Source organism: Lynx rufus, unplaced genomic scaffold (assembly GCF_022079265.1).
Source record: "Lynx rufus isolate CCGP_SWC_20201006 ecotype Redwood Valley unplaced genomic scaffold, mLynRuf1.p SCAF_16, whole genome shotgun sequence".
Lineage (NCBI taxonomy): Eukaryota > Metazoa > Chordata > Mammalia > Carnivora > Felidae > Lynx > Lynx rufus.
The window spans coordinates 7,084,318-7,135,174 of record NW_025814830.1 but is presented as its reverse complement, the minus strand read 5'-3'; the positions used below and the strand labels follow the sequence as shown (position 1 = coordinate 7,135,174).

The 50,857-nt window shown below is 53.2% G+C and overlaps 2 protein-coding genes across 5 annotated transcripts; both read right to left on the bottom strand.

The window, feature by feature from the left end:
* Positions 1-1,741: 1,741 nt before the first annotated feature.
* On the bottom strand, positions 1,742-19,140 carry GPR4 (G protein-coupled receptor 4). Of its 4 annotated transcripts, none has more exons than XM_047077823.1 (2): positions 16,295-16,756; positions 1,742-4,409 (listed from the first exon to the last, which is right to left on the bottom strand). In XM_047077823.1, exon 2 carries the CDS (start codon positions 4,217-4,219, stop codon positions 3,131-3,133), a length of 1,089 nt encoding a protein of 362 aa, XP_046933779.1. In that variant the 5' UTR covers positions 4,220-4,409; positions 16,295-16,756; the 3' UTR covers positions 1,742-3,130. The 4 variants fall into 4 exon arrangements, 2 of the variants coding, with proteins under 2 accessions (XP_046933779.1, XP_046933780.1); XM_047077824.1 differs by lacking the exon at positions 16,295-16,756 and adding an exon at positions 11,974-12,009; XR_006961796.1 differs by lacking the exons at positions 1,742-4,409; positions 16,295-16,756 and adding exons at positions 13,508-14,802; positions 18,755-19,140.
* Positions 19,141-27,793: 8,653 nt separating this feature from the next.
* On the bottom strand, positions 27,794-47,858 carry EML2 (EMAP like 2). The gene is made up of 19 exons (XM_047077822.1): positions 47,782-47,858; positions 47,244-47,272; positions 46,703-46,832; positions 43,291-43,440; positions 42,677-42,746; positions 42,467-42,577; positions 41,215-41,310; positions 40,196-40,330; positions 39,127-39,226; positions 36,114-36,268; positions 35,835-35,960; positions 34,255-34,386; positions 31,246-31,313; positions 30,865-30,953; positions 30,529-30,626; positions 30,009-30,096; positions 29,310-29,405; positions 28,538-28,668; positions 27,794-28,209 (listed from the first exon to the last, which is right to left on the bottom strand). The coding sequence occupies exons 1-19, from the start codon at positions 47,799-47,801 to the stop codon at positions 28,084-28,086; spliced, it is 1,950 nt and encodes a 649-aa protein (XP_046933778.1). The 5' UTR covers positions 47,802-47,858; the 3' UTR covers positions 27,794-28,083.
* Positions 47,859-50,857: the final 2,999 nt, after the last annotated feature.

Sequence of the window (50,857 nt, the reverse complement as noted above, 5' to 3'; positions counted from 1 at the left end):
CACACCCTTCTCAAGCAGCCCCACTTCCTCCATTGGTGGGCGAGGGTCCCCAGGGAGCTGGCTCAAGAAGGAGTTTAAGGACATGTCCCAGACTGTCCTCCTTTACCCAGCAGGGAGCAAAATCATATAAACAAGGTCAGGGAGGGGTTGAGAGAAATTTCTGGATGACGGAGTCTTGATGGGTAATTAAGAGATTCTAGGAGAGAGAGGGGAGGGCAGAGGAGTGGTGTGTAGGAGGAAGCGGCCCTTCAGAAGGCAGAATCCGAGCAATCGGGGCTTTCCAGGGGGGGACTTGGGGCTTTCCTCGGCATCCACTCAGACTCCTTTCGTGTCCTTTGTCAAATCCCTGAGACAGATGGACCTCCTTATCTCCGTTTGTAATAATGATGGCACGGACACGTGTGAACCCGGTTATTCTAAAAAAGTAAAAATGCCAAGACTCCATAAAAACTACCCTTCTGGACTGAAGGTGTGACAGAACTTGGGGCCTATTCAAGGTCAATTATCTACTTGGAACTAAACCCCTCCCCAGTTTACAGACTGGCCAACTGAAGCCAGAGGAAGAAAAGGATTTATCCAAAGTTCCAGGGGTAATCAGATTGGAGCTAAGTCCCAGAGTGGATTTCTGGGTCCCAGCCAGGTCTTCTCCTTATTCCTGGGATGTTAGTCTGAGGCCCAGAGACCTATTCAGGGGCTGAGGTCCCCCATGATGGGTTTAGGAAACTTCCAAACAGTACATGACTTTTTTCTGTTTATTTCACGGCTGTTTCCTCAGCTCCTAGAACAGTGCCTGGCACACAGTAGGTGCTCAATAAATATTTACTGAATAAACGGGAATGAGCATTTGGTGGAGGGGCAGAGGGCAGGCTGTCATCTGATTCTCCCAGGAGACTGTGTTCCAGAAAGTTCTGGCCCCTTATATGTCCATCCCAGTAGCTTTATGGCTTTGGTGTGGGAAAGTTATGAGGCCCCGTAAATCCCAGGCTTCCCTCATTTTCTCTCCGCACCCAACAAAGCCCCAACTTCCTGCATATCAGTTAACCCCCCTCCTGCAAAACCATTTTCCTCATGGAATCTGTTTTGTTTTTTTTTTTTTTTCTCATTCCCCCCCTCCCTCCTCTTCCCTTCTCTGGGAAGGGTTTCCAGGAACCTCTTCTGGGGCAAGGGTGTGTGTGTGTGTGTGTGTGTGTGTGTGTGGGATGGAGATCTTCACATTGCATCAGGAGCTTGGAGCCTGTTACACATCCATTGGGAGGAAGAGACAGAAGTGACCCATCAGAAAGGGCAAGGCCCGTCCAGAGCTGGGTGCTCCCTCCTACTCTCCAGCGTGGTCATGGAAGGATGGCCATTCCTCGTGGCCCCCGAGGGCCGGGAGAGGGAGGGCGACACCATCCACCAAGGCAGGCCGCCTTGACCACCCTGGGGCCTGGGAACAGAAGCAGAGATGGAGAGGGGAGAGAGAGCCCAGGATAACCCCAACATTGACTCACCAGCTGTGTGACCCTGGCCTAGTCATTTGGCCTCTCCAGTGACCGCCCTGGAATAGGGCCTGGGATCATTCCCGGAGGTCCTTCTAGTTCAGGCCCCGTGGTCACCCTTTTCTCAGGATGGGCAAGGGGCTGGTGTTACACGATCCCACAAGGCCCTGCGCTCCTGCTTCCATCATTTGGAAGCCTTCCTTCAAAATAAATCCCAAAGCTGACCGCTGTTCCTTGCTCACCACGCCCCCCCCCCCCCCCCCCCGTTAAGATGCCAGCCCAGCCTCTCCTGCCTGAAACTATGGCTGTCACCTATCACTGGCCTCCCATACCGGTTCCCACTCAGTAGCCAGCAGGAGCCTGTTCACACTCAAGTCAAATCCCATCCCTCCTCTGCTAAGAACCCTCCTGTGGCTCTCCTTTATTTCAGAGTAGAAGGCAAAATTCTCAGCAGGACCTACAAAGCCCCCCAAAGGTCGGCCCGTCCTCTGCCAGTCTCATCCATCGGCGACCATTCCCCTCACCCTGCAGGCCTCCTGCTCATCTACGCCACTGTTACTTGGCTTTGCATTCTCTGTTCCCTCCGCGTGCCGTCCGCTTCCCCACCGACAGCCACGCGGCTGACCCCCCACACCTGCACGTCTTAGCTCGAATGTCGCTTTCCGGTGAGCCCTCCCCTGACCTCCTGCTCTAGATCAGAGTTCTCCGTCCCCTCAGTCGGCTGTGTTTTTCCCCAGTACACTTACCAGTTCCAAACATTGTATTTATTTTTATTTACTTGTTTACCGTGAGCCCCATGAGGGTGGGGCCTGGGCTGATTTGGTCACCCTTGTGTTCCCAGCCCCAGCCAGCACAGGGCTGGGCAGAGAGTAGATATAAATAAATCTCTGTTGAACAAATGAATAAATACCCTTCTCTTGTCCTGAGCCCCTTCCCAAGCTTGCCCTGCTCGCCACTCCTCCAGCCAGTCTGCCCCGATTGCCCTTCCCTTAGGTTCTGAAAGTATCCCTGGCCCTCAGTCCTGACTTGGAGAACCCGGTTTATCTAGAAACTCACACGTGTTCTTTGTGCCCTCACTCCCTTACGTGACCAGGGGCTTCCCAAGGGCAAAGATGTTCACTCTGCACTCAGTGAATTTCTTCTTCCGTCTCCTTCAGTCACAAAAATTCTACCTCCTTGTTGGAAATCTCCTTTTTTCTCTTTTGGTCTTTACCTTCTGGAGACCAAACATTTGACTTCATTTACCTTGTCCCCTCCTCCAGGAAGCCCTCCCTGACTCACAGACTGGGTCCGATGTCCTTTGGGCTCCCTGTCTGAGCCCCACCCAGTCAGGATCATCACTGTCTGGGGGCAGGTCTGTCTCCCCCATGGAAGTGTGGGCGAGTGAAGGAGGGCCAGCGGTGTTCTTGGTCACCACTATGTCACGAGTACCACCCAGCGCAGCGCTAGGCACAGATAAACTGAAGGAGGTCACGGTGGACGATGATGGACCAGTGACCCACCAACCTCACCGTTTTCCTATTTTCTTACACTCTTCCGAATGTTAACACAGCCTTATTTACATACAGTTTGCATACATCAGACCAGGAGGGAAGGGGATGTGGGCTAAGATTTGAGGAGCGGGGAGAGGGAGTTCTGCGCAAGTTGGAGGCTCACTGTGCTGGCGGCAGCATCTTTAGCTGAAGCTGGTCCGCCTGGGAGGGTGGAGCTGCCGCCCAGCCAGCTGCCATGGCCTTGGCCATGCTGTTCCTCTTGGAGGTGAGCGGGGTCTCCAGGGTGAGCGACGCGTTGGCCATCTCCTGCGGCTTGTCACTGGCCAGGAAGCGGAGGAGATTGTGCAGGGCCTTGGCCACGTCGCTGCGGGCCCCCTCGTTGACGAGGCAGTAGAGGATGGGGTCGGCCACGCAGTTGAGGCTGGTGAAGGCCAGTGAGCTGTGATACGCTGAGAAGACGCGCTCCTCGAAGCCACAGTCCCACGGGCGGCCCAGGTAGACGGCGCTGCGTGAGAGCAGGAGCACGTGGTAGGGCGCGAAGCAGACCAGCACGATGGCGATGAGGCTGAGGGCCAGCCGCTTGATCTTGGCCTTCTCCTGGCGCTCGGTGGACACGCTGCCCCGCACGGCCCGCAGGATGCCGCGGTAGGACAGCAGCATGAGCGCCCACGGGAAGAGGAAGCCCACAAAGACCCGGTAGAGGTTCATCCAGGCCACCCAGCCCTCCATGGGGAACTTCTCAAAGCAGAAGGTGTGGTTGTAGCGGTCACGGAAGAGCTCGTCGTGGAACAGGGGTGCCGAGTTGGCCCCCAGCTCCGTGGCCCAGACCACGGAGCTCACGGCCACGGCCGTCTTGACGCGGCGCAGGCGGGCAAACCGCAGCGGGTGGGCCACAGCCAGGTACCGGTCCACGGAGATGCAGCACAGGAAGGCGATGCTGATGTAGATGTTGGTGTAGAAGATGAACCCGAAGAGCTTGCAGGAGCCGGGGCCGTGGATCCAGTTGTCGTGGTGCAGGAAGTAGTCAACCCACAGCGGCAGCGTGCAGATGTACAGCAGGTCGGCGATGCTCAGGTTCATCAGGTACACGCCCAGCTCGTTGCGCTGCCGCACCTGGCGGTAGGCCGCCCACAGGGCCAGGCAGTTGGTGGGCAGGCCCACCCCGATGACGAAGATGTAGAGGGACGGCGGGAAGAGGTGGTCCACGCGCGAGTCCACGTGGCAGCCCTCCCACGTGCGGTTGCCCATCCTCGGCACTGGGGCTTTCGAGGCACTTCCCCTGGCCCACGGGGGCTGTGGGGCCACGGGGGGCGGGAGGCCATCGGGCCCCCTGAGCCCCCTCCTTGGGGGCTCAGGGGAACATGGCGGGAGGTAGTCCACGGGGAAGAGACGAGGGTGACCGTGACTTGTGGGCCAGCCTGGGCGGGGAAGGGTAGAGCTGGAGAGGGAAAAGTTGGAGGAAGGACAGAATCAGGACAGGACGGAGGCTTGGGGGGGGGCGGGATTATAAACGCTTTGTCTTGTCAAGGGGGTGTCTACAGACCCAGGCAGAGTGTAAATGAGAGAATACTGGGGTACGGGTGGTGGTAAGAGGAAGATATTTGTATGGGGCGCCTGGGGGGCTCAGTCAGTTAAGCGTCCGACTTGGGCTCAGGTCATGATCTCAGTTTGTGAGTTCAAGCCCTGCGTGGGGCTCCGTGCTGACAGCTCGGAGCCTGGAGCCTGCTTTGGATTCTGTGTATGTCTGTCTGTCTGTCTGTCTCTCTCTCTCTCTCTCAAAAATAAATAAACAATAAAAAAAATGTATAAAAAGGGAGATATTTGGAGAGATCGGAGAAAGTAAGTGTGGCTGTGTGGAAATGGCGAAATATGCAAGATACTTTGAGACAGGACAGACCGCAGTCAGGGAGTGTTGAGAACGCCAGGCAAGGCCATTCAGGGTGCCGACGCTTCCCGGGACCCCAGTGTGAAATAAGGAAGTAAGCAAGGTAGCCAGCAAAGAGAAGAGCGTGGAAAAGCAGGAGCCCTCGGTCCGGGGAATGTGGGAAGGGTTAAGAAACAGGAAGGAGGTGAGTAAGGGCTATACAAAGGAAGGTTACAGATGGAGTGAGGAACTTGAGAGGGGCAGGGGAGGGACTCCTGGCTTGATCTTCGTGCGAGCCGAGCGGCAAGCTGGGGGGAGGTGGCCCACCTCACACAGCAAAGCTGACTTAACAGCGCCTGTAGGGAGAGAGGTCTGCAGTGAGGGGAGTCAGGGACACCCCCTTCTCCCCACACCCCTTGCCATAACCTCTGGGCTGTAAGAGGGTGGACGTCCTCCTGCAAGAGGGTGGCGATGCCCAATGGAGCCTCTTTCTAAGCAATGGATCTCTAAAAGTGCAGGTCTGGGTATCCAGATATATTTTCCCGGACAGATATTAAAATAAAGACCCAACTCAGATTTTCGAACTTCCTTCCAGGGAACTGTGTAAAATGCACCACTGTGGTATCATGCTTTGGGAAATGCTAACTCTGTCATTTCACAGACAGGGACGTGGGGCCCAGAAAGACTGGTCGCTCCCCCCAAGGATACACAGCAAGGCCATGCTGGCGGCTGGGACCCGTCTTCTGCTACGAACCCAGGGCACCCCAATGTTGACAGTGATAATAACGGATAATAACAGATAGTTTATTGAGGCCCACCCCACAGCAGACCCTGTCCTAAGCGCTTTTACGGGTATTAATTCATGACATTTTCAAGAACCCTACGAGGAAAATACGGCTATCCTTTCTATTTGACAAACTGAGGCACAGAGCCGTTCAGAGACCTGTCCAAGGTGCTGATGATGAATGAGGAACAATCTCGGCTCTCACCCTTTTTCTCCAGCCTGTGATCCTGTTTCCACCCAAGAGTAACCGGACCTGGACAGAAAGGGGCCCTCGGCTGGATAGTGGGGGCTGGGAACCATGGCTGCTCTGGACCGGGGAAGGGGAAGGGACAGGGACAAGAGCTGCTGGATGTGATCACATTCGGACAGCAAGGGGAAGCCCTGGAAGCAGGGCCGGCAAACCTCCCTCAGGGACTGCTTCCCTCATTGCCTCTCCCCTGCCCTAACTTTCCTGAGTGCGAATCCTGGGCCTGTCTACCCCTTGGGGAGACCTGCAGACACAGGGCAAAGGACAGTCATGGACCACCCCCTGACCATTGTCAGCCCCAGAGGGAAGGAGAGTGAAGTCCTGAATCAGCGGCATCTTCGGAAGCCACTCTATCCAGAGCTTTGCACAGAGTTGGATTTTTTAAAAATTTTTTGACGTTTTATTTTACTTTTTGAGAGACAGAGTGTACGCAGGGGAAGGGCCGACAGAGAGGGAGACACAGAATCCAAGGCAGGCTTCAGGCTCTGAGCCGTCAGCACAGAGGCTGATGGGGGGCTCCAACTCCCGAACCGTGAGATTATGACCTGAGCTGAAGTCGAACGCTCCACCGACTGAGCCACCCAGGTGCCCCCAGAGTTAGTTTTTTAAGCTGTGAAAGCATCGTCATCATTTTATTATTATTATTATTATTATTATTATTATTATTAATCTTTTTAAACAAGATCTTAACGGAAACCCATCTAAGACAGTGAAAAGCTGCTCGGCGTGCCCAGTGAAATGAGGTGAGATGAAGGGAGCCACCTTTGAAGGGTCCCCAGGACGCACTTAGAAAACCACTGGTTGGGTCAATTGGACATATGGGGAAACTGAGGCCCAGACAGGGGAAGGGATGAGCCCAAAGTCATACATCGGGTTCTTGGGAACCTCCCAGATGCCTCAGCATCTTTCCATGGGAAAGTCCTCTTGGCCCTACCTCCACCATAAATCCTGAATCCATGTATCCTCTCGGAAACCCCTGCCGCTGTCTGCCGTGTACTACCATCACTGCTTGCTCGGACCGTTGCAGTAGCTCCTCACTGCTTTCCAGGCTGCCATTGTGGCTTCCTTCAACTCGTTTCCCACAGGGCAGCCACAAAGGTCTTTTTAACATGGAAATCACTCCTCAGGTGACTTCTATGCTTGAAACCGCACCCCCCACCCCCAGTGCCTTCCCAGTGGCTTTAGGGTAAAATGCAAACGGCTTGCCCCAGGTGACAAGGCACTGCCCGACTTTCTCCCCCGCCTCTCCTCCCCCATCTCAGCAAGCTCAAGGCCCATGGCCTTCTTTTCAGCCTCAAAACCTTTGCTCTTTCTCAGATCTTCTTAGGAAGAAGCTCCCTCACCTCCTTCACTTCCACGGAGAGGCCCTCCCCACCCAGAATCCCACCCCCCCCCAACACCACCCCCACCCCGGGGCGCTCTCTTCACATCACCTAGTATCTTGTTCACATCTCCCTGCGGGTCTGAGGTGGACATTCCAGGAGGGCGGAGACCAGGTGTTGACTCCTGTATCCCAGCACCCAGGACAGGCCCAGCATATAGTAGACACTCAATAAACGACTGTGGCTTGAAGGAACAGGCATAGGTCAGCCCATCCCGTGATGCAAGAGAGGCAACACAACCCTCCTCCTCCCCCCTCCCCCACCCGCCCCCAACAAGTTCAAAGAAGTCCCTGCGGGGGGTCCCAGGGAAAGAGGTTGGAAGGGAAAAAGTGAAAAGGGCAGGATCTATCCGCTACATAATTGACTTTGAAAGGTCAGGGCTGAGTCCTGTTTAGTAAGCCCTACCCCCTGTGGGGTCCTCGGCAGCCAAGCGGCTGCCCCCACCCCAGACTCACAGGCAAAGGTTCCTAGATCCTGTGGACAAAGGAGAGGGCTTGCTCCTGGCTGGAACAGCAATCCGGTCCCTTTGAATCTTCCCCACCCAGACCCAGTCCCTCAAAACACCCCCCCTCTCTCTGCTCTCAGCCTCCCCTTCTCTCTGACCCTTGGTCTCCTCCTCTCTCCCCTTCTTTCTCTCCCTCTTCTTGTAACATTGAGAAAATGCCTTCTTTTTTCAGAGTTTCAGTTCTTCTGTATAAAGTTGGGGGGGGGAGGGCAGAACTTTTATATTCGTCACATGGCAGACACGAAAATCCTTGGTAGAACATCATAACATCTACAAAATGTGCAGCATTTGAACAATTATTATTCCATGGGTGAGACAGAGGAACCACAGCTGGGAGTTCCCTCTGTCCCACCCACTCAAGACCCCCCTGGATTCAGCTGGGGTGGGTACACAGGCATGAGACTTCTTTCCGGAAGCCAGAGGAAATACACTTCTCATTGCTAATTTCCTCAAGGGGGAACCAGTTGAGCGCTCATCCCATCCTCCTCCCTTCCCTCCTCAACCCACCTGCTTCCTGGGGATTCTGAGCATGGGGGAGGGGCATTCAGCCCTCTCTTCTCCCCACCTGAGATCTGCCCACCATCAAACCCTCAAAAGCACAGGACCAGAAACTCTTAGAATTCCGCAATGCAACTGGTCTATATGCCCCAACTGGGGGTGCAAGGCTATTTCTGGCCCCTTCCTGGTACACATGGGGAAACTGAGGCCCCGCGCAGCAAGTCTGCGTCCTCTGATGTGTCAGAACTGGGCAGATCTCCTATCTTCTTAACCAAAGAGCTTCCCCTCCCCTGAATGTTTTCTCTCCTCACTCCCTGTGTTCCTGTAATTTTTCTCAAGTCGTTCTGGGGTTCTCAGCCCCCCTGGAGAATCCGCTAAAAGACACAAGGATTTTCTCAGCGCAAAAAAGCAAGTGACCACAGTGTCTTTTGTGCCCCTTCATCAACTGCCTCCCTTGCCCAGCCTCCTGGGGTCAAGACCCTGCTAGCCCCTCCCCCAGAAGGGCAAGGAGGAGAGATAAACCCAAGTGTGGAGAGATAGTGAGGGGGCAGGAAGGACTGGTCAGACCCCGGCCTCCACTTTATGCCTCAGCTGCTCAAACCAGATAAGTCCCTGGGCCCCACCAGCCACCCCTAAATCCAGCAACACTAAAGGACTGAGAGGGTTGAGGACACAAGGCTAAGATGGGATGCAGCCCTCACCCACCCACCCCCGCCACCCTCGGGGTTCACTCACCAGCCTTGTCCTAGAAGCCACCAGACTGCCCCCCTTCCCTCCTTTGCAGGCTCCGGCTTACCACCCCCTTGGCAGTCCCGGGGGACCGGCCAGCTCCGGTCTGCTCATTAGGGGACGAAATGTGATCACCGCGCCTCGCTCCCCACCTGGTGCCCTGGCGGCCAGGCGGAAACTGGGGGGCAGTCAGGCCACCGTGACCACCTCGCTGGGCCTCAGTTTCCCCACGCCTACCAAAGGGGTCCCCATCACCCCCACCTCCCACACCGCCCCCAAGGGACGCCAGGGTCCTCCTACCCTACCCCTCTGACAGTCTCCATTCCAGCGTTCTCAAATCCTCGGTATCTATTGTTAGTCTGGTTCATGGTTTACCATTCTATTATTATAACATTCTAGAGCTTTACCTTTCTTCCATTCTATTATTATTATCCTAGCGGCTTTCCATGCCCTTACCCTTTAAGTTTCCAATATTCTAGGAGTCTCACATTCCAAGATTCTAAAGTTCTATTGTTAGAACACTATGATTTTTTTTAAACATTCTACGACTTTCATAATCTATTATTAAACTCTCAGTGATTATTATCTTTGCCCAGCAAACACACATACGTACTTCCCTTTTCTTTTTTACAGAAATGGGGGGACATACTCTATCTACAGTGAACCCCTTTTCTCTTCCCTTAGCTATTCTGCTTTTTAACATCCCAACTGCCTGAAATTCTAAGATTGTGCAGAATTCTAAAATACTAGGGATTGATGGGAGGTTGGGGGGGGGAGTAAGTAGTCATCTCCCCGTAGCCCCTAATATCTCACTACCTGGGGGGTGGGGGGGCTACTGGGAACCCAGGCTGCTCCCATACCCCTGCCCTGCCGGCCTTCCCCTCATCCCTCCCAGCTCGCTCACACCAGCTGAGTTATTATTTGTCTAGACACAAACCAAATTATAGGCCCTGCCCCGAGGGAGCAGTGGGCTTCATGGGGAGGGTCAGGAGAAGGCGGCGGGAATTAATCCCTGCACCGCCCCCCCCCCCATTTTCCTCCTCCTCTTCCCTCCTTCTCTCAAACTCCACCCCTTCCACCCAGACCATCTCTTGTCCCTTCTCCCCCCCCCACCACCACGGTTTTAGAAATATTTTCTCTTCTCTCCTTCTCAAACGCTCCCCTCAGGATTCCAGCTATTCATACTCACCCTGGCATTCTTCCCTCCTCACTGTGAACACCTCTTTTCCCAAATTAATCCGACTTACTGGCAGCAAAAGAAGCCGGCTCTCCAGATTCAGGCTTCAGCTGAACCGGAGTCCCAGCCCCCAGCCTGGCACTGACTCACTGTGGGGACTGCTGCTCTTGGGCCCTCAGTTTTCCCATCTGTAAAATGGGTGCTTGGCCTAGCCGCCTCGGTTAGCCCTTCGAGCTCTCTGCTTTGAACTCTGAAAGCTGCCAAGATTCCAACATCATTTTTTTTGAAAAAAAAAATTTTTTTTAATGTCTATTTTTGAGAGAGACAGAGTGCAGGCGGGGGAGGGGCAGAGAGCGAGGGAGACCCAGAATCCGAAGCAGCCTCCGAGCTGTCGGCACAGAGCCCGACGACGCGGGGCTCGAACTCACGAGCCTTGAGATCATGACCTGAGCCGAAGTCGGGCGCTTAGCCGACTGAGCCACCCAGGCGCCCCAACACTAATTTTTTTTTTTGGATTGAAGGATTCATATATCCTGAGGACCTTTGATTTGAAGGTTGTGCAGCCCCAGTCCTCCTGATCCTTCTCACGTCCTGGGCCGTTCCATTGAAAGACTTCACACCCAAGGGTTCTTAATTATGATTCCCAGAGTTCAGGAGCTGCCCATTGTCTCTCTCATTTCCTCCCACTGGGATCCCCCAGAAAGGGAAACCTCCCCATCCTCACCCCAAACCTGAACTTGAGTTCATCTGCAGAGCCAGAGCTTGTGAGGAGCCCTCTTGGAGGGTTCAAGAGGAAGGGGGCTGGTGGTGGGCCCTGGGGTGGGGACCCTGGGGGTGGGGGGTGGCCCCTATCCTCTCTGTGCCTGCACACAAATCCCCCAGCGCACATCCTGCCTGAGTCCACAACACACATCTCACGGCCAACAATGGCTCACAGAAATTCCAGAGCTCTCCCTCAGCCTCGTCGGGGGTGGTGGGATGTCCAGGGCAAGCAGGGGGGAGGAGGGAGGGAGGTGGAGGCAGGAAGGAGTTAACGGTGACCTAGCCAAATCCTGGAAGGGAGGAAGTGGGGGAGGAAGTCCACCCCCCAGCCAGGAATTCCTGAAATTGGAGGGTGGGGTGGGTGCGACCTCAGGAGCAGTGGGGTGACTCTCTAAAGGGGGCTCTGGGGTCACGGTGCCATTCAGAGTCCACCAGCCCCAAGTGGCAAGCCTGCTTCCCCCCACTCCACTCCCAAGCAGCTCCTAGGCCCAGGGGAAACCTCTGGGATGCACCAGAATTCGGAATGAGGTGACGATGGGGTGACGGTGCCAGCAGAGGGTCTTTAAGATACACAGAGGAAGAGACAGAAATACGAGAGAGAGAGGGAGGGACAGGAAGGGAAAGGGCAAAGAGGTGCACAGAGGCCGGGAGAACCACGGAGTTGGAGGCAGAGAGCGCCGCTGAGCCTCAGAGGGACAGGGGCAAAGGGAGACAGGGAGAAGGGATACAGAGACGGAGAGACAGAGCCAGAGACCGACGGAGATCCGGCAGAGACACAGAGACATCCAGAGAGGCACAAGGAGAGGCACGCCGAGAGGGGGAGAGGACCGCAGGTGGGGACCCATCAGAGACGGGCGCCGAGAGGGGAGGCCGACCCAGAGACGCGGTCCGCGCGCAGACGGCGGGAACGCCAGCTCCAGAGAGGGGCGGGGACGGGCCGGCGCGGGAGACTGAGGCAGCCGACGCCGGGGCGCAGGGCCCCCGAGGGGCTCGCCGAGGAGCGGCCCCCGGCGGCCGGACGCCCGGCGGGAGCCGGGGAGGGACCGGCGCCTACCTGCGCGGAGCGGCTGGACGGGGCGGGCGGCGCCTCTCTCGGCTGCAGCTGCGTCTGGGCTCGCCCGCGGCGCAGGGACCCGGCGGCGACTCCTCCCGGCCCCGGGCCGCAGCCGCCGGCCGAAGCCCCGCCCCGCCCCGGCCGGCCCCGCCCCCATTAACCCCTCCCCGTCGCCGCCCCTTAACCCCTTTAAGCTTTCACCCCGCTAAAGGCAGGAAACCTCACCTGCTGCCCTAGCGCCCCCAACCCCCCCCCCCCCAGTCCCCAGCCTGGAGGCCGGGCGCCCATCTCATTAACCCCGTGTGCTGACCCTCCCTCCAGCCCCACACCTCCGACTCGACCGACCCTTCAGACTTTGACCCTCGTTGAGCTGAGCTATTTCCTCCCCTCCCAGGCCCAGTCCTTAACTTTCTGGTCATTGCGTGCCTCCCTTCCCAAGGGACCTCACAAACGAGTGGGGCCAGGGCCACCCCTGGAAGGAGTGCTGCCTCTTGGCTAGCCAGACCTTAGGCTAATGACTCTGTGCCTCAGTTTCCGCTTCTGTCCAAGTGGTCCCTCGCATGGCCAGTGTCATGGGGAATGTCATTTCGTAGTGTTAACGCTACCAAGTCTATAAAGCATGCCCCCCCTCCGCCCCGTCCTTCCGTTCCTCCCTGTTCCATTTACTTTTCCCCGTAGAAATTGTCCCATCACGCATTCAATGTACTTCATCCCCCCCCCCCGCTTTTTTTCATTATCTGTTTGCATCTGGTTTCTTTGCTGTTGCCCAGCAGATAGCCGGACACACGATAGGTGTGCAAGAGACCCGTTTTCAGCGAGTGCATACGGGAACGATCAATGCTTCAAAAGCATTTGCTGAGTTTTATTACGACCATCACGACCTTCAGAAATTGGTCGTGAGAATTCCGTCTTGGTCAAAGCACTTGGGACAGACCTGGCATGTAGCACGCAGAAACGACAGCTATTAGGTTCACAAATTCCTTTGTCTTTCATTCTTTTTTTCATGTGTTTGTTTTTAAAGTTTATTTATTTATTTAGAGACAGAGAGCACGGGGGCGGGGCAGAGAGAAAGAGGGAGAGAGAAAATCCCAAGCAGCCTCCTCCTCCTCGTTGCCAGCCCAGAGCCTGACACGGCTCAATCCCATGAACCCTGACATCATGACCTGAGCCAAAATCAAGAGTCGGATTCTTCACCGACCGAGCCACCCAGGCGCCCCATCTTTCTTTATTTTCAATAAAAATTAAAGTGCCCGGATCTTGGGGCCCCTGGGTGGCTCAGTCAGTTAAGCGTCTGACTTTGGCTCAGGTCATGATCTCACGGTCCGTGAGTTCAAGCCCCACGTCGGGCTCTGTGCTGACAGCTCGGAGCCTGGAGCCTGTTTCAGATTCTGTGTCTCCCTCTCTCTCTCTCTCTGCCCCTCCCCTGCTCATGCTCTGTCCCTCTCTGTCTCAAAAATAAATAAATGTTTAAAATAAATAAATAAATAAATAAATAAATAAATAAATAAATAAATAAATAAAATAAAATGCCCGGATCTTAAGGGAACAATACCATGAATTGTGACAAACAGATACACTCATGTGACTAAGCACCCAAATCAAGACACAGAACATTTCCCGCACTCAAGAACATTGTTCTTTGCTCCTTTCCGTTTTTTTTTTTTTAAAGGTAGCTATTCTTATAGTCATTTGCTGTGTGCCCTTGGACAAGTGACTTCCCCTCTCGGAGCCATATTACCTACTTCTTCTCAGGGCTCTTGAGGGACACAGAAAGCGAGAGAGTCGACCAAGCGCCCAAGCGACCTGCAACGCACAGAGGAATAGAGACATTTGCCTTTCTTCCTCCTTCAAGGACACAGTCGGGGAAAGCATCAAGGGAGGTATCACGAAGGCTGTAGCCCCTCCCGACAAAGAACCCGGGACGCGTCCTATCAGTTTCAAGACAAGCCCCGCAGACCCCTCTCGTCAGAACGAGCTTGGTCATTCCAAGCTCCTCCTAAGAAGAAATTCTAAGGGGCCACTGGCAGGTGAGGATCCCCTTGTCTCCTGGGCTCACCTGGTGGGAAACAACTAGCCATTCAGGTCTTAGGCGGGAGCATTTATGAAGGGACGTTTCAGGGGGGTGGGAACGGTGAAGGAAGCCACATAGGATGAGGCGGCAGCAGGGGACCAGCCACAGTGAGAATCAAGCCATTGCCACCCTTAGGGCAGGGACCTGGGGTTTGGAGAGGAGGCCACAGAACTCGAGGCTCTAGGCAGAGGAACACAGAAGGGCAGGGATGCAGGGAGGGGCCCCCCAAATAAATACTCCCACCTCTCCCCTCCTGCATTCCTATTGCCTCCAATAGGCAGAACCCAACCAGAAGGCGGAGGGCGGAGGACCCCCGTGGATGGAGTGGACACAGGGCGGTCTCCCAAGGTCCAGGGCAGGAGGAGAAGGGCTCAGCGTCACTCTGGGGGGCAGGTGGAGAGAATCGCCCGGCACTTTTTCCATGCAGGTCTAAGACCCGGCACAAGGGGGCGACAGAGCACCGGGAGCACCAATGAAAAAGGCTGTTTCCAGAGCGTGGGCCACACAGAAAAGGAGGCTTTGATTTGAGAGCGGTAGGAAGCTGGCTTCTGAGACCTGGGGGTCTGGAGGGGTGATAGGATGGCTGAGCGGTACCGGCTGCGTAGGAGTTCTCCAAGTGGATGCATTCAGACTGGGTGTCAGGATGCAGAGGGAACCGCATGTACGGAGGCTCAGAGGCATGAAATGTCGCAGGGACGGGCAAACACTGGTGGTACAAATGGCTGGAGATAACAGATGGGGGCAGGAGAGGCTTCTGGCTGGAAGAGCAAAGAATAAGAAAGGGTTGGAGGGAAAAAAGGGGGGAGGGCGGCTGACATTCAATGACCGCTGACTAAATTCCAGGCACTGTGCTAAGCACTTGGCGTGAATACCTCATTTAATCCTAAACAACGGCAAACAAACACACCTACACGGAGATGCCATTTCACAGATGAAAACACTGAGGCATAGATGAGGAAGTTGAAACGCAGGAATTTTGGCAATTGGGTTCCAGTGCTTTAACCACTGGTTGGCTATTTATTTCTCAGGGTGGGAAATCGAGGGTTGAGGTGTTTGAGCTTTGACCCCCTTTGTAGAAGAGACTTTCAACTCGCTCACACAGAGGACTCTCATATTCATCCAGCAAACGTTCCCTGAGCCCCTGCTGTTGTGCTGGGCAGCGCTGGGGACACAGCAGTGACCGCAACGGCCCTGGCCCTTCCCTTCCAGGACTGGCAGCCAGTGTGGGGGTGACAAATATCCCTTACAGTGACACTTCGGCAGGTGGGAGGGGGGTGCTGGAAGCCAGAGGGGCTTTGTCACAGTTTTGGGGGGAAATAGGAGGGAGGAGAAAACTATTAGAATTTCTACCTGAAACACTCCCCTCACTTGGTTCATTTCTTCCTCATCCTTCAGTGTTCCACACTGCTATCCCCTCCAGGAAGCCCTCCTGGTGCTCCCTTGGTCTTCCTCTGCCCCCTCAGGGTCATCATTGTCTGAGGATGGGTCTGCCCTCCCCAATAGACTATGAGTACCTTGAGGGCAGGGCTGGGGCTCTGTCCCTCACCACTGTGCCCAAGCATTGCCCAGCTTAGGGACTGACCTAGAATAAATATTCTCCTTGCATACATTAAAGAATTCACTAGGGGCGCCTGGGTGGCTCAGTGGGTTAACTTCAGCTCAGGTCGTGATCTCATCGTTCGTGAGTTCGAGCCCCGCGTCGGGTTCTGTGCTGATGGCTCAGAGCCCGGAACCTGCTTCAGATTCTGTGTCTCCCTCGCTCTCTGCCCCTCCCCTGCTTGCATTCTCTCTGTCTCCCCCAAATAAATAAATACTTAAATTTTTTTTTAATTTAAAAAGAAACTTGTGATTCCTGCCTACATGATAATCTATAATCTTTTGACCTTTTACAAGATCTACAAAAGTATACATAACCCTGTAAAAACTATTCATTCTCTGGACCATGTTTCCCAAGCAGCTGTCCTAACTTGGGCTCGAATAAAACTCTCTTTCTTAGTTTTAGGGATTCTTTTTATTTTTAAAGAAGTTTTTAAGTTTATTTATTTGTTTATTATTGAGAGAGAGAGAGAGACAGAGAGCACAGGACTGGGGAAAGGCAGAGGGAGAGAGAGACACAGAATCTGAAGCAGGCTCCAGGCTCCGAGCTGTCAGCACAGAGCCCGACGCGGGGCTCGAACTCACGGACCGCGAGATCATGACCCGAGCCGAAGTCGGACGCCTCACCGACTGAGCCACCCAGGCGTCCCTTACCTGTTCTTTTAATACTTGTATTCCTTGGGCAATGGGATGGCCATACATGTCATTAGGGTGGCTGGAGATCTTAAGACTCCCGTGTAAGGTTTCCTTCCAAATAACCAGGTATGATCCCTCGATGAACATAAATCCAAGATTTGTCTGACCGCGTGCTTTCCGAAAGGGACCGATTAGATCTAATTGGGGCACTCCCCTAACGGGGGACCACTGTCCTGAGGCTGGATCATGGATGAAGCTCATGAGAACGTTGCGTGAATTAGAAAGGAGTTCCATATTTTCATCTTTTCTCCGTGTCTCTCATATGTCCTTACCCATTGGCTGGTTGGTGTTCTCGAGCCTTGTCTCAGATGGAAACTACTTCTGGCTTAGATATATAATGTTTCATGTGATATGAAATAGCTGCCCCTTCTTGGGGCGCCTGGGTGGCTCAGACACTTGAGCGTCCAACTTCAGCGCAGGCCATGATCTCACGGTTCGTGGGTTCAAGCCCCGCGTCGGGCTCTGTGCTGACAGCTCGGAGCCTGGAGCCGGCTTGGGATTCTGTGTCTCCTTCTCTCTCTGCCCCTCCCCTGCTTGCGCTGTCTCAAAAATGAATAAACACGAAAAATCAACAAACAAATAAATAAAATAGCTGCCCTTTCTTAACAAAGGTCAGGACCTCCTCCCTACCCATTAATACTGGATCTAGAGGCTTACCAGGGGTATTATTATTGGTCACCCCGTATATCAGCTCCAATCTCTGTGGCATTTCAGTCCGTTCACGGACACCCATTCCAGTCTAGAATGCCATGGAGAGGTGAAGGGAGGTCGACATCCCTTCTCAAGTGGCACAAAGGTGTGTCAAGAGCGGTCAAGGATGAGGGATGTGTCCCCCCCACTCTGAACCCCAAGAACCTTCGCCAACATTTCCTGATGGGACGCCATTCAGAAGCTGAGGGCGATTTGGGTACCTATGGACTCCTAGGTAGTTAATGGACTCTCCTCGTTTTGTAGGAATTAACCATGGCATCCGCTTCCTCGATCCCAAAGGATCCCTTCTTGGACCGTCTCCTAACATACTGGCGTCGATTTGGATGTAAAAAAAAAAAAAAAAGCACCAGGGCCACCTGACTGCCTCAGTGGGTAGAGCCTGCGACTCTCGCCCCCCGGGGTTGCGAGTTTGAGCCCCATGTTGGGTTTAGAGCCAACTGGAGAAGGAAGGAAGGAAGGAAGGAAGGAAGGAAGGAAGGAAGGAAGGAAGGAGGGAAGGAAGGAGGGAGGCGCCTGGGTGGCTCAGTCGGTTAAGCGTCCGACTTCAACTCAGGCCATGATCTCACAGTTCGTGAGTTCGAGCCCCACATCAGGCTCTGTGCTGACAGCTTGTGATTCTCTCTCTGCCCCTCTCCACATTCTCTCTCTCTCTCTCTCTCTCTCTCTCTCTCAAAATAGATACAAAATGTATTAACAAATAATAAAAAAGGAAAGAGAAAAAGCAGGAAACCCAACCCCCAAAGGGCACATCTCTCTCTCTCTCTCTCTCTCTCTCTCTCTCTCTCTCGCCTGCTCTCACATCTCAAGAGTGTCCTTTTTGCCTTTGATATACTTTCCCGCTGTGCCGCATGTCTGTCCTTGAATTCCTTCTCCTGGGGAGACCAAGAACCCTCGGCCACTCCTTTGGGTCTGGCTAGGGGACTCCGGGGTCTCCCCAGTTCCCCCGGCAACATCTTTCTGGCAACCACAAAGGGACAAGGTGACAGCAACCCTCCTCGTGGCTGAGTCCCCAGCTCTTGCTTCCTTGCCCTTCGTTGCTTAGTCACTGTTCTCCTTTGTTCCGCTCTCTCTTTTGATCTACAGGAAGAGGCCTAAAAAGGACACCTCGTGTGCTTCCTTCCCTTCTCTTCTTTTGTAACACTGTTGGCCTCCATATAAACTAGAGGATGGGAAAGTCTGCCCAGGAAAATGTCCCCACATCCCACATGGTCAGGCCTTTATGGCACTGTACCAAAACCCTGATCTGTCCACTTGCCTTTAGGGGGCCCGAGGACACCCCTCCTCACTCTCTACTCTTTTTTTAACGTTTCTTTTCTTTTATTTTGTTTAATGTTTTTATTTTATTTTTGAGAGAGAGACAGACAGACACAGTGAGAGCAAGGGAGGGGCAGAGAGAGAGGGAGACACGGAATCCAAAGCATCTCTGGGCTCTGAGCTGTCAGCACAGAGCCCGACGTGGGGCTCGAGCTCACGAACAGCGAGATCATGACCTGAGCCAAAGTCGGATGCTTAACCGAGTCACCCAGGCTAATCTGTTTTTTTTGTTTGTTTGTTTGTCTTAGAACAATTTTATTTATGTTTTTTTAGAGACAGAGAGCATGAGTGGATGGGGGGGTGGGGGAGACAGAGAGGCACAGAGGATCCAAAGCTGGCTCCAGGCTCTGTGCTGACAGCAGAAAGCCTGATGCGGGGCTCCAACTCACAAACCTGGTGTAGATCTTGAGAGCACTGGATGCATCTTGGTGGGCTCTGTGTTGTCTGTGCGGTTTTCTCCCTTGTTAGTTTCCGGGTTGCCGGCTAGGATCCCTGGAGCCAATTGTCTGATTAGTCTCCTGCTGGCCAGGGACTTTAAGGAATATTCCCAAGCAGCTGCCCGAACACCTTTAGTTTCAGGGAAGTTCCACCTTCTCCGGCCCGACATGGATTGCCTAGTTTCACTTTCTGTTGGTGGAAGGAAAAAGTGTGTCTGTTCATCAGCGGGAGCTGACGAGCTTCGGGGCCGGGAGCCCTCTTTCTCTGTCCTCGGTGCTTTTATCCACCTGCAGCCTTCCTGGAGGCGCCTCACCTCTGCTGCCCCCCACCTCCCTCTCCTCCTGTTTCTGCACCACCAAGGCTCAGCTTGCGTCACAGGCTCACGCACCACCCTCCGTGCCACCGGCCATTGGCTCCTGCTTCTCCCCCTCCCCCCCCCCGCCCCCAGGAGCAAAGAGCGCCCCTCCCTGGACTGCAACGGCCCACTTCAGATTTCCCCACAGGTGTCCCGGATAAAATCGAAAATTGGAGAACAAGTTGATTGCCCCAGTGGTCCCAGCTGCAACCGATTCCGTATCTAAACTAGTTTAAGTGTGTTAAATTTAATTAAGGCAAACCTGTCTTTAGAGTTGTCAGCATTAAATACAAAGACTCTCGGGGCCCCTGGGTGGCTCAGTCGGTTAGGCGTCTGACTTGGGCTCAGGGCATGATCTCACAGTTCGTGGGTTCAAGCCCCACGTCGGGCTCTGCGCTGACAGCCTGGAGCCTGCTTCGGATTCTGTGTCTCCCTCTCTCCCTGCTCATGCTCTGTCTCTCTCTACTTCAAAAATAAGTTTAAAAATAATAAAATAAATACAGGCTTTCACTCTAGGGGCACCTGGTGGGCCCTGTCGGCAGAGCACGTGACTCTTTTTTTTTTAATTTTTTTCAACGTTTATTTATTTTTGGGACAGAGAGAGACAGAGCATGAACGGGGGAGGGGCAGAGAGAGAGAGGGAGACACAGAATCGGAAACAGGCTCCAGGCTCTGAGCCATCAGCCCAGAGCCTGACGCGGGGCTCGAACTCACGGACCGCGAGATTGTGACCTGGCTGAAGTCGGACGCTTAACCGACTGCGCCACCCAGGCGCCCCGAGCACGTGACTCTTGATCTCAAGGGTGTGAGTTCAAGCCCCATGTCGGATGTAGAGGTTACGTAAAATCTCTTGTTTTATTTATTTAAATTTATTTTTCTAAAGAAGAACTTCTTTGCACGAGCAAGTGGGGGAGGGCCAAAGAGAGGGAGAGAGAGAATCCCAAGGAGACTCTTCGTTGACAGAGTCCCACTCCAGGCTCCATCTCAAGAGTGTGAGATCATGACCTGAGCCAAAATCATGAGTCAGACACCCAACCGAGCCACCCAGGTGCCCTGAGATTACATAAAATCTTAAAAAAAAACAAAAACAAAAACACAAATTATTATTCCACCAAGGTTTACTAGAAGTCATAAGCTCGTGTTCTCTCTGTTGCAATTAGTCAACAACAACAAAAAATAAACGATGGTCAATTTTGTCTGTCTCATAAGATTTTCCATGGGTAATTGTTAAAAACAAATAGGTTGAATAAATAAAAAGGTTTATAGGCAAAACTTTAAATTGCTTTCAAAATCTTTGGTAACCTGACCCTTTGAAGTTTTGCTAAGTCAAAGGATTAATTGGACTGAATTCACGGGACATCTAAACTTTTTCCAAATAAGATAAAACACTAAAGTATTGATTACTGAACAGAAGTTCGTGCTTTTGGCTTCTTATTTCAGAGAAACTGAGGATACTGGAGTCCATTGGTAAACACGCATTATGCTTTATTGAACGGTTGTACTGGGATAAACGTATGTTTTTTTTTAACTTATCTAAATTAATTTTTATTTATTTTTAAAGACTGATATTTAAATTTGTTTTAGTGTTTATTTTTTTTTTTTTTTGAAAGAGAGACAGAGCGAGAGCAGGGGAGGGGCAGAGAGAGAGAGACACAGAATCCGAAGCAGGCACCAGGCTCTGAGCCATCAGCACAGACCCCGATGCGGGGCTTGAACTCATGAATCGTGAGATCGTGACCTGAGCCGAAGTCAGATGCTTCACCAATGGAGCCACCCAGGCACCCCCATATGTTTTTTTTTTAATTTTTTTAATGTTTATTTATTTTTGAGACAGAGAGAGACAGAACATGAATGGGGGAGGGGCAGAGGATCTGAAGTGGGCTCTGTGCTGACAGTAGGGTGCCCAATGTGGGGCTCTAACTCGAGAACTGTGAGATCACGACCTGAGCAGAAATCAAGAGTCTGTTGTGGGGTGCCTGGTGGCTCAATTAGTTAAGCCTCTGACCCTTGGTTTCAGCTCAGGTCATGATCTCACAGTTTCGTGGGTTTGAGCCCCGCATTAGGCTCTGCACTGGCAGTGTGGAACCTGCTTGGAATTCTCTCTCTCTCCCTCTCTCTTTGCCTCTCCCCTACTTGTGCTGTCTCTCTCAAAATAAATAAATTAAAAAAAAAAAAAGAGTCAGTCGCTTAACCAACTGAGCCATCCAGGTGGCCCTAAATTTATTATTTTTAAAAATAATCTCTACAACCAATGTGGGGCTCAGACTCACAACCCCGAGATCAAGAGTTACATGTTCTAACGACTGAGCCAGCCAGGTGCTCAGTCACCCCTGGGAAACTTTCTCTTAAGGTATCCATGACTTCCAGAAATATAACAAAGCATTCCTTTGTGAACAAACTGAAACATTTAACTTTTCTCCCTGCCTGAACCCTCCAGAATTCAGAAACTCTTCGCGGGACTATTCTTTCTTTCAAGACAATTACAGTTATTTGCATTAGTTCGATAAGAATCTGTTCTCCTCGTAACAGGACACCATTGGAAACACTGGTTATATTACCCAGACTTTGACTGGAATGTCATATATGAGACATAGACTCAGCTACGACTGGACAGCTTTAAGGTACTAAGGTTGACTTTATGGAACCAAGAGAATCCCATGGAAACGTTGGCCTGATACCTTGCTTACAGAGCTCCTGGCGGCCTTACCAGGTAAGTAAAGAATATCACTCCCTGGAAGGTGTCCGAATCTCAGGATATTTTGGAGACCTCGAGAAGAGGAATTCACCCAAATCTGCAGGAATTGCAAGCGAGTCTGATAACCAGCATTTGGCTTGGCTCTGGCCTCGAGAACCTACTAAAAGTTCAATCTAGGGGCACCTCGGTGGCTCAGTAGGTTGAGCATCCGACTTCAGCTCAGGTCATGATCTTGCGGTTGGTGAGTTCAAGCCCCACATCGGGCTCGCTGCTGTCAGCCGTATAGCCCTCTTGGGATCCTCTGTCTCCCTCACTCTCTGCCCCTCCCCCGCTTGCGCTCTCTTTTCAAAAAGAAATAAACATGAAGAAAAAGACATTGCATTTAAAAGCTCAGTCTAGAGATTCCTTAGGAAAAGTTCCAGCAAAGTAGGTTTTAAAGGATCCCTATGAGGGGCGCCTGGGTGGCGCAGTCGGTTAAGCGTCCGACTTCAGCCAGGTCACGATCTCGCGGTCCGTGAGTTCGAGCCCCGCGTTGGGCTCTGGGCTGATGGCTCAGAGCCTGGAGCCTGTTTCCGATTCTGTGTCTCCCTCTCTCTCTGCCCCTCCCCCGTTCATGCTCTGTCTCTCTCTGTCCCAAAAATAAATAAACGTTGAAAAAAAAAATTTAAAAAAAAAAAAGGATCCCTATGAGGGGCGCCTGGGTGGCTCAGTCGGTTCATCGTGAGACTCTGGCTCAGGTCGTGAGTGGGTTTGAGCCCAGAGTGGGTGCTGATGCAACTCTCTTTCCCCCCCGCCTCTGCCCCTCCCATACTCTCTCTCTCTCTCAAAATAAATAAAAGCTTTAAAAAAATAAAGAATCCCTATGATTAATCACTGTTCTTTCTGAGCTTATGTAAATAACTAGGCCAAGTTTTACAGATGAGTTAGTCTTGATGCGGCCATCTCTGGAAATAATGGTGAATTTAGAGAGAAAAACTGTTTCAGAAATGCATCCTTATGGATGTTAGATTCAAGTTTTCGTCGTCTTTAAGTTAAAGTTCGTTGTTTGGGGGCACCTGGGTGGCTCAGTCGGTTTAGCGGCGGGCTCTTGATCTCCGCTCAGGTCTTGATCTCAGGGTTGTGAGTTCGAGCCCTGCGTTGGGCTCCATGCCGTGTGAAGCCTACTTAAAATATAAATAAAGTAAGTCGGTAAATTTGTTGCTTGCCTAAGCTAGACAACGTGAGGGGAAACTTCAGAGGTATTGTCACTGTAGCTCAAATACAGACAATCTTTATGCCTATTCCTCTGTGGGGATAATAATTGAGAGCCCCGTGGGTATATGATTATTTCAACAGTTGGAAGATAAGATAGACTTCCCGACAGTTGTGAAACTCAGCTGTCAGCTTGATAAATTCTATGTGGCCAGGATAACAAAATCACTCCTTAAAATGTCAGAGCTTACCCTATGGACTTGTGGAGACAATAGATGGCCCCAACTTCTTTCTTTCTTTCTTTCTTTCTTTCTTTCTTTCTTTCTTTCTTTCTTTCTTTCTAATCTTTTTTCAACGTTTTACTTAATTTTGAGAGACACAGCATGAGCGGGGGAGGGGCAGAGGGAGAGGGAGACACAGAATCCAAAGCAGGCTCCAGGCTCTGAGCTGTCAGCACAGAGCCCAGGGCAGGGCTCCAACCCATGAACTGTGAGATCATGACCTGAGCCAAAGTCAGACACTTAACCAACTGAGCCACCCAGGTGCCCCGGCTCCACTTTCTTCTTCTTCTTTTTTTTTTTCTTCCATTTTTTAATTTTTTCCCACCTTCTTTATAACTGGATTGGAGAAGGGGCTTGGGGATGCCCTCATCTTCCGGGACTAGTCACCTCCCGCTTACCAGCAATTCCTCACAATGAGGATATTGTCAAGGTTAGACATCAGGCAAAGAGGACTTCTTCATGGTTTTATCCCTTAGCCATATTTGTCCCGAGGGCCACCCCTACCGATGTAAAATTACAAATAAAGGCTTTAGCCAAGCATACGGCAGCCATCATTAACCCAACCCAACATGGAGTCACCCACAAATTCAAAAAGAAGCCCTCCAAAACCATACCCTTGATTCATGGCCCAATAATGCTCGCCCAATGGGATGGCTCCCCGCAGAATCCTGTGACCACATCATTACTCTACAGGCAACTGTTTGGTTTGCTACCTACTAGACAAGGCAACCAGGCATCAGACTGCGTCCTCCGGTTGCCCCTGCATTGATTCTCTTAAAGACCCTACACTATCACTTCATGGTGGGTTAAATTCCTGGCCAGGAGGTGGACTATGGTCCACTCCAAAGGGTCTTCTTACCACATTGATAATTTTTATTACAATATTAATCCTAAGATGTCTTTTTGGGCTTTGCTCTCTCCTATTGTCAAGATACATGCGAGCAGTTCCTGACTCCTTCGCCCAGCCAACAGATGATACCTGCCCCTCAAAACAAGTTCACCCCAATGTCTTCTCTGCACTCTACAGCGATGGTCTTCCATTGTTACTTGCCGGGACAGATAGCGACCAACTTAGGTCCATAGGTAGGGACATCTCTATGACCGCTGTCAGCTTGAGGAAGTCACAGAAGATGTGCCCTTTGCCCTTCTACAACCTTGAAGATTCAAGGGCCAAAGATTGGTCATTGGGGGCAGTGTGTGTGTGTGTGTGTGTGGTGATGAGGGATAGAAGCAGGAAAATGTTCACCTTTACCTGAGGCTCACCTGCGTAGTTCCGATAAGGATCAAATACGTTCTGGTCGCTACATTCTTAAAGGGTCTCATGACTGCCTGTATGTCTCATCGATAGTTAATATCAAACTGAATGATAAGCACCAGAGAAATCTTGCGAAAGTAGTTTCACGAGTAGAAGTTCGAAGAAGACATTTATGATCTGATACTCCCTGCAGGTTCTCTCCCTCCTTGAGCCCTAAGCACATTACCACCAGCTTCAGACGGCGAAGGTGTGGCTCTTTCTGCCCACGGGTCTTGTCCACATGCTACTTGTATACCCATACTAGCTTGCGCCATAAACCATCTCAAGAATTCTTTCTTGACCATCGCGCTCAAGGATTGCGCAACAAGTGGCTGAAATAGCTTCGCTCCAGGGAGTCAGTGGTCACTAATGAAGAGCAAAGACTTACCCTCCTCGTCCTAGGGCAGCTGCTGGGGTGGGCAAAACTCGATGCCTCTGCTGAACTAGTTAGTCCTGGGCGCCCAGCTTAACCTCGTGGTTCCTCACTGCGGGATGGACACCACTGAAAACACACAATGCTTTCGGCCAGTCAGCCTCTTGTGAGATTCTGGTATGCTCTCCCCCTCACACTTCTATTCACCGCTGCAACACCCTGAATCCCGCCACTCCTCCGGCCCCCCCGGAAGAGACCTCACGATTGTCTTTTTTTTTTTTTTTAATTTTTTTTTCAACATTTATTTATTTTTGGGACAGAGAGAGACAGAGCATGAACGGGGGAGGGGCAGAGAGAGAGGGAGACACAGAATCCGAAACAGGCTCCAGGCTCTGAGCCATCAGCCCAGAGCCCGACGCGGGGCTCGAACTCACGGACCGCGAGATCGTGACCTGAGCTGAAGTCGGACGCTTAACCGACTGCGCCACCCAGGCGCCCCTCACGATTGTCTTTACGTCAGTTAGGTTAGCTTCTGTAGCTCAGATTTATTACAGGCTCCCACTGAGACCTCGGACCTATTGTGTTTTATCGACGGATCTTGATCACACCTATGGTGGTTCATTTCATGTGTCAACCTGACTGAGCCCCGAGGCGCCCAGGTATTTGGTGGAACATCACCCAGGGTGTTCTTGGATGAAATTAACATTTGAACACGTAGGTTGGGTAAAACAGATTGCTCTCCCCAAGGTGGGTGGGCCTCATCCAATCAGTTGAAGGCCTCACTAGAACAAAAAGGTTGACCTTCCCCTGAGTAAGAGAGAAATCCTCCTTCCTGACTGCCTTTGAACTGGGACATTTGGTTTTTTCCTGCTTTTGGATTTGAACTGAAACATCAGCTCTTTCTGGGTCTCTCACTTGCCAACTCACCCTACAGCTCTTGGGACTTGTCAGCTTCCATAATCATGAGCCAATTCCTTATAATAAATCTCTCCATCCCTCCTCCTCTCTCTCTACCACCTGTCTTTGTAAGGCTTGTGTACAAAGATGGCCTATATATACATATAAATATACCCATATATATATATATATTTTTTTTTTAATTTATTTTTGAGAGAGACAATCCCAAGCAGGTCCCGCCCTGTCAGCATAGAGCCCAATGAGGGGCTCGATCCCATAGACTGAGATCATGACCTGAGCTGAAATCAAGAGTTAGAGGCTTCACCGACTGAGCCACCCAGGTGCCCCAGCTTTTACGTTTTTTTTATGTTCAGAAGAAATCAAAGCAATAGTATTTTGTGGCAGGCGAAGATGAGAAACTCAAATTTCAGTATCCATTCATTGGTTTGTTTGAACACAGCCGAACTCGTTCATGTCCGTGTTGTCTCCGGCCACTTTCACATGACAGTGTCGGTTAGTTGGGACAGAGACTGGGTGGCTCACAAAGTGTAAAATATTTGCTATCTGGTCCGTTAGGGAGATGGTTGGCCAACCTCCAATTTAACTATTCTGTGGTGTGAGAAGTCAGGGTAGTGGTTGCTGTGGGGGGTGATGTTGGTGAGGGGGCCCAGGGGGACTTCCGGGGTGCTGGAGAGGTTCTGTTTATTCATCCGGGACCTGCCTGCATGGACAGGAACAGCCTGTGAATTCAGCAGACTATACATTGTTGATGAGTGTACTTCTCAGTATGTATGTTCAGTATCGATGAAAAGTCACAAATTTGCTCAAGGTTACAGACACTAAGATGAGAAGTCCCCAGGGGCGCCTGGGTGGCTCCGTCGGTTGAGCGTCTGACTTCGGCTCAGGTAATGATCGGACGCTCCGTGAGTTCGAGCCCCGCGTCGGCTCTGCGCTGACAGCTCAGAGCCTGGACCCTGCTTCACCTCTCTCCGCCCCACCCCTGCTTGTGCTGTCTCTGTCTTTCAAAAACGAATAAACAGTAAAAAAAAAAAAAATTAAAAAAAAAAAAGGTGAGAAGTCCCCAAAGAGAACCCTGACGCCGATATCTGAGTCCAGTGAATCTAGCTGGGCCCCTCCTGGCCCACCTAGTTTTCATGACCTGGCAGCTTCTTTTTATCATTTATGCTGGATAGAGCTGGGTTGCTGGCTCTGGCAACCCGGAGTCCTCACACCCCACCTCCCAGACATTTACACTGTCATCTGCCCACTTGCCTAAAAGGTTTCCTTGCCCTGCTTCAACCTGTGGTTCGGGTGGAGGTTTCCACTTCTCACACTATCCCACCTCCCTGGCCACAGGGATTGGTTTGGTCCCAGGCTGATCTTCACCCAAGTGGAGCCAATCAGAGCAGACCAACCAGCAGGCCAAGTTGATTGATCTGCAGATGAGCCAATCACAACTTTTCCCTGGGATTTTTTTTTTTTTTTTTTTTTTTTTTTTTTTTTGGATTGGAGGCCCAAGGCTGGTAGACGATGAGCTTTGAAGCTGCTGGGTGCCTTGTGTTCGTGGGGTGGAGGATGCAGGTTCCAGAGAAAAATGCTGACTTGCAAAAGGTCAGGGAAGGTATGGAAGGAGTATCCTGATTGCCCTCAAATCTTTGCTTCAATGGCCCTAGAGCCCGGAGGCACATCTGCCCTTCCCTATTTGGCAATGTGGGCCAACTGAGCTCTCTTTTGGTCCACGTTAGAGCCAGCTTGGTTTCTGTCAACCTCAAAGACCCATAAAGACCTAGGTAATGGTCCCCCATCACACTGTGATAGACACACACACGCCCTGCCCCATACACATGCTTAAAGACACTGAATCTGGGGACACACACACACACACACACACAGACCCTCGCACTCCACTTCAGTGCATGTGTCTTTATTTCTGGATGATATAAAAGAATAAACTTAAAAAAACACTCCAAACCAAACACCTTAATGGCTCCCCCAAAGCAATGTGACCCCTCTCCCCCCTCCCCGATAAATAGAGACTTCTGTCAGTCTACCCTCCCACCCCCATAACCCCCTCTGCTATAGACATACTCTGGTTATATATTACTCTACTCGGCAATAGACATCTCCCGAAAATAGAATTCCTGCCCCGTCACCTGACCCTATCCTGGCCCCATGTGCCCAGGACTCTCGTCCCCAGTTCAGACCACCCGCCACTGCAGCACACTGGTGTCCTTGCCCCCTGTGGTCAGGGCCACGCTGTCATCGCACAAGAAGGCCACATTTGTCACGTGGCTGCTGTGTCCGCCATATTTGTGGCTGAGGGCCTGTGACAGGGAAAGAGAGAAGTGAAAGAAGGCGATCTGTCTCGTTCCTGGCTGTATCCCCTGTGCCAGGCACATAGTAGGTGCTCAAGGAATATTTCTTGCATTAATAAGGATCAAACAACCAAAGCTCCCGGAATCGCAGACACTCAGAGCAGAGCGTTGGCACTCTGGACTCTGAAATTTACCGACTTTTAGGTTAAGAATGACCCTTGGGCTCAAGCCACTGCCCTCCTCGTACAGATGGGAAAGCTGAGGCCTGGAGAGTGCCGCCTCAGTCTTGCCCGCAGTGTTGTCATCCCCACCCTGCCAGCCCCCCCGGGGGACTCACTCGGGGCTGACAGCAGGGGTAACTAAACAGGTGCACTTTGCCAAAGTCATCAGCGGAAGCCAGCAGCTTCCCGTCATGGGAGCGGGCCACGGCGTTGATGTCGGTACCGTCGGCTCCCTCAGACCAGATCCCTGTGGGCGAGATGAGGGGTGGGTGGTGGTGAGCGGTCAGCCTGGGCCAGGGACCCCTGAGGTGAGCAGGCCCCAGCCCCGGGCTCCCTGCCTTTCTCCCAGCCAGCATGGCTTGTCGGCAGCCAGGGAGGAGAACTGGAATCATCTTTTGTAAATGTGTATCTGACCCTGGCCCCCCACCGCTCCAAACCCTTCTGTGGCTCCCTGGTGGCCTTGGAGAAGGCCTGGGCTTCCTGGCACGACCTCTGAACTCTGCCTGACCTGGTCTGCTACGCTGCTCCAGCCTTGTCCTCCCTAATGCTCCCCTTGAACTCCACAGCGATTTAGCCATCCTGCCTTCTTGGATTTCTCCAAATGCCAAGTTCTATGCCACCTCCAGGCTTTTCGTACAGGGTACGATTTCCTATCCTAGGGACTGCTTTCCTTCTTCACTGCTTCCTCATCCTCCAGGTCCAGCTTCGATATCCCCTCCTCCAGGAAGCCCTCCTTGACTCCCTCCCAGGCTGGGGACCAGATGCCAGCCCAGTCTACACCGGTCTCCCGCCCTGGGGATGACCAACAAGAGACTATGAAGACCACCAGAGAAGGATGTTGCTTGGAACCCCTGTTCTCAGTGGGACCTCCCCCATCCCAGAACTTACCAAACACCCCAAATCCCAGGACGCAAGTAGCAGTGGCCCATTCCACATTCCTCACAGCATCGACGCTAGTGATCTGCTTACAGGTAGCCGGGTCCCCTGGGGCAGAAAACAGGGGGAGGGGTTCAGAGCAGAAAGAACTGGGTCGCCTGGGTGGCTCAGTCGGTTGAGCGTCTGACTCTTGATTTCAGCTCAGGTCATGATCTCTCGGTTTGTGAGTTCAAGCCACACGTCAGGCTCTGGGCTGACAGTGGGAGCCTGCTTGGGATTCTCTCTCTCTCTCCCCGCGCCCCCACTTCCAATAAACTTAAAAAAAAAGAAAAGAAAAGAAAGAAAGAAACAATTACTGACTTAACCCATCCATTTTATAGTCAATGGGCACTGAGGTCTGAGACAGGAGGCTAAGGTCCTAGGGTTTATTCCACCTCTCCAGACTTGGCTGAGGGGACTAGATCCTGGGTGGTGACACCCCAAGCCTGAGCAGGGGCATCTGCTTAGAGACCTGTACCCCACCCATCCCACCAGGAAGGGGAGGCAATGGGAAGCCAGGAGGCCAATCAGAACAGCCCCTGAACACAGGAGCCAGAGGACGGAGACTTGAAAGCCCCTCCTCCCTTCCTAGAAGTCAGGGAAGTCTATGTAAATCGCACACGTAAATAGGGAGGCTGGAGGAGGGCCGCCTTCGGCTTTCAGAGAACTCACAGTACAGGATCTCGTAGTCCCCGGAGTTGGTGACGAAGCAGCTGCTGTCCTGGGCCCAATCCAGGTGGGTGATAAAACTGGAATGGCCCTGCGGAGGGGGAGGGAAGGGGTGGAGTTAGAGCTCAAGCGGGTAGGATTAGACCAGGAAAAGCGGAAGGCAAAATACACAGGTAGGGGGAGAACACAAGGGGGCTAAAGGAAGGATACACAGCCTTTGGAGCGTGGGGGCGGGGCCAGACTACCATGGGCGGGGCCAGACTGCGATGGGCGGGGCTAGACAGAAAGGGCTTAGAACACAGGGGGAGTTTAGAACGTGGGCAGAGCTAGACACAGAGGGGCTTATAACACGGGGGTGGGGGTGGGGGGTGGGGTAATGTGTGGGCGGGGCTATAAGACTCCTGGTTGTGATCAGGGCAGTCAGTAGAGTGTTGAAGCTGTGCTCCCTTGAAGTAGAAAATTGGTTAATTCTGCGGCCCCTGGTAGGGGTGGCGGCGCGGGCTGGGGGCCACTGCCCACTCACCGAGCACTTGCCCAGTCGGCTGACCTTGCGGCCGCCCTGGTCCACCGTGTACACGTACACCAAGTTGTCGTGGGAGCCCACGGTCAGGTACGCCCCGTCTGGGGGAGGGGGAGGGGGGGGCTATGAGGAGGCACCCAGGCTCTACCCCCTTCTCTCTCAGCTTCAGCCCCCGCCCCCGCTATGCCAGACTCCTCAGCTGTCCCAAGCTCCATCCCCGCTACAGTCCTAGACCGGCCCCTAGGCCTTGCCACATAGGTTCTACTCCTTCCCCCTGCTAGTAACTGAGCCTCAGTTCCCAGGCCTGGCTGCTCCAAGATCCAGCACCGGGCCGCTTACCTGGAGAGAAGCTGACCACTGAGATCTGCTCATTGCCATCTGTGTGGATAGCCACCAGGTCGTGGGTCTCCGTGTCCAGCAGCAGCCATCTTTAGGGAGAAGGCACGATTGGGGAGGGGGTGTGAGCTGATCTGGTGCAGCAGGGGGCTGAAGGGGGGGGGTCGGGGTCGGGAATCTGAGGGGCCTGAGCTTGGGACCCCAGAAAAGATTTGGGAGAGAGGCTGACTCCAGACGAATACTGAGAAGCAGTCTGGTGAGCACGCTGTTAATTGCAGACTCTGTGGGCTCTGGGGACACAGGGGAAGGGAGGTTTTGTCAAGGGACAGTTCTGGGAGGGGAGGGAGCAGAGAAACCCTCTGCAAATGCCCAGCTCAGCTTTACCTGCCAGTCACTGTGCCCACGGCCAGGACAGAGCCACTGGGGTGGAAACCAGCAGAGCGGGCAGGGTCCTGAGGGGAGAGAGAGGAGGCAGGGCTGAGAACTGGGGTCTCCGGCCTATCTGGCTATTCCCCTACCGCAGCCACAGACACCCCAAAACCATCCTCCAGTTTTTGTTTTTAAACCGTGTTCTTCTGGGTCTTTTTTTTTTTTTTTAATTTTTTTTTTTTTAACATTTATTTCTTTTTGAGATAGAGAGAGACAGAGCATGAACGGGGGAGGGTCAGAGAGAGAGAGAGAGGGAGACACAGAATCCGAAACAGGCTCCAGGCTCTGAGCTGTCAGCACAGAGCCCGACGCGGGGCTCGAACTCACGGACCGTGAGACCATGACCTGAGCCGAAGTCGGACGCCTAACCGACTGAGCCACCCAGGTGCCCCTGGGTTTTTTTTTTTAATATTAAAATTTTTCTTTTAAAACACATTTATTCATTTTTGAGAGACAGAATGTGAGTGGTGGAGAGGCAGACGCAGAATCTGAAGCAGGCTCCAGGCTTGGAGCTGTCAGCACAGAGCCCGACGCGGGGCTCGAACTCACGGACCGTGAGATCATGACCTGAGCTGAGGTCAGACACTTAACCGACTGAGCCACCCAGGCACCCCTTTTTAAAATATTTTTAAGTGTTTTTTTGTTTGTTTGTTTTTTGTTTTTGAGAGACAGAGAGAGCGAGCAGGGGAGGAACAGAGAGAGAGAGAGAGAGAGAGAACCCTAACCAGGTTCTGCAGGGTCAGCGCAGAACCCGGTGTGGGGCTCGAACTCACGAAACTGTGAGATTGTGACCTGAGCCGAAATCAAGAGTCGGTTGCTTAACCAACTGAGCCACTCAGACGCCCCCCAAACCATCCTCCTTTCCTGTGTCAGCTCAAACACAAAACAGTCCTGCTCTCACTGTGGACTCTAGATCCATTTATACTCCTGGTCTAAATTCTCACAGCTTTATTCATCTGTGACTTAGGTAATTTTCTAGAAGTGAGATTTTTTGGGACAAAGGATAGCCATATTTTGAAGGCTTTGGAATGATAATGCCAATTTGTTTTCCATAAGATTCTATCAACTCATTACCAGGCACGTCCAAGTGTCTGTTCCCCCACATCTTTATTAAACACCTGGCAAGGGGTATCACCACTTCTCGAACGTTGGGGACGTTTGGTTGGTGCGCAGGCAATAGAGCATCTTGGAATCAGACTCGGGTTCAAACCGGCTCTGACACTTCCTAGTTACGTGACACCAAATAACCTTCCCTGTCTGAGCCTCGGCTGCCTCATCTGGCCAATGGAGAACATCAACGTGTGCTCCCCGGGATTCTTCTAAAAACAAGACGTAAAACAAGACGTAAAAACAAGACTTACCAGCAAGCTGGTAAGTAAAATGGCTTACAGGCAGCACTCGACAACGGTTGGTTTGGATTAAAATCGCACCGTGATGATTTTTACCTTATCAAGCCTGTTTCCAAGTGGGGATCTGTCATCCCCACGGCCTTGTGGAGGTTGCGAGAAGTTGAAAGGACGAAGGGGGTAAAATGCTACACCAGTTTCTCTGGGCGCGGTCAACAGACTGCCGGAATCAGAAAAATCTACGGGAGCGCGTTAGAAACTGCAGGTTTCCGGTCCCAAACGCAGACCTCCTGAATCAGATTCTCTGTGGGTGGGGTTAAGAGTTCTGTGTCTCCTAGGCGGTTTGACGTCATAATGAGGATTATTATACGTGGCCCTCACAATTTCCAGAACATACCATCCCTGACTCAAAGTTCAAAGGCCATCAAGTGTCCCAGAATCAGAGGTAACCCTAGATTCCTTGAGCGAAGTCTCAAAGCGTGGTGTGGGGGATACGATGGAGTGACATTCTAGTGTCCCATACTGCACAGGTAGGGGAGCTTAAAAACTACACTGCCCAGAATCCCTTGCAGCTAGGGTCCCACTGGGATTTGGGTCTAACAATCCGTTGCGCTTTTGTTGGCTCTGGAAGACAGAAAGCAGAGGGCCTGCTCTTCTATTTCCGCTCATCATGGGGGCTGGGAAAGCAATGGCATTGGCTATGATCGTGAGCCGTCGCTGGCCTTAAGAGGAAAGGGCACACGGGCACCTGGGTGGCTCAGTCGGTTGAGCATCTGAGTGTTGATTTCAGCTCAGGTCACGATCTCACAATTCGTGGGTTCGAGGGATTCTTTCCCTCCCTCTCCCTCTGCCCCTCCCTCCCCTCCTCTCTCTCTGTCTCAAAAGAAATAAATAAACTTAAAAAAAAAAAAAAAGGCAAGTACACGGAGTATCAAGTATACAGTGCAAATGTAGCCAGCACTGGGTTGCTCTAGAGCAAGACCGTCTAACAGAAGCTTCTGCGATGCTGGAGACGGTCATTATCTGTACTTCCCAACATGGTGGCCACTAGATACACGCTTGAAACGTAGCTAGTGCAACCGGGGAATTGAATTTTTTTTTTAAGTTTGTTTATTTAGTTTGAGAGAGAGAGAGAGAGAGAGAGGATGAGCAGGGGAGGGGCAGAGAGAGAGGGAGAGAGAGAGAATCCTGAGCAGGCTCCATGCGGAGCCCGACTCAGGGCTCAAACCCTCGAACCTGGAGCCCGACTCAGGGCTCAAACCCTTGAACCCGTGAGATCGTAACCTGAGGCCGACACCAAGAGTCGGATGCTCAAACGACTAAGCCACCCAGGCGCCCCTGAATGCTTCATTCTATTTACATTTTAAAGTTAACTGAAGTGTGACGACCCGACCCACCCGTATTGACCAATGCGGCTCTAGAGACAGCCCTTGCAGCGACCACAGCTTCCCGCAGCTGTGACAATGGCATTCTCCTGACCCCGCCCTCCTGACAATGGCAGGGGCAGCGGCTCCCCTGGCAGATTGGTTTGGTGCCCTGAGCCCTGACATACGGAGACAGGCGCTTGTGTCAGAAAAGGGTGCCGAGCCCCCCCCCCCCCCCACCCCAGTCCCCTTACCTCGATGATCCTACTCCACAGGGGCCGGTGGGACTCCGCACTCCACAGATGCACCAGCTTATCCTGCCCGCACGTCACAAACTGTGCCCGGCTGGGGTGCGTGGCCAGACCCCACAGTTCTTCCACGTGACCCTGGCGGGAAGGGGAGACGGCAGCATGGAGCCCGCCAACCCGGGCCCTTTCCCCACCGAGCCTGGTCCCAGAAAGAAGTGCCAGGCCGGTCCCGGCGACACACTGGGGCCACAGGTGACCCGGGGAAGGCCCTTTCTCCAGTACGTCTGAAGGAGGCCGGGACTTGAGCAGACCCTCGCCCCGGTGTGTGGCTCGAGGTGAATGCTCCCCTTCTCTCCAGGCCTCTGCTGTCCAGTTTGCACAACGCAGGGCAAGAGACATGCTGGGTGGGAGCTGGAGCCTTGACCGGCTTGAATCGGGTGGTGTCCGGAAGGCTGTGGGCTCCCATGGAGGGCACCCAGCCTGGTGAATCTGACCTCAGCTCTCCCTTACGGACTGGACAGGTGCCCTCTCCCCGGATCCTCAGTTTAACCTTCTGTAAAATGGGGACATCGTTGTGCTCGCTTGAATCATGGATGGAAGGTGTTGAGGCTAGTACAAAGCGCTCGCAAAATGGAAGTGGCTGTTATTATTATCATTATTAATAACGTGTGCTAATAATACGCTGTTAAATAACAACGAACACTGATAATATAATTGTTGACGTTAGCATAACGATGCATGGTAATAAAGCTCTAACATATATTGACCTATTCATAATATAATCAACGATGTGTAATGTTGATGCTATTTTGGGGGGGTCTCTAAGGTCCCTTCTGGGAAATCCCTCTGATCCTGGTTTTCCTTCATGTTCCACGGAGACCAGAGCCAGAGGGAGATCTAAATGCAGCAGCATGGACTACAAACCCCCACGAAGATGGGTTCTGCTGCTGCACCGTTTCATAGAGGCACAGAGACTGTCATTCACTTGCCTCACATCACACAGCTAACCAGTAACAGGGCTGCGATCTCGATCCCAGGCAGTCCCGCTCCAGAATTCCTGTTCCTGACCATCCTACTATACAGCCCCTCGGCGGGGCGGTGGGGGGGGGGGGTGGGGTGGCGCTGGAGTGTTAACTGGGTGTGGATAGGGTTTTGGCACGCCAGGATGAAGGCGCGAACATGTGAGCTGCAAGAAGAAAAACAGGCCCACTCCGAAGGGCCTTCCCAGATCTCAGGAGGTGTGTGGCCCAAGGTGCATGTGGCCCAGGTGACAACCTGCCAGGACACTTACCAACAGAAATGGACACCACCCCTGATCAGCAGCACAGGGGGTGGCCCGGCTGCGGCGGGGTCCTGGGGACCCTCTGCTGTGCCAGCGGGTAACTCGTTGGCTGCTGGAGCAGGGGGGTTCTGGGGCAGGGGTCCTGGGACAGGGGTGGGTTTACGGGGTGGGAGCAGGTAAAAGGGAAGGTGAGTGGAGTTTGTCAGGCCAAGGGATGGGGTGGGGAGGTGAGGAGAAATGGAAGGAAGTGGGAAGAGAAGAGGAGAGAAATGAGGAGGAGGGCAGGTGCAGGAGAATCGCTCACCTGGACGAGCAATGAGAAGCCTGTGTGGACAGAGCCCTGCAGGATGCAGTTGCGGGTGGTCCCCACGTACAGCGTGTCTCCCCGACCCTCAGCCACAGTGCGCACCGGACCGAAGTCCTCTGGGACCTGAGGGTGAGGTTGGGGGCATATGAGTGTAGGGCACAGGCAGAGAAGGGGTGAGGGAAAACAAGCTGGGGAGAGGAGGGTCCATTAGGAGCTGGGGTGGGGGGGATGGGAGGAGGTCCCCTCACCTTCACACGAGGCTGTCCCCCTCCTCACCTCTACCTCCTGCAGCTTGCTGTAGTCGGAACCCCAAAGGACCACCCGTCGATCACGGCCCCCTCCGGACACCAGCGTCCCGTCCCGCAGGGCGCAGAGCCCAAACACACCGCCATCGTGGGCACCCAGCACCGCCTGTGTGATGCGGTTCCCACCTGTGGGGGCAAAGAGGGGTGGCCAGGGAGCAGGGATAAGCATGGGGGGAGCTGTCCCTGTACTGACCCCTGAAACACCTCCAACTCTCAGTCCTACATTCAACCACTCACTTACCTTTCTATCCACCCTTCCACCCACCTGCCCACTGCCCATCTATTCAAATACCTTATCATCCATCCATTAAACCATCTGACTAACATCTACCCAGTCACTTTTGATCCATCCACCCACTCACCCATTCATTCATCCACTCATCTACCTACTGGTCTGTTCGCCCATCTATCTACCTATCTACTCACCCACCCACTCACCCCCTCATCCATCCATCCACCCATCCAGTCCAATCCATCCATCCACCCACTTACCCACCCATCCAATCGATCCATCCATCCATCATCCGTCCATCCATCCCCCTATCTGATCATGTACCCACCCATCAATCTACCCAACCATCCATTGATCCATCCATCCATCCATCCTTCCATCCAAACATCCATCTATCCATCCATCCATCCATCCATCCATCCATCCATCCATCCCTCCCTCCATCCTCCCATCCATTCATCCATCCATCCATCCATCCATCCATCCATCCATCCATCCACCTATCTGATCATGTACCCACCCATCAATCTACCCAACCATCCATTGATCCATCTATCCATCCATCCTTCCATCCAAACATCCATTCATCTATTTATCCATCCATCTATCCATCCATCCACCCACCCACCCACTTACCTACCCATCCAATCGATCCATCCATCATCCATCCATCCATCCATCCATCCACCCACTTACCCACCCATCCAATCGATCCATCTATCCATCATCCATCCATCTATCCACTTGCCCACCCACCCATCCAATCCATCCATCCATCCACCTATCTGTGTACTGATCCACCCACCCATTCATCCACCTCTCATCCATCTGTTCACCTCTTTCATTCAACTACTCATTCACCAGTCAATCCATCCTTCTACCCAAACATCCACCCATTTTCCAATCCATCTACCCATTCACCCTGTCAATCTAATCATCCATTCATTCATCCGTTAACCCATCCAATCAACAACTGTGTAACCAGCATTTATTCTGGGCCCAGCTTCATGCCGGATGATACTGGGAACACAGTGGTGACCAAGACAACCTCAGATCTTGCCGTCACAGGGTTCACAGTCCAATTTCAGAAACAGACCTATTACCAGTCAATGACAACCCAAGGTGGTTGGGGCTAGGACAGGGAAAGCCAGGAGCCCGTGGGATCCCATAGAAGATACCCAGCCTGGTAGGTCAGGGAGGGTTTCCTGGAGGAGGAGACAGCTGAACAAGGATCTGAAGGATGAGTAGAAGTCAGCTAGGCCAACAGAGGGTGGAAAAGGGCTGCATGCAGAGGGGACAATGTGTGTAAAGGGAAGAGAGCAAGAGCATGAGTTATTTAGAGAACTATAGAAAATCTGGTTTGACTTCATGTAACATGCAAGGGGCAAGGGAAGGCAGGGCCAGACCACACAAGGTCTTAGAGGCCTCAGTGAGGAACCTGGGCCTTGTCCTGAGGGAACCAGGGAACAATGGTAGAGCTTGGCAAGGGGAGAAAAGGGTCAGATTTACACTGGGTTCTGGAATTTGAGGAGGCAAGATAAATAAAGGCCAAGGACCAGGAAGGAGGCTGGGGCAGGGACTCAAAGGAACAGTCCTCAACTCAGATGTGGTGCCACACGTCCACTTATCATTCTGTCCACTTGTCTTTCCAACCACCCCACCACAGCCCTATGGGATGGACCCAGTGATGGGTCTGGGGATATGGAAACGAATCAGACCCAGTCTCTGCCCTCAGAGAGCTCACAGTCTGCTGGAAAAGACACACTGTCAGTTATTCAGAGCTTATTCTCAGCTGTGTAATTTCAAGGGAAGCTCTGAGCCAGCCAGGTGCCCCATGAGCCTGGGGCTTCTCATCTGTGAAATGGGAGTAATATTCAGTGCACCCTTGACTTAGGAGCATAATGTACGTGAAAGCAAACGTTCCCAGGCCAAAACGACTCACTGATTTGTTCATGCCATCCATCTGCTGGGACAACCCATTCTTTGCTTGATTCATCATTCACCCAAAGGCTAGAGCAAGCTTGTATTCACCCCATTAGCGTTTGCTGGGACAATACATTAATCCGTTGGTTGGGACAACCATTTATTCATTTCTTCATCCATCCATTTGGCTAGAACAATCAACTCTTTTACTCACTCAGCAATCAATCTACTTCCTGGAACACTCCATTCTTCGTAATATATTAATCCATTGGCTGCGGTAACCATTCATTCGTTCATTCACTCATTCATTCAGTCATTGCTTTATAGATCCACTTCCTGGGAAAAGACCTCTTCATTTATTAACCCCAGCATCCGTCATGGGGACAACCATTCATTCATTCAGTTGTTCACTCACCCAATCATTCACCATTAAGGAGGCCAGTACATTCACTCATTCTTCCACTTACTGAGTAGGACAGCCCCTTCATTCATTCATTGCCTTATTCATTGATTGCTCTGGGACAAACCACCTCTCCATCCACCCACCCACCCACCCATCCACACACAAGTGGGTTAACCATTCAATTCACTTATAATTCAAACTTGATCCCCACCACAGGATTTGCAGAGGACAAGGGTGGGGAATAAGTCAAGATTTCATGGAGATGGGGATACTGGAGCCGAGCCTTGAGGGGGATATAGGAATTAGACAAGTAAGGATTTAGCCTGTTTTATCATACATTCCATACAAGCTCGGTCAGAGGAAGGCTTGACCAAAGGGGGTTCGGGAGGGCTGGCTTGGGTACCAAACAGGTGGAGTGAAACTGACCTTTGCCCCAGACATAGAGGTTCCCCCCCGAGTCCCCGGTGACCACATCGCCACCCTCCAAAAAGGTCACACACAGCACATACTTCGGTTTCTCGTGTTTCTAAGGTGGGAGAGAAAGGGAAGGTGTCAGAAGGTTGCTGAAGCAGAGAGCCTCCCAGAGCCCACCCACCATCCAAGACCGTGGTCAGGGGATCCCCGCCATGATGTCGGGTATGAGGCCCATTGTGGGGCACCCCCATCTCCAACCCGCCTCCGTGCACTGCTCATGTAGCCTAGAGCTTCTGACCACATTGTCTCCCTTGCTTACCCCTGGAAGCACTTCCTGCCTCCTCTCTTCACTTTTCTTCTCTGTCCTTTCTCTGCCCCTGGGTCCCCCCTCTCTCTGTCCCTGGCTCTCCCCTGTCTCTGTCCCTGGATTCCCCCTCTCTCCATCCCCGGGTCTCCCCTGTCTCTGTCCCTGGGTCCCCCCTCTCTGTCCCTGGGTCTCCCCCTTTCTGTCGCCACTCTCCCCCACTCTCCCCCTGCACCGTCTCTCCTCCCCTTTCCTTGCCCATCCTCTATCTCTATGTCGCTCTCTCTGCATCTCCCCACCCTCCCCTCAGTATCTCTGTCTCATCTTCACCTATGCCTGGTGTCCTCCGGGCCTCCCTTTTTGGGGTGGAAGCTCCAGTTCTCACCCACGGCAGGCGAGCCCTGGCAGAGGGGCCCCTGCACCTTCTCTCCCAGACCCTCTGCTTCCCGCTCAGTGTCTGTTTGCCTCGATGCGCATCTCTTTCAGCCAGTTGGCCTCTGACCTCCGTGTTTTTCCACATTATGGCCAAGCACAGTACTGCCTATTGAGTATTTACTATCTGCTAGGAGCTACTATGGTCTTCATCCGCTGAATCCTCACAACTTTAGACAGTTGAGGATGATCCTCATGGTATGGGATAAGGAAACTGAGGCCCCAGCAGAAATTCGGCATCCTCATAATCTGGGACCCTCTGGGACGCTCTGTTTTGTTGTCTGCCCGGGTGTCCCTACCTGTCTCCTTCAGGGCCAGCCTGTCCCCGCACCCCGGGGCACTCACCTCAAAGAGGCCCTGCCGTTTGCTCAGGCTGCCCCCCTCCAGACTCCAGAAGTAGATGTGGGATTTTCCGCAGGTGATGAGCACGGTGGGGTCTGTGGGGTGGAAGGTGGCCACCAGCACGGCCTCGTTGGAGCACTTTGGAGAGTGGGGGAGATTCAGAATGAGGACCTCAAAGCCACTAGGGCCACCCTGTGTAGGACCGCCCTATACAGCTGCATGAGTTGTGCACTGCACAACCTACTTGCCTGTGTCTTTACTATACAGGCAAGCTAAAATACTGAAGGCAGGGCCGGCCAGCAAAGCGTTACTGCCACCTTTATCAACATGACAGCAGATCTTGGAGAGCCTCAACTCTGCATCAAGTGCTGTGCTGAGTACTTTATCCATTAACTGCTGTACTCCTCAAAGCGCTCCGTGAGGTACGGCTCATTAGCGCTCCCCGTTACAGGTGAAGTGAGGCGCAAAGAGGGGAAGTCACTTGCCTTAGGCCACACAGCCAGGTAAGAGTCAAGTCCAGAATTAATTCACATAGGTCTGACTCCAGAGCCCAGCCTCCCAACTACTAAGTCTCTGTCCACAAACTGTGGGCCCCAATCCGGAACGTAGGTCTCCAAAATAGGCACATGACCTTGGGCAAGTAGCTCTCCCCTCTACCATGCCTCAGATTCTTCCCTAGAAGTCAAGCCACCACCCAGAGATGCAAGTCAATGTCCTGGATGTCACAAGGCTACAGTCAGTAGCTGCCTTGCATCGACCTTTTTGTTGTGCCTGGTCTAGCCACCCCACATCCCAACATCAAAGCCAAGGCCCTACTAGGAAGATGCTACCATTATCCCCACTTTACAGACGAGCAACCGAGGCTCAGAGAGGGCAAGCCGCTTGCCTGAAGTCACACAGCGACCAAATGGCAAAGCTTGGCCTTGAATGTGAGTGTGTCTGATTCCAGACTCCTAACCACAGAGATCCAGCCAGTTCCACAGAGGCACCCCAAGGAGGCGGGGTGAGAACGGTCACCCCACCTTGCCATCCACCACCTTGGCCTCCTTGGCCCAGTCCCACACGGAGAGCATGTGATCGTTCGATTCGTCCACTGCACAGAGCAGGTTGCCTCCATTCTAGAAGGAGGAGAGAGGAGGGGGAGTGGAGAAGGGGGGTCAGGATCCACCCCTTCAACACTCTGCCCACACAGGAACTTCCCACTCAGGTCTGTTTTAAGATTTTCAAAGCTCCTGGCCCACATTAGATGAAACACATGCAAATACACTCCCCGTCCAGCAGCCATGTACACATCTTAAAGGGCTTCTAGAACTTTCCTTTTGAAATGACTCCTCCCTAAGAAATTCATCTCATTTACCCTCAGTTACTGTTTCTCTGCAGGAATCCTGAAACCATCTAATCTGCATTTTTATATGAAAATGACTTTATGCACACAAAATGAAATGACTTTTATGCACACAAAATGAAACAACCGAATTACTAAAATGTTGGGTGTTCACACCTTTGGTGAAACAGGTTAATTTTGATTTTGCAGGATTCCCTCCTCCCCGTACACACACACACACACAGAGTCAACAAAGTAGCTTTTCTCCACCACTCCCCACAATGCCCTCAAAGATCTCCTTAGGCCTCAGAAAACCTGTGAGGCTCTAGTCCCGTGCTTCTTGGTTTTTATTCCTCAATCCATTGCTGATCAATACTTTGGTAAAATACATTTTGATAAAAATGTGAAATAGGATAAAAAAAAAAAAAGCCCACCCATCACAGACTAGGATGTTGCAGGAAATAGAAATTGCTCTGCAAATTCCTGAAGGCTTACTCTCCATTTCTGGGCTTATCTCGCCCAGACCTGCCACCACCCATCCTGCCGACACCCATCTAGGCTGGACCAGGGAACCACAAGGCCTTACAAGGACCTTTCGCAAAGGAAAGTCGGTGCCAATAATAACGCAACCAGCATGACCAGTCACCGAGGAGTTTGGGGGCAATCAGGACACGTGGGTCCCCTTCATAAGGGCTAAGGGAGCAGCCCTGTAAGGTCACCAAAGGTTGGCCTGCAGGGCGGGCAATTCTGCAGGGGGCGTGGCCTATACCTGTGCCGTCACAATTAAGGCATGCCCCCTCCCCCATCCCAAAGCGGGGCGCGCGCGCGTGTGTGTGTGTGTGTGTGTGCGCGCGCGTGCGCGCGCGCGCGCGCGCGCACCCCTGACTTTGGAGGAGGTACTCCTGACTTTGGAGGAGGGGACAGGCGAAGGGTCCCCGCACAGGACTTACAGATTTGGAAAAGCCCACACAGCACACAGCTCTGTCAAACATCCCCAGGCCCAGCACGTGTAAGGTGGAGAGGGAGACTGAGTCCCAAATGCGCACGTGGGGGGGTAGTGGCTGCAAGGAAGAAAGAGGCCTGTTACCTGGGGGGCCTGGCTGTCTGCCCCCACCATCACCCCACCCCAGTCTCTGGTCCCTCCTCCTCCAATCTGTTACCTTCCCCTCCTTAGAGGTGCCTGCCACCTGTCCAGTGGCAATGGTGACCATATCAGGGTGGACAGCCAGGCTGAGAAAGGAGACAGATGGACAGGGCTCAGTGGGAGGGATGGGGCTCAAAGGGGGGCCCAGGACTCCTCCTCCCTTAACAGGCTGAAGTCACAATGCCTGGCTATTCATCCCACAGGTTGGTTGAGTGAGTTATTTAGCCAATAAACATCGATTTAGTCCTTCTGTAACAATAAGGGGCTACTCTCCAGGTACCCAGCCCCGGAAGCAAGACTCCGTCCTGGGGCCTCTTAACTCAAATGCCCATATGGCTCAGGACTGTACCCAAGTGGTGGCCAGGGGAGCACAGCCATCAAAAGGGGCTGTCGCTGCCTGGCTCCCACCCTGTTAGGATCATCTGGGGCGCCAGCTAGGAGTCTCCGAAAAGAAGTGAAAAATCCAGGCATGTAAGTGAATTCACCGACCTTTAAAATACTGATGATCAGTCCACATTTTTTTCCTGAATTCAGCCAGTAGGCCAAGCAAAGGCCTGGCCACAGCCACCTACCTGCCCCCCCTCCCCCCCCCACCCTCCGCCTCCAAGAGTGGCCCCTCCCAGGCCTCACCATTTGATGTCATCATTGTGGCCCAGGTAGTGGCGCTGCCTATGCTCCTCCACACTGTACAGCACGGCCACGGAGGCCACAAAGTACACTATCTCCCCCGTGGGCAGCAGGTAAAGGTTGGCCCGGCAGTCTCGGCCTCGGTAGCCATAGCTGGAGATGCCCGGGGGCCGGTTAAGGAGCCTGTTTTGCATCGCACGTGCCAGCTCAACACCTGCAGTGAGGTTTTCCTGATTCCACTCAGACCCCGTCGGGGGGGGGGGGGGGGAGAGGGGCGGTTGATGGTACCCCCCCCCCCCTTAATATATCCACCAAAATATTAACCCCCGTGGGGCACCCGGGTGGCTCAGTTGGTTAAGTATCCGACTTTGGCTCAGGTCATGATCTCCCGGTCTGTGAGTTCGAGCCCCGCATCGGGCTCTGGGCTGACGGTTCAGAGCCTGGAGCCTGCTTTGGATTCTGTGTCCCCCACCTCTCTCTGCCCCTCCCCCGCTCGTGCTCCGTCTCGCTCTCTCAAAAATAAATGTTAAAAAAAAAAAAGTTTTTTAAATATTAACCCCAAGAACCTGTGACTATAACCTTCCTTGGAAAAGGGAGTCTTTGCAGATGTAATTAAGGATCGAAACATGAGATTATGCTGGATTATCTGGGTGGGGCCTAAACCCAATGTCGAGTACCCTTATAAGAGACAGAGAGGAAAAGACACCGAAGGTCACAGGGGTGTAGGTAGGACCCACATGAAAATCAGAGGTTGATTGGAGTGATGTGGTGTGGCTATAAGCCAAAGAACCCCAAGGACAGCCAGCAGCCATCAAATGCTAGGAGACATAGATCAAATTCTCTGCCAGAGCCTCTGGAGGGAGGGCGGTGGGCCTGCTGGAACCTTGACTTTGGGCTGGGAGAGAAAATCGTTCTGTTTTAAGCCACAGAGTTTGTGGCGATTTGTTACAGCAGTCACAGAACGGTAATACAACCCCCCCCCTTCCCTCCAGAAGGGTCCTGTTAACACTAAGTTAGCTCACATCTGCTCAGAACCTCCCCATGAGTTCCATCTCAGAGCAAAAGTCAAAATCCTTATGAAAGCCCGGGCACGAGGTCTAGCCTGACCTGGGCCGGATTCCTCAGTCCTCAGTCAGGCTCCACTCCCACTGGCCTCCTGCTCTCTGTCCTCACCTCAGGGCCTTTGCACCTGCTGTTCCCCCTCACCTGAGTACTCCTCCCCCTCAACTCTCCATGGCTCCCTTGCCTCCTTCAGGTCCCTGCTCAACTGTCAGCATCTCAGAGAGGCCTTCCCTGCCCATTCTACTTAAAACTGCAAACTCATGCACTCTCACTGCCCCCCCCCCCCCGCTCATATTTCTGTCACACACTCATCAGAATCCCACACGGTTTAACTTGGTATAACACGGCCTAACTGTCTCTCCAACTAGAGTATCTCCTCCGGGAGGGCAGGGATCTTTGTCCATTTTGTTCACTGCTCTATCCCTGGAGTCCAGTGCCTGGGACTGAACAGACATAGGAATTCAGTATCTGATGAAGGAATGGCTGACACCCCCCCCCCCCATTCAGAACTTTCTGTGGCTCCTCCCGCTGGCCTGCCTGGCCCCTTCCTGGCCCCAGTAGGGCTTCTGCCCTCCTGTGCTCTCTGATCTTGGAGTTCCTCAAAATGCCAAGATCTTTAGTCCAGGCCTTGGCACTAGCCTTTCCCTCTGCCTAGTACATTCTACCTGGTCACCTCCTCGGAGCGGCCCTCATGCTCACCTCCTCCTCCGGCCTCATGTCACTTAATAATTGCCTGGTTAATTTGTTAACTGTCGCTATTTCCCAATGAGGCTGTGTGCTCCCAGGTGGCCAAGACTGGGCTGTTTCATTCACTCCTATAACTCCTCCTCTGGGAAGCCCTCCGTGACCCCCAGGGCTGGGGCAGTTGCCCTTCTGGGTTCCCCCATCCCAGCCCTGCTCACTGTGGATTATCACTATCAAAGAGTCTGTCCCCACACTCGACTAGGGGCCCTAGGAAGGCAGGCTGTCATGATGACCCCTGGGTGCCCAGCTCGTGGCCCCAGATGTTCAGAAAATATCTGAATGAATGCTGCCATATGGGTCTCGACCCCACAGAAATGGTCCCGCCCTGCCGTCATTTCAGAGATGGGGCATCCGAGGCCCACACTGAGTTTTGCAGTCTCAGCGGACCCAGCCTGGCACAACAGCTTAGTGTGCTTTGATTCTCATAGATGTTTCCGGCTCTCTCGAAAAGACTCTGGGCTCCAATATCCCTGCCTCCACTAGAGCGGAAATCAAGGCCGAAAGAAGAGGACGGGGCCTGGGTCCCTAGGCTGCTGATCTGGAAAAAGCGTGGGCCACGGAGGCAAGAGTTCTTGCCCCAGAACTGGTCTGACTCCCGAGGACAAGGCTCAGTCCTTTCCTTTGGACTCAGCTTTGTCATCCAGACAGTGAAGGCAGCAATTGCCAAGCTGCAGGCGTCAGAGGGCTCTAGGAGGCCACGGGTTGTACAAATACACTCTCAATGCTACAAAAGAGGAGGATAGTTATCATTCACCGTATTTACACATAAAACCATTTAGAATGGCGCCTGGCATCTAAGTCCTCAATAATGAGCAGTTATTCTTTGATCAGTTCCTGTTTATGGGGCACACGTCATGAGCTCAGCACCTTTATACCTCCTTTCCCGGCACTATGAATCTGAAATCCTGAAACCCATTCTTCAGAGGACGCGGCTGAGGCACAGAGAGGAGAGGTGATTTGTCCAGGATCACACAGCCCAGCTGGGCTGGAGTTTCAATCCAGGTCTGCCAGGCTCCAAAGACGGGGCCCTTAACCATTTCCAACTTCTTCTGTTTCTCAGATACACCTAGGTCGCTCCGGCCACAGAGCCCTCATACCTGCCATGCCCTCTGTCTGGAACATTCTCCTCCTAGCTCTTCCTATGCTGGCTCCCAACTGTTCAACTCACAGCTCAAATGCCCCCTCCTCAGAGAAACACAGTGACTATTCCCACATGACTTTAGGTTCCTGTGTTCCCAGCATTTATTACTTAGCTGGAATCACCGTGTTTATTTAATCACAGGCTTCTGTTATCATCTCTCTCTTCTCCTTTAGAAGGTGAGCCCCAAGTGACCAGGGCGGGACTGTAGAGGAGAATCTGACATATGGAAGGCACGCAGCAAACATCTGCTACTTTAGTGCATCGTAAAAAGGTCATTTCAACTAACCTGCTTTCCTCGGCACCGTCCTGACCCCAGGGTCATCCTGACCCCTCAGGCCACAGGGGCCTGCGAGTGTGATTCAGTGCAAAGACCCTCTCTCCCGCTGAAGTCCCCTACCAGAAGGGTGTTGGTCTCTTCCAGACTGGGGGATGAGGGGCAGGGAGGAAGGGATTACAGCAAAAGGATACACCCAGTCCAGCTTGAGCCGGCTGGAAGGCAGCTCAGAGCGCGCGTCGAGGCTGTAGGTGGGCGCCAGCTCGGTGGGAATCAGCATTGGCACAGGGCGCCCCCTCAGGAACATTTTCACGGAGCCCTCCTCTGCCAGGACACCCCCAGAGGTCAGGCGCCGCCACCAGCCCACACCCCAATTCCCTCTCCCCTTCAGGCTTCACTCAACAACAACACCAAAAATGCATGGAGGGGCACCAGGGTGGCTCAGTCCGTTAAGCGTCGGACTTCAGCTCAGGTCATGATCTCCTGGTTCACGAGTTCGAACCCAGAGGCAGGCGCTGTGCTGACAGCTCAGAGCCTGTTGCCTGCTTCAGATTCTATGTCTCCTTCTCTCTCTGCCTATCCCCCGCTTGTGCTCTCTCTCTCAAAAATAAAGATATAAAAAAAAATTTTTTTAACGCATGGGGAAACTGAGGCCAGAGAGGCAAAGGCTCAAATAGCCACGTCTCCTGACCTCCAGCAATCCCCAACCAAGCTCCTCCCCCTCTCCCCACTCACCCATGCTGAAGATAACTTCTTTGGTTTTGCTGTCAGGAAAGGGGAAGAAAAAGCGCCCTAATTAGCAGACGGGTCTGAAAAGGGGAGAAACCACTCCCCTACCCCACCGCTGCCCGGAGGTCTCTGATGAATAATGGGGGCCGAGTAAGAGGCGGAGCGCTGCCTCTCTGCAGGCCGTGTGCTTTGCTCGGTTGATCTTGCAGAGCCTAAGACACAGGCCCAGAGAGGCAGTGATCGCCAAAGATCACACAGCACGAAGTGGCAGGGACGCGATCCTGGAAGACGGGAGTCACCAGGGACCCCTCCCACCTACTCAGCACGGCTCTCCCAGAGCTCCCCACCCCCAGTCCCACGGTGCCCCAAACTTCAAGCAGCAAGGGAAGCCGAGAAGGTTTAAGGGAAGGGGCGTGTCTCCACATTCCCTTCGCCGGCGGAAAGGGGTGATAGTCGCGGACCCGGGTCCCTGGCGAGGGTGGGGGGAGCCCCGGATCCAGGCCCCGGGAGTGCAGGGAGGAGGGGGTCTGCAAGAGGGTCTCACCCAGCTCCAAAGCTACTCATGGCGGCGGCTGGCGGAGCTTCGGAGCCGGGGGTGGAGCCGGGACGGGCTCCGCCGCTTCCGGCCCTGGGAGGCGCCCGCGCCGCCGCGCCCTGCCCCGCCCTCCGCGGCCGACCCCGGGAGCCGGCCGGTCATTCTGGGTCTCAGATCCCGGGCCGTGGGGTCCTGATACCAGGCTCTTTTGGGGGTGGGGGTGGGGGTGGGGGAGAGTGTTGTTTGAGAACAGGACTAGGGGGCGTGTCTGCCTGAGTTCAAACCCCAGCCCTGCCACTTGCTAAGCAGTGTGGACAAATTGCCCGACCTCTGCCTCGGTTTCCTCCTTTTAAAAATGGGGGTAATAAGAGTACCCACCTCGCGGGGTGATTGCGAGGATTATATTGGTTAATTCATGTCAAGTGCCTGGAGTAGTGCCTAGTACATAGCGTCATGGACGGGTTTGCTATTATTTGAGTGGGGTTGAAATGTGTGGTTTTTGACCCAGTTCCTGCCTTAGTTTAGCCCCCAAGCCCACTGCATCTAGACTCTATCGTTAGGTTTTTACTCTGCCCTGGGCTTCAGGGTGGTCCAGCCTCCAGAGAATTGACCACGCCCCACATTCTGACCACACCCACCTCCCCCTTCCGATCCGTCCCCAGAGTTGACACCTCTCCTGATAATTGACTGCCCCTCCCCGGCCCTCTCCGCGCCTCGGGTCCCGCCAGGCATTCTGACTACGACCACTTTACAGAAATCCAGTCCCTGAGTTGAGTCTGTTCAAGGCCTCCAGGTTGGCCCCGCCTCCTGGTATTTGACCACGCCCCCTGTCGCCCCGCCCCGTCTCTGACAAGCCACCAGCCGGTATCGAGCCCAGTGACCCCCACCCCAGGTTCTGATTCTACCCAGGCTAACACTCTGGTCATGCCCTCCAATTCCAATCATGCCCCCCCCCAATTCCCCTATTCCCTGCAGAAACTCCCTTGAAGCTTCTGCCCTGGCCCCACCCCTGAGACCCAACAGGGACTCTTTTACTTAATGGCCACGCCCACAAGCCTGGCTCCTCCCTCAATTTCCACTCTGGCTCCACCCAAAAGACCCTAACCATTCACTTCCCCGAAGTTCTAGTCCAGCCCCTTAAGGCTTGGCCACACCCCCCAATGCTGGCAGAGCCCTTGCGGGCCTTCCTCTAAGCCCGCGCTCTCTTAAGACTGGTCCCTCCAAGCCTCGGCACTGTCCCCGCATTCTGAACTAGATGACCTCGCCCTGCGGTACCACCTCGTGGCCTGGGGCATCACCCGAATTTCCGCATCCCCTCTTCCAAACCAAACTGGTGTCCTGGCCTCACCCTCTGTGACAGGACCCCCACCCCAGACACCTACCCTTCCTTTTTGGCGCTGCAATTGCTGCTAGAAGATGTGGTGCGGCTGCGGGGGTCCTCGCGGCGCACCGAAGCCAGGCGCTCTGGTGACAAGTAGCGGCGGGCACTACGAAGAAAGAGCACGTTGTTAGGGCGGAGCCTGTGAGGTTAGCAGGCCAGTGTAAGAGGAGGGCGAGAACCTCCTCGCACTTGCCATTGCTGGAGTTCGGGCCCACGAGCCCATCCCTCGCCATATAAACAGCCTCTGTCTCCCATATGGTCTTGGAGGAGGCTAGAGATCCAGGCTTCCGTGCCTTACCTGCGCCCAGAGGTCGCCTCCTTCTTGGGGGAGGATGGAGAGGTGGCATAGCCGCCCACGCGCCTCGGGGGTCCCGCGCCATTGAGGGGGGTCCTGGTGGGAAGGCCTTTCAAGAGCTGACACACTGGAGGACGGGGTTCCGGGACAGAAGTAGTGAGTGCGAGGTCCGGGTCCCGACGTCTCCCCATCTCATCCCTCCAGTCTAGCAAAGATACCTGAGGCCGTGGTGCCTAAGCGTGGAGGCGCCCGGCCCTTGGGGGTGCCCCTCGCGCGCAGCGCAGCGCCCTGCTCTTCGCACGCCCTCAGGCGGCGCAGCGCGTCAGCCAGCGCCGCCTTTAGGACCGCCAGCTCGTCTTCCTGCAGCTGCAGCCGCTGCTCCAGCGCCGACACGCGGTCGTCCACCTCCATGCCGCTCGTGCCCGACAGATTGTCATCTGGAAGGAAGGGTTAGCGCTGGCTGCGGAGACCACTCCGGAGCTCCAGGGCCGGAGGGGTCCGCCCCCCACCCCCACCCCTCTCCCCCCTTCCCGAGTTAAGGCGAGGCCAGCCACTCCCCCTTCCTCTCCCTCAACCTGCGGCCGGGACGCTCAGAGATGGGCCAGGAAGAGGGTTACGAGGGGGAAGGAAATCCCCAACGCTCTCAGTCCTTTGCCCCCACACTCCTCTGCCCGCCCTGGAGATGTGACCTCAGGGAAGTCCCTTACTCTCTTATTTTCTAAGATGCTCCGAGTCAGGAGCCTCTCAGCTCTGGTTTTAAGATTCTATGACTAAGATGCTAAATATCTATGAGTGATATCAGTATTTTTTTTAAACGACACCAACTAATTCCTGGTGACACCAACGTTCTAGAATTGATCCCCGATACTCTCTGACGAATATCAATATTTTATCCCTGGGACTAAAGTTCCCTTTCTGTTTCTTAAGACTTCCCCAGCTAAAAGGTGATGCCTGGTCCCTCCCCTTCCCCTTCTCTCCTCAACGAGGGGTTCGACCCCAGAGAGTCAGTTGCAAGGACAGAGTTTCTGCGGCCCCTGGCGGTAGACTTGGGGGTTGCAGGCAGCGCGTCTCAGACCCGGGAGACCCACTGGGAGATGCGGGCGGGGATCCGGCTGCCAAACTCTAGCCGGACCCTCTCTCCTGTTCCTCTTTTTTTTTTTTTTTTTTTAATTTCGCTTCTGTACCCCACGCCCCAGAGTAGGCTCTCCCTCTCCTCTCCAGCCCATGGTACGGCCAAATAACTCCTCCATCACCCCCCAAACACACACCTAGCCCATTTCCCCGAAGTGGGAAGAGCGGATGACTGAGGCATCCCTTTCCCCTCTCCCTCCCAGACCACTCATACCCAGACTCATTGCTGGCCACAACTGAGGAAGACCTGGCTCCCAGCCGGGTGGAAGTAAAGGCGG

Bases quoted from the DNA above. Each gene is read 5' to 3' on its own strand.
- GPR4 (XM_047077823.1), bottom strand. From the start codon at position 4,219: ATGGGCAACCGCACGTGGGAGGGCTGCCACGTGGACTCGCGCGTGGAC.
- EML2 (XM_047077822.1), bottom strand. From the start codon at position 47,801: ATGAGTAGCTTTGGAGCTGG. The intron at 34,387-35,834 runs GTGAGCGATTCT...CCTTCCCGCCAG, and splicing joins GCTTCTCATTGCTCGTCCAG to GGTCACGTGGAAGAACTGTG. The intron at 31,314-34,254 runs GTAAGGGGACTG...CTCTCCCCTCAG, and splicing joins TGTGGAGTAGGATCATCGAG to GACCCTGCCCGCTCTGCTGG.